Source organism: Larus michahellis, chromosome 1, assembly GCF_964199755.1.
Source record: "Larus michahellis chromosome 1, bLarMic1.1, whole genome shotgun sequence".
Lineage (NCBI taxonomy): Eukaryota > Metazoa > Chordata > Aves > Charadriiformes > Laridae > Larus > Larus michahellis.
Genome location: NC_133896.1, coordinates 17,320,594 through 17,383,261, shown reverse-complemented (window position 1 = coordinate 17,383,261; position 62,668 = coordinate 17,320,594). Strand labels below are relative to the sequence as shown.

Here is a 62,668-nt window from a genome sequence, read left to right as displayed (position 1 = left end):
ATAGACTGACAAGAATTAGAAACTGGGAACACAAGCTTGGAACTTGTGTATCAATTCTTATGCAGCAATCTTTTTAATACTTCTCCTATATTAAACAGACCAGACCGATGTTTTACACATGTTCAAAAAAGGCTGTGGTTTGAGCATACCTGCCTGCTGTTATTTTAAGCTACCAAAAACAATGTCAGCGGCTCAGCCAGCAAATCTGATGATATACTCCATGTACCAACTGGACTGTCAGAAAAGGAAAACAAGTCTTTGATTTTCCATGGTCATTCTCACGTGCCGATGTTACGCGCGTTTTATTTCAAGACTTAAGCCCTTCCAAGCTCCATTTTTTACCACTGCCTCGCATTTCCCTTTAGAGAGGAGGACGCATTCTGTAAACCCATCTTTAAACCAAGAAATCAGCACAGCCATTTCTCCTGAATCATTTCTTTTGATAAACCTTGTAATTCCCTTGGTACTTGGTAACTATTTTGCCGTTGATTTGGCTGGTAAGAAAAAGATGGTATTTGTACTACTGTGTTTTAATTGAGGGAAGAATTAACCAAAATCAAAATGCAAAACAGAAGCTAGGGATTTTAATATTAAATACAGAAAGACAGACAATGCTAGGTCTGTATGTCAGTTTGCTGGTCTGTCGACTGTAGTGGGTAACGTTTCAACTCAGACTTGCCTCTCCCCTCAAATATATTTTGATTTGCCAAATGCTACACGTAAGAATCTGGGGCATACTCTTCCACATATTTCGTAAGTACACAAGCTGTAATATCTCAGAGAATGTTAGGGAAAAACCCCCAAAATGCAGACAGCTATATAGTTTTATACACGTCCCAGAAAAACCATACAGCATAACAAGAGCAGTATGGATTTCTACCTAATTAGGACAGTATTTTTTCTTAAACAGGATGTGTTTAAGAGGTGATTAAATAATACTCACGCAAGGCTGTTGGACCTGGTGACTACTGGAAATCAATATTCATTTTAGTGGCCTTCATCAAAGGCCATTGATGGCCTTTCCTAACACTGGTTCAACAAAACGAGTTCAGTGATCCTTTCAGAATGCTATGTAAGTTCTATCAACAATTTCAGTGAATAAATCTATGGTGGAAATTTCTCTGTGAATTCTGCACCTGGAACCAGGCCCTAGGAAGTCAGCGTCACCAGGCATAATTCAGTGTGATACAGTAAAAGCACCTTTCATCTTTTAACACCAACACTGGAGTACCACAGCAACACACCAGTACCTCAGCAGTACGCTGCACCTGATGACATCAGACGGTCAGGTGCTAACACCACCACAGCATCATCCGCACTGACCTTACTCGTCGTTCTGGACGTCTCTGATGCCCACATTGTCCCCACTGCCGCCTGCCATGGTGCCCCTCCTGTGCCCTTCTGCTCCCAAAGGGTGGGCGGAGACTCTATCCCATCAGCAGAACAAGCGATCATTTATGGAAACTTTCCTTTTTCTAGCCCATCAGCAATACTCTGTACTACAGAGACACCTTTTCCAGCACCAGTATCGGTACCCACCAAGGGTGCCAAAACAAAACAAATAGGGAGAGTTAACAAAACTTATTTACAATGTTTGAATCTTATCTGGGACTAGCAAAACTTTTGGTGAAAGAGAAAAGCACAGATTTCCAAGCCTTCTGTTTACGATCTACTTAAGGTACTGGCAAAAGTGATTTTTTTTTCCCTCTTGTTAAGAAAATGGAAATACCAATGGCAACTTCTGCTTCGCACAGCTGAATTGCTCTCAGTGCTTAGAACACGCCTCAGATCACCCCCAGGTCCAAGCTTGCTCACTTACGGTTAAAGCTCAATGTCACCAAACTACTCAGTACTGCACCACTTTCTCTGATACGCAGTATGAATTGCAATGAAGTGTTTTCACATCATAAAAAGCCCTCTTTTTTCTTAAAAAAAAAATTTATTTCCACATTTTCATAAAACATCTTTTGTTGACATTCTGCAAACAATACTATCCAGTAAGGTGCCAATTTTTTCTTCCTGTGGAGTAATTTTGTAGAGCTGCAGAGAAAAAGAACAAGAAAAACATCAAAGTTGTATAAGCAGGAAAAAAAAAAATTCATCACATATCTTCTAAAAATATATACACAACAAGAAAAGATTTCCCCCTCTCCCTCACTTCTTACATTAGAAATTCCTATCTTGTCTTGTCTGGAAGACAAAATTGGGACTGAGGAAACAAGCAAATTCTGAAACTGCAGGAGACAAAGGAAAGCTAAGAAACGAATTAGAACAGCACATTTATCTCCACGTTATGTGCTATGATTTGTCCGATTTTATTCATGTTTCCTATCATTACTTTGATGGAGATGATCAAGATGATTTAAGCTACTTGAATTTTATCAAGTGGAACACATATGCTTCAAGATACCTATCTAGCATATGGTAATCCGTTAAAAGCACGCATGCCCTAACAGCTCCTAGAAGCTAATCAACACATTTTTATTTTAGCCGCCCATGCTGAGACTATTTATGTGCTTAAGATTACGAAACTGTTCAGAACTGAAAATTTATTTTTAATTAAATGGATATTTGCCTGAGAAAACAGGAAGCAAAAGTGACTAAGTGGTGGGCAGCAACATGGAATTTATTTTCATGTTCCAGCTTCCTGACAATGTTAAGAATTTGATGACTTAAAATTTGTGACATCAGGGTGTGACAACTGGAATTTTTTTCCAGAGTAAAGGGATTGTAAGAAAGAAATAATCAAGTTTCACTTAACACAAAACAAGTTTCCAGTTATGCTAAAGAAACACAAGCCCTAAGTGAATTATGTCCACTGATATTTAATCAGACAACTAAATAAACTATCCCTTTTCTCTATGCTAGTCATCTCTTCTGGTTGGTTACATACCTTTTTAATTTTGGCAGTGTCTGCGAGTCGGGGGAGTTCATCTAGAGAAACCTGTTGGCCTTCTACCTGAGATGCTATATCTTCCACATTTACAGTTTTTCCTTCGTCCGTAACCAGAACAATGAGAACTGCTGTGTCACTGTCTGAAATGCCAAACTTCTTAAATGCATCGGAAATCTAAGATGAAAAATACTAAAATGAGTGTCCTGGTTTGAGCAACACAGGACTGATTTATCTTCTAATGCTTGGGAAAACTGCACTGTTAGAAGACTCCAGTGTCTGCATTTGTGAAAATATTTACTTTGTAGACAGTGATGGTGTGTGGGTTTCAAGGTCTCAGTGTTTTCGAGCCTTGCCAGGGGCAGGGATGAGGAGGAGCGAGACCCAGGCACTTGACCCAAGCTGGCCAACAGGATTATTTCATGCCATGAATGTCATATTCAATGTAAATTAGAAAGTTTGCTGCGAAACTCCTTCTCTTCCTCAATGGCAGCGGTCCAGAGAACTTCTTGCCCCGGTGCTAGACCCCTGAGCGTTTCCCTTCCTCCCCAAGCCATAGCACTTGCAATGTCCCATATCTGCTGTCCACTGCTGGGAGTGCACAGCTTCCTACTAATAGAATGGGCTGAGTATAACCCTTGTATTTTATATGGCAATTGGGATCAATATTGGTTTTTTAGTGTTATTTATGTTAATTATCTAGTCTTATTCTATTAAATTTGTTTGTATTTCAACCCTTGGGTTTACTTGTTTTTTTCCAATTCCCCTTCCCTGGTGGGGAAGGGTCATCAGGTGGTAGAATAATTGTCTAAACAACAATAAATTGTTGTGGGTTTCTCAAACCAGATCAATGAGTCATTTTCTTACCACATATAAGCAACTTTTTCAGTTACTGGGTCAAATAAACCGGGAGTATAAACTGACACTTGTTTTACATTAATGGAATTCTGACGAGCTACAAGAGATTACAGCAAACTGGTGTTGCTAAAATAACAGGAACTTCTATTAGTAGCCAGGTAAATGGCTAAGTGCATACATATATTTAGTTTGGCTGCATGGATCTTTGCAAGCTTCCCTGGCAAAAAAAAGACATTTATTCAGTAAATCTTACATTGTTGTTTGGTGAAAGGCTGAAAATAATTTCCGAATAGAGAGTTCTGGTCTTCATTTTACCTATCTTGTGTAGATGAACTGCTTTGTTTACCGCCACGAGAATTTGAAAAGGATCTACAATCTGTAAAATACAACAAAAGAAGTTAAAATTTAACATGCTATTTTGAACCCCGGAAAAACCTGACTACTTAATTTTGCTTAAGTCTGCAACCATAAAAGTGAACAATACAGTATTTTGCAAGTTATTTTAGCCATTCTTGCTCTTCCAAAGTTAATGTGGTTATTCACTGTGTGGGATAATAGTTGACATAAAGTTTACGCTGTATTTCAGGTTACTGAAATCTTTTGAAAAAAGAATCACGTTAATAAACCTTCTGTCAGTAAAGTGATAGATTAGATTCCTTTCCGCCCCTCTACCCCCCCTTCCCTAACTACTGCTTTGCTAACTCTAACAAAAAAAGACTAGATTCAGAAACCAGTTACGGGTTTAAATGAGAACTAAGGCTCCAAACAGCGGTGATTTTTGACAGAGTATTAAACAATTAGTACCACATTTTCTTCAGGTGGAAGTAGGTTTAAATAGCTCCACCAAGTAGGGTGCGAAGTGAATCAAAATGACACTTGTTTTGGCCAATCCTGCCAAGGCAATTTTACACAGACGAACCCTTACGCTTGTAGGACACTGAAATGAAATCAAAGGAGGGGCCTTTCTGCAGAGAAAGCAAAGCAGGTGTACAGCAGCCTGTATGCCAGGGATTACAAACGCTGGCCGTTTCTCACGCAGTTCCCACAGGAAAGGATTTCCACCCTTCAGCCCTGTCATGCCGCCCGAAGAGGACAACACACGCCTCCCCTCACCATGGCCGGGTTTATGAACGCTCCTTCCATGGATCCTTCCATGGCCTTTTTCCTCAGGGCGGCGGCGTTTCTGAGGCGGTCGAAGAGGAGGAGGGTCACGCCGCAGCCGGGGAACAGCTCCAGCTGGTGCCTCACGGCCATCCCGCCGCCTCCGCCGCGGGACACCCACCCGCTCTCTCCCCTGTTAAAACACCGTCTTAGTAACACCCCACTGTTCCTTGAGGGGAAACCCCCACGCGTGCGGGCTCCACGGCCGCAGGCAGGCCGCGCCTCCCTCCCCGCCGCTCTCCTCACCCCTTCCCGCCCGCCAGCGGCCGCGCTTCCCTTCCTGCCTCCCTTCTTCCCTCCCTCCTTCCCGGCCCCGCCGCCACCGCCATGCCCCCCCAATCCCTCACCGCCGCCCGGCGATGGCCTCCGCCGCGGCCCGCTGCCGCCAGGCCCCTCCTCCCGGCACCCAGCCCTCCCCGGAAGGGCGGCCCCTTCCCGGCCAGCGCGGTGGCGGCGGCGGTAGCAGCAGCGAGAGCAGCATGGAGCGGGTCGAGGCCTACGGCTTCTCCGCCGTCATGAGCGGCACCTTTCTGCTGTCGTGCCTGCTCTTTGCGGCCATCAACCGCCGCCAGCGCGGGCCCTACATGGACGAGGCCTTCCACGTCCCCCAGGCGCAGGCCTACTGCCATGGCCGCTTCCTGCAGGTGCTGGGCGGGAGCCTTTCCAGCTGGTGTTTTCCAGTCAGGATGGATGGTTTCTATAAACATACTGCGGGTGCTTTGAAAAAGGAATCGTTTGTGGGCGTTGTTGTCCGAAGCGCTGGTGTCTGCCGTCTCTGGTGTAGTAGTGCGCCAGGCAGGATGCAAAGCTTCCGAAAATTTCAGTCTCATAATGCCAGAAATTCACTAAATGTCAAGCTAACAAAATGGGGCATGGGTGGGGATGGTATGTCATACCTGTCGCACATCCCTGGTCCCTTTTTTATGTGGTGTCAGCTCCGTAACCCTGTTTCTCTCCCCAGTGGGACCCCATGATCACCACGCTGCCGGGCCTGTACCTGGCCTCGGTGGGAGTCGTGAAGCCGGCGGCCTGGCTCTTCGGGTGGACGGGAAGCGTGGTGTGCTCTGCGGCAATGCTCCGCTTCATTAACCTCCTTTTCAGTGCCGGGAACTTCTATCTACTGTATTTACTTCTGCTCAAGATCCATCAGAAGAATAAGGTACGGTCAAAGTAGAATAATTTTATGTGCTTGTACAAGCAGTTTTGGTGGCTCTGTGTATGTTTGCTTCACTACATATGTGAGCTGTTCTCAGCTTTGTATAACCACAAATACTACTACCAGTTTAGCCGAGGAGGCACATTCCTTTTCTCTAAATCTTTTTTAATATCCTTTTTCTCTCTCAGGGTGCAATCTTCTAAAAATTTACTCTTGTGCATAAGTAGTCCCATGGAAATAAAAGTTAAAGTTAGTACACGTGTAGACCTACTGATCAGATCCAAAGTCCAAATGCTCATCTAGTTGGAATTTCTTGAGACTCTCCACAAAACTTCAACGTGTGAATCCTGAGTAAAGCCCTGTGAGCTGCATTTAAACTAAAATGTATGTTTTAGAAAGGTACCAGGTTTGATGTCAATATTTAGAACTGGAGAATAAATCAAGTTGGAAAGAACTGAAGAATGATTCAGTTTGGAAGGGACCTTAGGATGTCCACCTTCCAAGCTCAAAGCAGGCCAGCCCTGAGATCAGATTGCGTTGCTCAGGGTTGGAACCAGGAAAACTCTCCAAGCATGGAGAACGACTGCACAGCCTCTCCGGGCAACCTGCTCCTTACCCGACTGGCCTTATGGCGAAGAAGGTTTTTCTTACATCCAGTCTGAACCTCTCGTCTCTTGTGGTCCCACCGGGTAGCACTTCAAGGAGCCTGAGTCCCTTTACCTGTTGACATCCTCACAGGTATTGGTAGGCTGCTGTTTGGTCCCACCAAGCCATCTATTTTCCAGGCTGAACATCCCTCAGCCTCGAGTGCTCTCTGAAGCGGGTGCTTCAGCCCTCAACTGTCTTGGTGGCCCTCTGCCATTGCTCCCGTTTACTAGTGCCTTTTTTGTATCACAGGGCACAAAATTGGGTGTGGTATTCTAGGTGCAGCCTAACAAATAAAGAGGGATAATCTTTCCCTTAATCTGCTGCGATGCTTTTGTTAATGTAGCCCAGGAGGCTGTGGCCGTTCCTTAGTGCCAGGGCATGCTGCTGTCTCATGTTCACACCTCGTATCTGCCAAAACCCCCAAGTCCCTTTACACAGAGCAGCAACTCCTCCTGTACTCCATGCCCAGCCTGTTATCATTGTGGGGATTTCTTCCTTTTCAGGTGCAGGCATTTGCATTTGTCCTTGTTGAATTTAATAAGATTTCTGTTGCCCCATTCCTCCAGCCTGTCTAGGTCACTCTGGATGGCAGCTCTGCTCTTTAGCATCTTGCCTGTCCCCCCCCAGTTTAGTGTCATTTGCAGACTTGATGAGGGTGTACTCTTACTGCCTTCAAGTCATTGGTAAATATGCTAAATAGGACGGGTCCCAGTGTAGATCCCTGTGATACTCTGCTTGTTAATGCTTACCTTTGGATGGAGTGTGACCACTTAGCCGTCCAGTTTTTGCCTGTCTCTCTGTCCACCCATCCAGACCATAACAGTTCAATTTGGATACAAGAATATTGTGTGTTTAAAGTGATGCAGCATCCACCACTGCAGTAGGTAATTTTTTCAGTGTTTAATGGCCTATTCAAAGTCTTTCACCTTAGTGAAGTTCTTTAGTTTCACTTTTAACCATAAGAACATTTTTTCCTGTTCCCAAATAACGGAAGCATTCCTTTACTATAAAGAAAACTTCTTTTGATGTATTTTCTTACAGGAGATTTCATGTTTAAGCACATGATAAGACTATACAGAATTGGGTCAAATTCAATAAAGTGTTTCCACTTTTGGAACACTTTTAATTTTATGCTTGGAGGTGGAAATACAAATGTAAGAAAACAAAAGGTTTCATGACAGTAGTCTAAGCATTAGGAAGTGTAGTTGTATTGTTGGCATTTCTCTGAACTCAGCGTTTTCTCTGTTCCCCTTTTCTGTAAGGTGCTGACTGGCTGTTTCCCCTCACACTACATCATTCAGAAACATCATGCAACATTTTTTAATGTTGTGAATTGCGTTGTCTCACGTAGCGAGTGGGATAATTGGGAGGAGTTTTTAACTGCATGGTCTCCCACCTTCTTTAAAGTTTCTTTTCTAACTTATGAATTATAAAGAAGATAAACAATAAAAGCTGCACCAAAGACCAGGAACTTGGAACTGGCCACTCAGTGGACTGGCTTCAAAAGAGGCAATAGTAAAAGCATAGAATGATGTGTTTTGCTGTCTCAAAAATAAACAGAATCTGATGATGAGATTGCAGGGGCATAAAACATTGATTTCCGCCCCCCCGCCCCCTTCTTCCCATTAGTGTATCTCTTTTATCCTAGGTATGGGAGCAATTATACTCCCACAATGATGTTAGTGCCACAAATATGTGAACACCTGACATATGAAAGAAGTTGGTGTATTTCCATTGCCGTATTTTTAACTCACTTGCAATAATGTTCTGTACTTTCATTTGTTTTTTAATGTTGTATAGTCTGGCACTCTGTATTAACATAGCAGGAGGTTAACAAAAGTACAGCATGCGTGCTTCTGCAGTAATAGAACCAAAGAGCATAAGAGATGTTGTATTGTGTTAATGGCGTTTTTAAGAATGATACTTTTTTTTTGTTTGCTTGTGTTTGTGTTCTTTTGTGATTTATTTTTATTTTTGTTGGACATTTCTAACTACATTTTTCTGCTTCTTCTCTAGGCTGTGTCTGGTTTCCAGAGAATCTTGTCTACATTAACTCTTGCAATGTTTCCCACCCTTTATTTTTTTACATTCCTTTATTATACGGACCCGGGATCAGTATTTTTTACTCTCTTTGCCTATTTAATGTGCCTTTATGGTAACCATAAAACTTCAGCTCTGCTTGGATTTTGTGGCTTCATGTTTCGTCAGACAAATATTGTGTGGACCGTTTTTTGTGCTGGAAACGTTGTTGCAGAGAAGCTAAATGAAGCCTGGAAGACAGAGTTACAGAAAAAGAAAGATGAAAAGATTTCTTCCAGGAAAGGATCACTTTCAGATTTGATGAGAATATTGAGGTTTCTTATTAAATATCTCATATCACTTAAAAACTTAGTTACACTTACTGCTTTAACTTGGCCATACATCATATTAGTAACTGTGTTCTTTGTTTTTGTCTTCGTCAATGATGGCATAGTTGTTGGTGACAGAAGTAGCCATGAAGCCTGTTTGCACTTTCCTCAGCTGTTCTATTTTCTGTCCTTTACTGTCTTTTTTTCATTCCCTCATTTATTGACCCCTACTAAAATCAGGAAATTCCTTCTGTCATTACGAAAGCACCCTGTGCAGTACAGCTTAATCGCTGTCATCTCTTTATTCCTGATCTGGAAATTTACTTATGTTCATAAGTATTTACTAGCAGATAACAGACATTATACATTCTATGTCTGGAGAAAAATCTTCCAAAGACATGAGCTTGTAAAATACATATTAGTTCCAGTCTATATGTTTGCTGGCTGGAGTTTTGCTGATACACTAAAATCAAAATCAATATTCTGGATCTTAATGTATTTTGTATGTTTATTAGCAGTCACAGTTCCTCAAAAATTGCTAGAATTTCGTTACTTTATTTTGCCATTCTTAATATATAGGCTCAATATTCCATTTCCATCTCTATATAGACAGCTTCTGGAGTTGGCGTTTTATATTGTTGTGAATGCCGTAACTTTTTATCTTTTTCTAAACAAAACATTCCAATGGCCAAATAGTGATGAAATCCAGAGGTTTATGTGGTGACTTTTTTTTCTTTTTTTTTTTTTTTTTTTGATACTTTCATACCCTTTGGAAAACCCAGTTCTTTTTCAGGACTGTGGACTCTGGAATGAAGCAACATGTTTTGTATTATGTGAAGACTTTTTTCCCCAGTTGGAATTGGGGAAGTAAGCTGTTTGTTTGTATTCTTGCAACTGAATGTCAGATCTGGTATGTTGTAATGTGAAGATATTCCATATATTGAATTTATGAGCTCCTGGAATTAACAAATTCAACATGAGGGAGAATTTGAGAACACCTTTCTGTAATTAATGTGAAATAAGGGAAAAGTTTACAGTTATTTTTCATTATAATAAAACATTACGTAACATGGCCTTGAAGGTCTGCAGTTTCTAAGTATGTTTCAGAGGTTTCTCTTTAAAATGAAGTATTTCAGTGTTTAATCTTTTTGTTCCCTCTGGGTGCATATTTACTTCTTGGATCAGGCCACTTCCATCTAGATTTGCCAGCGGTCAAGGTATGAGCTACTCCTGAAGTATAATGTTTTCAGAACCTCCTACATCCCACTGAATTTTCATGATTTTTTGTCAATAAACGCTTACATTACTTTTGCAAACACAATGTAGGCTTTCAAATCATTAGAGCATTTTGAAAATTTTATTTCAAACTGATACTTAGAAAATACAGTGGAGGCTATGTGCGTGTACCTTCTTTGGGGAGTAAATGTTATTGCACAACAAAAGATAAATTGCAGTTGATAATGTGACCTATTAGCAGGGGAGTAATTTATGTATGTCAGACCCAAATGTGTCGTTGCACAGTGGAATGCAGTCTAATGAATACCCTTTTAAATAATCAGGCTTTTATGTCCTGAGGTTCTGTGTTCACAGCTTTGTATTGAAGTGGGATATGAGTGCACTCCTGAGTTCAGCCGAATGTTTCTAACATCTTTGATGTGTAATCTTAAAGAAATACAAATGGCATTACTGAATTGTTCTTTTAAATGTTTTTCATGTATGTACAAATCTAGTGGAACTAGGGAGTATATATTTTGTTTTACAAAGGTAAAACGCAATGTGTATATGTATATTTATTTATTTTTAAAAGGATCTAGTGCATTATCATTAGAATAAAAGAAGTCTGTAATGGTTCCTGTCAGTAAATTACTTCAATTAGGTGATCAATATTTTTTAGTCTAAAGTTAACTGTTAATCAGTTTTATAAATACAAATAAATTAGGGGGGGGGATCCAAAACTTCACATACTGTGTAGCATCTCTTCTTTCTTGTTCTGTAATGAAAATACTGCAGCCAAATCTATGCAAACATATCTTATTATTGCCCCTCCAGTCACTCTGAAATGGAATTGTTTCTCAAAAGGTCAGTACTGTGGAGTTATTTACTCACATCGGTAGGGTTATTTTTTTTCTTTTACAGTATGCAGATCAATGTCCTGGCTCTGATGCTTTCCCCGTGCTAACACTGCGAAGAGTGCCGTTAACTCAGATTCTCCTGTCTAATGTCTTTGCAACCCTGTTTCTTCTAAGGAAACCTTAAAGCCACTCTCCAATGAGTAGGTTTATTTGTAGTGAATTTAAGACCTTTGCCAGGACACTGTTTGCTTCTTAGCCTGTTGCCAGCATGGTAATTCGTTGATAATGTGCATACCATGGGGAAAGCCATTTTCCATCACTACCTATTTATTTGCTTTATCAAGTTGAAGGGACAAAAGAAACCAGAAATGGGTCGCTTTTCAAGAATCCAGGGTGGCTCTTAAAGAGCCCGGGTTCCATTACCACTCTTCTCTTGTGGTTTTAGCGTTACAGATTTGGTATTGGGGGGGGGTGGGGGGAGGAAGTCTTGCATGCCTTCTGCTTCCAATTTTCTTTCTGTATGCCAGGCCAGTAAAAATGTAAACAAGGTCAAGATCGTACGCATGTTTTAGTACAACTTCATTTGCATCCTGAAATATCAGTACTGAGTGAGTTGGAACGGTAATATGGGAAGGGACGGGGGTCTGGCTAGAATTCGGAATTGTCTTCTAGATCTGCTTTTTTCCCTGGCTTTTTGGAGGGGAGCAGGTGTTCATTCACTTGACAAGTTGCAAAAATGCCTGTGCTTACATAGTCCGCAGGTGTTTTGTTTCGTCCAGCATGTCTATTGATACTGGTATCTGAATGCCTTCGATTATCAACACTGTTAAGAGGTAATGTTTATGCTTCCCGCTTATTCTTAACAGAGTCAGCAGCTGTGTTTCAAGTTAAAAGAACCGAGTTTAAATATATACCCTGTTAATGTATTTCTTTTGTAAAGAAAAGTGAATGCAAAAAAGTCCCCCAAAATTTAGAGCTCCACATCACAAGAAAAATTACATGTAGAGAGATGTCTGTGAACTGTTGGATTTTTTTTTAACCAGCATTCTAAGACGGTGTAATATTTTATCACAGGATTTGTCAGGATACTATATATTTTAATTCAAGAATACAATTATTCTCAACGTATTTTGCTAATTTAAAAGCAGGCTGAGTTGATATAAGTTTAAACTAAAGCTGAAGGTCCATGAATTACTAAAACATGAAAGGAGAATCTATTTTTACAGTAAGGCTGTTTTCACTTTTGCTGATGAACCACATGGAATTTGTAGGTAATAGTCAATGTTAGCCTGATTCAGTCTCAGAAATCCAGATGGTTGTAATGATATCATAATTAGTTATAAAGGTAGGTCTCCAAATTCTATCAACATCTCTTAGAAATTTAACAAGTAGCAGTAGCATTGTTTAAATCTAGATATAAGAATGAATTGAACAAACTTTATAATCTTGGAGCAAGTATCTTTTGGAAAATTGATTTTAGTATTTTGCTCCTGAAATGTTTCCATTGTAGTTGTTTGTAATTTATTAGCTATTTGTCTTAAAGGCATGCAGAAAGGACTGTGTTTATGTTGCCAAGGTCTTCTAGTTTCAGTAGAACCGTAATTGCTTACTTTAGGTTAATTCCTCAGCAGATGTCATTTGGCAATGAAATTACTTACAGCAGCATTAAAACGATAATTTATTGTAAATTTTATTAATCAGCTATCCATTTAGAAAAAAAATCACAGTAATTTGTTGAAATGTCCAAGATGAGGACAAAAATAGCGTAGCTAACATTTTTATAATCGCTGTTTAAGAATAAAGGCTCAGGTTCAGTTTTTCTCGGACAGAAAGGTGATGATTTTTCAGTAACTATCAGAATAATAAAAATGAGAGCTGAACAGCTGCAGCACGGCCAAATTGTTTTGAGGTGGGGGAAAAAACCCACAAATAATTAAACACATTGGTTTTTACTTTTAGTTAAAAATAGGTTGTTATTTGGGAAGATATGAAGTTTGATAATCCTATATGCTGTGAGTTGCCTTTTCTGTTATTTGTGAGCATTCTATATTTCATTCCTTTTAAGTTCTTTGACAACACGTGTTCATGTTCAAAATTAGCTGGTATTTTACACCATAGGCAATATGTGCTTCCTGAAATATGTTTTTTTTTTTATCTGTTACTTTTCTTGTGAGTAGATAAACCCGGTGGATTACTTCTGTTAAAAATATTGTAGGAAGAAGTATTCTGTAGTTTCTGGGGACAGACAATTTTTGTTTGTTAATTCAGATCCGATTTTTTTTTTTTTTCCCACAAGGTGGCAGTTTTGTGCCATCTCGTTGAGGTGACCACCTGCTTCGTGCAATTGCCGCTTGGAATCATAAAGTCAGGGTTTTTAGCAAGGCTGTGTCTGAGAATTGGAAAACGTCAAGTTCTCTCATGGCTGATTGCTTGTTTTAGTAACTGGTTTAGCTGAAATATCCTTGTATGTAATTTTAAACGTATATCGTACATTAAGTTTTAGAAGAAGAGCAAGTTTTAGTCATCTTTAAAATGTCTTGTTTTGACATTTTTGCTATTTGTGGAATTTCCATGTCTGGTCAGAGAGAACAAAATGAAACTTAAAAGTTTACTGTTGAAATGATGTCATTGTTTTAAACAGTGTAGTTGCTTACAAAGTTAACAGATTTCTGTCTGCTGTTTTATTACTAAATTTCACAGCATTCTTATTTTCTTCACATACTCATTCTATTCAGTGCTGTCTAGAAAGAAAAAAAAAAAAAGGAAGACAAATTGAGGAAGCCAAAGTAATTATACTTTTGAGACTGACACACTGTGCTTTTCTGAAATACTCTTTAGTTGGAAGATGCACATATGAAATATAAATGCTCAAATGTCTGTTAGCCCTATAGTAGTTGACATACTGCATTTTAAATGCGTTGTCTAGTTTTTGTGTAATGAAAAAGTGTAAAGCCAGAGTCCGTGAAAATGACTGCTTCCAATTATCTCAGATTCTTTGTATTCACCATCCTAATTTTTTCCCCCTGAAAAGCTTTGCTTCCCTTGCTTATCTCGTTAGATAGGATATGCTTTTTATTTTTGATTCAGTGACATTTGTATGTCAGCTGAGGCATCTTCTGTAGAAAAACATCCTTCTTAGAAGCATGCTTTAGATGAATGCAGATAATTGGTTTTACTAACAAACCAATTTACTAACAACCCAAATTTTGCAAACAAAAAGAATCTCTCCACGAGACAGAAATGCTAACCTAGCTAGCAGTCTGTAGTTAAAATGCTCTTAATTTGCGAGGTTTTTGTGCTTTATCTCAGAATGCTCAGGACCTCACACTGTTCCTTCAGCTTCGGGGATAGCTGGGATATGAGGAGCAGGAAGCAAAAGGTTTGTACAGGTAATTGCCATTGCAGTGCTGCTGTAGATAAGAGTGTTCAAGATATGTGAGCTTACTTGATCTGCAGCTGTCTGTCAGTAATAGGGAAGGGGTTGCTTTCGTTTTCAAATTGTTAGTTGCCCAGGCACTCTAGTGTTTTTATAAAGCAAAAATTGTTGTATCTTAAAAAAAATAAACACTTTTAAAACAATGTCTTCCCACATGCTTTATATCCTGGTTTTAAGTAGATGTAAATTAATATCCCATGCATTTGATTCAAATCGGTATGAACTCGTGTTAATAGTAGCAGCGTACGCCTTGTCAAAGATGTAATTGCACGAGTTTGTGTCCTTAGCTACCTTCAGTTCTTCTCTAATGAGATTGCCACATTTTCATGAGAACCCTCCTAAAAGTATTGTCATAGAAATAATCTTTTGAGTATACAATGCAAAAGGAATGCTTATGGTGATTATCGCTGACAAGAGTCTCTAATTTTAGGCCACCGCTTCAGACCTGCAAACTTAATACATGTAAATCACGCTGCATTTTCCTGCATTCCCATCAAATCTCAAACAAAGCATCGCCTGGCTGAATTGAAATTGAAATGACAAGCTTCAAAAGAACAAAGGAGACGCAGCCAGGAATATCACCTCTTTCAGAGATAGGGCTTCACCCTCCGGGTCAGTGCGGAGCGAATGCCACAACGTTGTTGGTGCGTGGGAGTAAACACATCACAGCTGAAGTCCTGGCGAAGAGCAGCGTGGGTGTTTTATACGTGAGTTTCCTTTGTTGCATATAGGATTCCTCACTCGCTGCCCTGTGCGCTCCTGTGCTGCTATAGCACTATATACCTTTCATTACCAAGAGGATTATATTGTGTCATTAGTCCGTAGCAAAGATGGGAATTCATCTGCCAGACGTCTTGTCAAAACTACCTTCTAGTGCGGTCTGCTCTCCAGAGCATCGCCTGCTCGGGCAGGGCACTCGCGTGAGCTGGGGAAGCCTCACAGCAGAGATTTAGGCTAAAACGGCCCCTCTTTGAGCTGATTTTCCTGGCAGCCACTCTGCTAGCTAAATTTGAAAAGTTTCAGCCCAGTACAATGTGTTAACTTGGTTTAAAGTCGCAAGAAGCTTTGTGGAATAACCTTCCCTGTTCAGGTCCAGTCCCCCAGGAAAAGAACCAGGAACATGTCAAAGGAAAAGGAATTTGCTGACGATAGCAGAGTTGTATGTGTCCTTGCTAAAAATGTACTGGTGCACGTTTGCTTCAATAACAGTGAGTTTTGTTCAATTAATTAATTATTACTAAGATGTAATTTTCTGCATTCTTTTCTGAAACAGGGAAAGAAAAGAAATGAAGTGCTTGCACTTTGCTTAGGAATTAAGAAGAAAATATGTTTGGGATTTTGGAACCATCTGTTTTCTGAGAGGAGCTTTGAGGAGCTTTAAGTTTGCCTTCAAGATAAATACTAGTGATTTCCCTCCACCCTCCTTTACTGCTTATAAAATATACACTGCTTAAATTTTGGAGGGGGCGGAGGAGGAGGTAGCATTACAGTGGCGCGATCCGGCTGTTTGCCTGACAGGAGGCCACAAAACTTTATCTGGGAACTTTCGCCAAGGAGGGAATTAGATTCCACATTATGTAAGTGAATCCTGTAGAGTTTAATATTTTGTAGCTGAAATGGAGCACATCTTCTGAAAATACACTTTTATTTAAAGCCATCAAGTACTGATGAATTTGCCATATCCTTTGACAAGGTTTTTCAGAGATTAATTACCTGTGCTCTTAGGAAACTTTTTTCTCTAGTGATTAGCTTTATGCTACATTTGTGCAAAGACCTCTCTCCCCATTTTCTTCTACCTTCGTGGTACCTTTTACCTTCTGCCTTTCTCTTCCACCTGCATGGGTATGCACAAGTCATATTGGTGTGTGCAGATCAGAACCCAATAACCTCTTAACCTACTGACCTACAGAGATGTGAGCACTCATGCATTCCAGGTTGTTCCAGGTTGTTTTTCCTCCAGCTTTTTTTTCAGCATGTAAAGAAGTAAGGTCACCAGAATTGAAGACCGCGCAACACTTTTGAGCTCTTCTTTTTTTTTTTTTTTTTTTTTTTTTTTAGTGTCATCTACCTGGATATAATGTACCTTGCTCCGTTTAGCCAAAGCAAGCTCAGTGGCACCTTGTATGGCTACCCTTTGTTTGAAACGCGTGCTAGTGATCTTGTAGGTGAAGCACCACTTTTTGACGTTTAAAGTCAGGCTAATGGAAAAATCAGTCCCAAATCAATATATTAACAGTTCCCATAATGACTGCTTTCATCTTTGTCAGTGAGAAGTGGCCAGAGATATATGCATCAGTTGATGGGAATAACCAGGGAGGAGCAAGCAGAGTTAGGGCATGTGAAGTTTCAGTTTGGCCGAGCAGTTTGTGATTTGTCTGTTTCCCCTAGAGCTCCTTGAAGTTAAATGCTTATTGAGGTAAATTTAGTTGATTGGCTACAGTCTTGGTTTGTCAAGGCAGGGCTAAGTTGAGTAGCTCGCTGTTGTATTGAGAAGCTGGCTATGTTTGCCTTGAGATATGATTTCTTCATGGAGGTTGAGCACAAGAATGTTCCTTTTCTGTTTGGTTTGAAATGGAGGTGTTCAGACTATGAGAATGGGGTGGCTCTGGAAGGAGGCCCTCTTTCCTCTGCCTCAGGTTGACTAAACCAAATTGTGGTTGCCTTGATGGGGCTCTGACTACTCTCTATCCCATGGAGTCAGTCTGCTTGAGGGCCTTACAGGGCTTTAGGTTTTGTTTTAATAAGGTTATCAGAGCAGCTAACTTTGCCAGAAGCCTTTGATTTCTAAAAACACAGCCACCAAAACTGGTGGGCACATTCCTCTTGCAATTTGAAATCCTAGTTTTATAATTAAAACTTCTTTGTGAATAAAGAGTCTTTCTGGAAAATAAATGTCAATCCTATGAGCAATTAAGGCTTCTATAAACCTTAGCATACAATTATGTCAAAGACCAGTTAATGCACGTTAGTGACTGACTCTGAGTCGAAGATGTTAAACACCTGCAAAGATTCTACCTTGCTATTTAAGTCGCACATAATAGAGTACATGATGCTCTTGAATTTTTTTGCCCATCATTTTGTCAGCGAATAAGCAAACAAACAAGAAAAACCTTTAAAGTCAGTTATAACGTCTTGATAGTCTGCAGTTACTTGGCAAAAACCAGCATGTCAAAATCGGCTTGCAGTCAACGCCTTTCTTTTAGTAAAGAGCTTTAAAAGATTTCTGGTAGTATTTGCGGTGATGGATCTCATGATAAATGTTCTTCAGCCCTTTTTGTGTTTTCTTTTACAATGTAAGATTCTCTTTCTAGAACTTGGCTTTATTGGCTTGTAGATGAAAAATTGGTTTGAGCGTCTTTATTAAGTTAAAGAAGCGCATACATTTACACGAGTAGCGAGTAGTACTTGGACCAAATGGACCCACACTCTGCAGTCAAAATACAGAAACAGTGCGTGTTGACAGAATACATTGAAGACTTCATTTTCTCATTAAACCTAGGATAAAATAAGCAGGATAATTTGGTATCAGATTTTAACGTTTCATGTTACTCTGCAAGTGTATAGATATTGCCAATTTCTTTGATGCTTTGAACACACACTTCCAAGGCAGAGTTGAAGAAGGTAATTACAATCTAACTCTCTTTTCCATTACCCACACACTAAGTTAATTGAAATAGTAGTAAATACAACTTCATGAGTTGGATCTATTTTCATTTCAGTACTGCATTCTCCAAGGACACTATCGAGAGGATCTAAATCAACAGGAACTACAGACTAAAGAAATAATAATGCCCTCTTGAAACACTTCAGCTGCATGCTCTCAATCTTACAACCTGAAAGAACAGGCATAAAGGCCTTAAAGATTCTTGGATTCGGTATACACAGTAGAATGCATAATGATAAAAAATAAAATAAAACTCAAAGCAGTGACTACTGTTTTGCAAAGCTACCACTTGATATTTACAACAATGAAGCAATACAGGGAAATACAAAGCTGAAAAGACTTTTCTTGTGATGGATTTTCTGTTACCAGCTTGTATAAGGTAGAAAGCAGCAGTGCACAATATCTGAAAAGGTAGGATCTAGTTGTGCAGGTGCTCATCTGCATTTTTATGGTCCTAAATACCTGTACAAATCTGACCCTTTTCTTTGAACCTTCGTTAGGACTTCTGTATTTTGATAGCAAATGAGAGAACAGAATGAGGAGTGTGCCTGGTGGGTCCTATGGAGAAGAAAGATGAAAGTAATGCTGTGTGCGTTTATGGGGAGCTTGGGCCAGGAATAAATTCTATGGTAATGACAACCCTACTCCACCCTGGCCCCTCAGTCCCCCAGTTTCATCTCTCTAGGGTGGCGGAACCCATCCCTCCCACTGTAGACCATTCCTCTTGCTTGACCATTCTTCCTTTGGTGCCACCCTCTCTTCTTCACGTAAGCGCGTGCCGCAGACTATCCGCAGTTGTAACTGCCTTTGTCCTGGCCGCCCTGGTGAGCTGAGGCTGTTCCTTTGCCTTGTTCTTGCTGCTGAAAAACAAAACTCAGCACTCATTCAGGCAAGGATTTTGAGAAATCTAAAAGTAGGCTGTACTTATCATCAGCTTGGTGGAATGGCACCAAAAAGACTTGCCTGGGAAAAGAAAGAAAGAGTGTGTCATAATTCTACCCTGGTTGTCAGAAGGAAAATTTGCCAAGGGGAGGTTCACTTGCTTTGATTTTCATACTGGTAGTATGGCCTCTCCAGAGGATTGATTCATTTCAGCTAGGATGAGCTAACAGCCCTTTTGCCTTGTCCTGAGATAACGGTTACAAAGTGATAGAGCTCAGCAGACTCCATCACTCCATCCTCAAGGAGCATTACAGCCCTAAAACTACACATCAGTCGTCAGCCCAGCCTAGCTCCCTTGTCTGAGATGTTGCAGTATCAGCACTGATCAACCTGGGAATGGGTAGCTGTTTAGCAACCCAACAGCCAAAGGTGTCTTATTGATGTTTTCAGAACTTATAAACTATTTGACTCTTATTAGAGCTAATATAAATTGTGTCACCTATGGAAGATGTTTTCAAAGGCACAAATGCAGACCTGCCAGTCACTAGCACTTCAGTATTATGATACAGTCTCCAAAAGTCCTGAGATTTAAACTCAAAGGAGAGGCAATTTCTGTCATGCTTTCCTAATTTCTTGTACTCAGAGGTACACTAAATGTAGTTTTGTTAGAAGTGAAATGGGTATGGAAAACTGAAGTATCCCAGTTGACCTTGTAACACTCGCTCTGTTCCATTCTTCTTGTCGTGTGGTTTCCCAATGAAGGTAGCGGAGACTGGATGAGGTAATGCACGAAAGGATATTTCTTCCCTAGACGTGTGGCTACAGAATGAAATGAACTTTTCACTGCTTTCCAAGTACACGTGTCCCTGTAAAAGATGAAAAGACCTCACCCTGGTTTCGGCTGGTGAGACAGGTTCTCTGGTGGCCCGTTACACTATGATGTCCTTCCAAATGCATGGGTGCAGCTGGCGTTACTGGTCACGTGGCACTTGTAAATGACTTGTTTTCTTTCATTTCCAATAGCTTTCTTCTTTTTGTATTTCATCTGTGATATATGGCAAATTAGTCTCATTGGCTTTCCTCTTACTGGATAAGGATATTTTTCAATTTTGTATGTGTTGCCTTTGTTTTTTTTCCCTGCGTCTTATGGCAAAAAAGGTTTTTTTATAAAGAGAAGAGAAGAGGTAGTTATGTAGAATCAGCCTTGTCCTCTCATTCTATACTTTATTTAATTATTTGCAAGACTTAAAAATTGCTTCAGATAAATATATTTCCAATAATACACATAACCCAACAAAGAATTATAACCAGTGTTTTTGAAGGAAAAGTGTTGAATAGTCTTCTTTCTTTATAGTTTTTTTTTAAAAAATACAGGTCCTCATGGAAGGAAAAACATTAAACTGAAGATTAATCTTTTATCATTAATAATAAAAGAGACTTTGCTTTAACATAGAGTTGTAAAAATTGACCTTTACGTTTTGGCTCCACTCACAAAGCAGAGATTGGTTTCCCTCTTGGACAGCAAGAGTCAATATCCTCTAATTCCTGCTGCTCCTATTAACCCTTCCCTTTATAGTTCAATTTAAATAAATAACTTGCAAATAAAACACAAATAAAAATAACTTTTTTAGACAAGGAAAAACCCAAAGTGGGCAAACAAAGAGGAGAAGCCAGGGTACTAAGTATTTATCAACAGGAATCTTTAAGTTTCCATATTTTTAGGAAGATGGTTGCTTCCTTCTGTCTGAAGAGGTCCTTCACAGGAGCGAGTGGTGGTGCTGTGGTGGTGGTCAAGAAGTCAAGGCATCCATTGCAATACTTTCTGTATCCTGAAGACCTGAGCTCCCACCAGCTGAGTCCGGACTTTGGCTTTTCTGGCCATATGCCCAATTTGCTCCCCCCACACCCCGATTCGGGGAAATTACCCAATTGGCTCTTTTATAGTAGCTTCTGATCTGATCTGGCATACTGCGCCATCATAGCTAAGTACTGGTCAGTTACACAATCTCCTACTGGAACTGGGGCTAAACCAGTACCTGGAAACAAGTCACTCGGTGGTGATGGGGTCTCATATATCACTATGGGGCTCCTATCAGGGCTCTACAGCAAACCTTTGGAAAGGTTCAGGCAAGCCTTTGGTCACATTTAGAGGTGAATGAAGCTACTGAAAAGGAGCAGCCTCCGTTGGGAATTCCAGATTTATCAAAACCAAAGCTGTCGTGTATTTTTTAACAGAAAAATACAGTTATTCTGGATTGTTATTCCTACTTTTCAGAAATAACACTGATAGAAAGTACTCTAGTAAATGAACAATTTCAAGAATGAAATCTGTATTTACTAGCGTGGCACATTCATTTAGTGATGGCAGACAGTAAATCATGATTTCACTGTTAGAAGTTAAAGTACTTAAAGTAACGAATGAGCGCCTGGGCTACCCGGGCTTGTTAAAAGAACAACTATAAAAGAAGATTTAAAAAAAGGTAAAATGCCTAATGAACGTTGCTAAGAGGTCAGCACCTCCAAGGCTTGGATTTGGACTTTTTGAAATGGTGGCAAAAACGGACAATAAAAATTCTTATTAACACCGTAACGGTCAAATATAAAATGTACTACATAAATACCCATGTGAATGAAAGTCCTTGCAAGTGGAGACAATGCATATGTATAATGAGGCAAAAGATGAGTGAAAAAGGCTGTCATAGGTAGTAAAGTTGCTCTTTGCACCTTTGATGTTGCTAAAGAATGTCAGAGTGTCACAGAAATGGGTGACACCTTCAGTATCCTGCAGCTGAGTGAGGAGCAGAAGACCCCGGCTCCAAACCACACCAGCCTGCGGCAGAGTGAGGGGACTATGTAGCAGCAATTAAAAGACCAGGGGGAATAAGTCGGTAACTGGAACTCATCAGACCCTGACTATTTAAAAGAAAAGGAGACCTACTTAGAGACCGGCTGATGTTTGCTAATATATATACATAAAAATGGGAGCTATAAAAGGAGAAGAAACGGGAGCCTGACAGTGCTGTGGTTTGAACCAGATGTTGTTGAAGCTGCTGGTGGCAACCTGAGAGGAGAAACACGTCCTGCTCCCTCCACGTGCTCCTCCTCTCCTCTAATATTTGTTACTCAACCTTTCCCTGTTAAAAAATTCGTCATGGTTATAAGCTCTGGCACTGATTTCTTACAATGATCACCTAAAAATGCTGCAATAGCTCCTGAACTGCTGCCCTCAGAGCGCGCTGGCTGCCTACTGATAAAAGGGCATGGCTACTCTGTGGGGTACAGGAGCGACCCCTGTAGCTGCTATAAGGGTACCTACATCTACCTGTTACCACCACTCACCCCACAAATCAAGTTATACATGAGAAATTTAAATATTTTTGGAAGGGACTGATGTTCATGCAGGAGCCCAGATGAATAAGGAGACAGGGCACATGTCTGAATTTTCCTGGGAACATCACGTTTCTGCAGTTGAAAGTCTGCTTTACCTAGATTAGAGGATTTGGAAAAAATAGATAGGATTTCCAGGTGCTTTACAGACTGCTTGGGAAAACATCTGCAAACCAGCTGGAAACCTCCATGCACTGCACAGATGAACCCCACAGCGTGTGGGCAGTCGGTCGGGAGCATCCCGTCCACGCCGGGCTTACAGCTGTGCACGGCGAGGGGCAAACGCACGCGTTTCCACTCGGAAAGGCAGCGTGGAAATGTGGCAATCGCTGCAACGAGGTGGTGGGAAGAGGTGGAGATGGCTCTGCTTGTGCTCACAGGGGCTGTGGCCGAGGGCCAGGGGCAGCAGGCGGTCATGGGGTGGGAATGAGGAATTTCAGCGCAGGGCAGTAACGGGGGTGGTGTTCCCATGGCAGCGGTATGACCCTCAGGGAGAAACTTCACGTGTAAGTGGAGATTTTATTTAGCCTGGTGTACAACCACCAGTGAAAGAGAGGATTCTCATCCAAGTGTTATTTTAATGGCAATACAGGGATAATGTAAATCTGATGTCCAGTCAAAGTGAATTCAAGAAACTCACAAAACTGTACAATGCGGTGTTAGCAAATGTAAACTTTTCCTTTTTCCGTGACTATCTGGGGCAATTTTCCTTCACAGAAACTTAAAATAATTGCTGACAATTTAAAACCTGAGAGCAGGTAGGTGACCTGCTGATGAAAGCCACAGCTCTGAGAGCTCCTGATTCAAACAATGACATTTTTCGTTCTTCACCTCACCTATTACTGTACAACGCGGATAATAGGGAAAACGCTGAGACCTTAGCACTGACTCTGCCGTTGCAGTTTTTCAGTTCATTGCAAATACGGCTGTGTTGCTTTTAAATACCCCGCATTTCTAAAGTATATTACTATTAGGAATTTACTGCATTTTATTATAGCATTTCTCTCACACAAAGCAATCCTGCCTCAATAAGTAATCATTGTCTGTCTGAATGAAAATAAAATGCTGGTATGCTTGGAATTCGGTACTGCCTAAGCAGAACATCTTGAAAGATGTTCCCTTATAAAGCTGTTGCTTGTTTCTTCTTTTTTTCCCTCTCCTGGAGAGTATGAGATTTTCATTACAAGTGGCACATGTTGTAATAAGTCATATCTGCTCGACAAGTATCTATGCTAACCATAAACATGACCCAAGGCGCATTAGTCAGCCAGAAAGAGCTTGTCAAATAAAGCCTGTCTGCAGGAGGACAGAAGATGCTTATTGGAATTCAGTGAGTGTCAGGGGTGGTCCCTGCTGCCACTGCCACTGCTCCTCCAAAGGCATGTTAATTAAAGAAGATGCAAAGAAAATAAGTCTGTCGTGTTCTTCTGGTCAGAATCCAGGGAGAGATAACAGCCGATGACTTAACGGGTTTCCAAAAGCTTTGGTTTGTTGTTTTGGTTTGTTTTTTTTTTTAAAGAAATTGTTTAATAGATAGCAGGTTATTTGAAATTAATCTTAAAGGATAATTTAGCTTTCTCCTTTCTCCTTGTGTTTAGTTCCTCCTTTGATACATTAGACGTGTCAATGGATCAGAAGCTGTTCTGAGTATATCCGTCTCTCACAAATAATTGTGACTATGTAGCTTGGGGAGAAAGAGCTTTCTGATCCCACGGGATTTAAACCAAAAGACTATAGTCTTATTCAAACCGTGCAGCTTTGATTAGAATCTCTATAGCAGTTAGTTGAAGGCATGCACATTTTTCATAGCTAAAATCACTCAGATTTTGATCCGCCTGACCAGAGACAAATTATTGCAACTGAAGCTGATGATGACACACTCAGCGATCAACGAAGTCCTAGGGTTTCACTGTTAATGTTCTGAGCATCCATCAGAATCAATTTGCCGAAGGCTCGCTGGTAAGGATTCACAGGATATTGCTGTATCTGGCTCAAACTGTATCTAATTCTAATTTATCTATTATATTGCAAGTTCTTATGCGACCCCTAAATCTAGTACCAATCATAGTGCAAAGAGAAACTCTATGTTCTATAATTAAAAAATAATTGTATTTTCGTTTTTCTATTTCTCTTTCAAAACGATAACTTCTCTTTACTGTAGCGTGTGCCAAAACTTTGCCAAAGTATTATTTTTCTACAGAGCACACCTTCCCCAAAATAATAAAGAATACATCTATAGCATCAGGATCCCAAAGGAAGACTTGGGTAGCTTTCAAAATTGTATTCCTAATAAAAAATAACAAAGACTTGCAAGAGCTACGAATTCATATATAAATGCTGCCTAGTAACTGGGAGCCTATATATATGCACTAAATAAGCCTAACTGGGTTAGAAGATTGCAAAGTGATCAATGACTCTGGTACATCTACAAATTGATTCACTATTTTAGTAACAAACCCTGTAATTTGCTTTGGGGGAGGAGAGATAAATAGTCTTTGTGTGGGAGATTAAAATTATAGTAAGTAGTGCTTTGGATCTTCTATTTTAATCATCCACAAAACAGCGAAAACAGTGAAAACAGTGCCTTGCATTGTATCGAGTCATCCTCTCTACGACACTTAAAAGCCACATTCCCAGAGCTATTTTTAAAAGCATCAAGTGGAGGAAAATAGAATTGGGTTTGATGAGAATGCGTGAATAAGGTGGGGAGCTGTATCAGAGAGACCTGATTTTACATCTCCGTTTCCCAATCTCTGCAATAAGGATGTAGAGAGGAGTTTGCTTTTCATTTTTGTATTCTTGCTAATGAGTGTTTACCTCCTGAGCATTCCAGTTGCCCCTCTAGGTGCAGGAGGTGCGACCCATCGCCCCTGTACTGGGGCTCCTGCCCCAGGGGTACCTCCTGTGAGGGCCTGACTGGGATGGGAGAAGGCACCATCCTCTCCATGGGCCACGGGGAGGACACGCGAAAAGGCTGTGCCAGGACTGGCCTTTATGCCAGCGCTCTGAAGGACGCGTTGGCTTTGCCCCATGGGGACAGGGGAGCGATGCGGGGCTTTCCTGGAGCAGGATTGCTGGGTGAAAGAGGGAGAGCAGAGAAGACGTGTTTCTAAATTACCTCCGCTTGCCAGCCTGCCTGTTGTCCGTAGGTCTTGCCAAAGTGAGCTTTAAATAGCGTCAGACAGCTTATACAGACTAATGAAATAAGTCTGTGTTGATGTTGGCACTTGAGCTGCTTCATTTCTAAAGGCTGCTTCGTGTTCTCCGCTGGCTGAGACGGGAATAACGCAGCCACGACCCCGGGCACTGGCTTGAAAATATGATGATAGACAGTAAACTGACAGGAGAAATGGGTCAGGAAGAATATCTACTTGCATAGATATCCTTCATTTTGGGAAAATGAGTCAGTATCTTGTGTGAGTCTACAGCACAGTTAGGAGGGTTTCATGCTCTCTGTCGTCAGGGTCCCAAACCGGAGAAGGAGATGGAAAGCTGGTCTTGGTGGTCTTGGTATGGTCACTGGGGACAGGGCGATCCCTCCTTGGGGGCAATCAGGACACGCAGGTCAGTGAGTGCGTTTCTGGATTATTATAAAGTTCGAAAGTGGCATTTTGCTGTAAGAGTTGGATGGAAAAAAGGAGAGAAATGTCCCAAGGGGCAACCTGCATTTGGGAATGACAGTCTCTCTCCTGCAAACCTAAGAAATCAGATCAACTTTCGCCAGGGACCTAGTTACCCTTGTTTAAGTGAACTACAGCAAATTCTGGATTTTTGAAAGTGTGTTCAATATACATACGTTATTTCTAAGACCGTCTGGGTCACCGTGAACATCTGGCTGCCTTCATTCTTGTGGTGGTACGCGTCTCCTGATTTTGATGCTCAGCTGGGTGAGATTCCTACCTACAAGGCCGGCTAAAAGCCACTCCTCCTGCTCTTGGTTTGCTCCTGTGGAGCCTGTGGTTGCGAATCTAAAATAAGCACCCTGAAACCAACTTTTTTTTGATCTGTAGTGAAGTGCATCTCTTCCGGTTAGAGTCAAAGGCTACATGTCATCCTGTGAAACATAAACAAATTGAAGGGTGGCATCAGATTTCTAAGTAATATGGGTAAGGAAGGCTGAATATACCAACAGGCCATTTGTTATTATTCTAGTGGACCTTCCGTTAAGAAGACCAGAGAAACAAACTTATTCCTGCTGATGTTGGTACTTGGTGTTGTTTATGTGCAGGCAGCAGCAGCAGGATTGTGGAGCCATCTATTTACGAATCATGATTTTTAGCATGGATTTAATCACTCAACTCAAGACTGTTGCAACAGAGACAAACTATTTACTCCTTTGTGTTTGACAGAAACGTGTGCTCCTGCCATTCCTTGATATTCCCTCCCTACTTGCTCGACATCTCCTCCTAACAGCTTGTTCTGCTACAAACGCTTTAAAGCAGATCACTTAGGCTTTGACTTGGTGACTCGGAGCTGGGTGTTTTGTCCTAAAAGGATGTCATATGCCACTGGCAGCTCTCAGGTTTACCAGATCCTTCTAAATCCTTCTAAAATTCAGTTTCTGAGCAGATCTTGCAGAGCACGCTAAGATGCCTGTGCTGATGTTTCACCCTGCTCACTTAACGCTTTCAAAACCTGAGTGTGCTACATTTTCCCTGCGTAGCTGCACACAGTGCATATTTGTACAAATATTTGGCTGCCTTTGGGCATACAAGAGAAGAAGAGGGTCACCCGATTACTGAGTTCTGGTCCATACGGTGAATTTTCTCCCAAAGAGCCACAGGTGCTTGATCTCTCAGTGGCAACCTGAATAGCTACAGGCTTCCAAAATTTTCACATCCCATGCTCAACTGGTTCCAAGATTTTCTAAATTTTGTTTTTACAAGTAGTTTTTGGACAAGCCAGTAGACATCTAAGACTACAAGCATGTTTCTGTGGAAGAAGCGTTCCCTTAAGCATGTTTGTACAGAATGTGAAGATTCCATAGACCTTATAGTAAGTGCTGTGTGTTAAAACAAATTCAAAAAACTGTCTATGGGATCTATACAAGAAATCTTAAAATTATCTTTGGATTTAGTTCTGGGATGTGCAACAACATGGAATAATTTAACTTGATGTGACGCCCTGGCCTGAAAGATCAACAATTGGACTCATGTTGGTACACTTGCACAGGCTGGCAATCGGCATTTCGACGGCCAGTCCTTTCCTTGTATTGCCTTTTCTCCTCTCCTTTTATTGCCTTTAATTTCCTTCTCCTCTACCTAAAGTCTGAAAACAATCTTTTGTTAAAAAAGCTGGTGACCTGATGACCAGGAAGATGTGTCTGCACACTCAATTGGAGTCATCTATTCCAAAGGCACTCTAGTCTGGCTTCCTGTAAAACCTGATTTAAATCTCTTGGTATTAGTAATACAAGAGCTTACCGCACCTGTATCTTGTAATTTAAATTATTTTATATTAATGGTAGTATTATACAGCTCTGCATTGGTTTTAAGTGGCGAGGTTTTGGTAGCAGGGGAGCTACAGGGGTGGCTTCTGTGAGAAGCTGCTAGAAGCTTCCCCCATGTCCCACAGAGCTAATGCCAGTCGGCTCCAAGACAGACCCCACTGCTGGCCAAATCTCAGCCCATGAGCCGACGGTGGTAGCGCCTCTGGTATAACGTATTTAAGAAGGGGTAAAAACTGCTCCACAACAGCAGCCAGAAGAGAGGAGTGAGAACATGTGAGAGAAACAGCCCTGCAGGCACCAAGGTCAGTGGAGAAGGAGGGGGACGAGGTGCTCCAGACATCAGAGCAGAGATTCCCCTGCAGCCCCTGGTGAAGACCGTGGTGAGGCAGGCTGTCCCCCTGCAGCCCATGGAGGTCCATTGTGGAGCAGAGATGCACTTGCAGCCTGTGCAGAATCCCATGCCGGAGCAGGTGGATGCCCAAAGTCAGCTGTGACCCCATGGAGAGCCCATGCTGGAGCAGGCTCCTGGCAGGACCAGTGGACCTGTGCAGAGGAGCCCATGCTGGAGCAGGTTTGCTGTCAGGACTTGAGACCCTATGGGGGACACACACTGGAGCAGTCTGTTCCTGAAGGACTGCACCCCATGGAAAGGGCCCACGCTGGAGCAGTTTGTGAAGAACTGCAGCCCGTGGGAAGGACCCAGGTTGGAGAAGTTGGTGGAGAACTGTCTCCTGTGGGAGGGACCCCACACTGGAGCAGGGGAAGAGCGTGAGGAGTCCTCCCCATGAGGAGGAAGGAGCGGCAGAGACAACCTGTGATGCACTGACCGCAACCCCCATTCCCCGTCCCCCTGCGCCGCTCGGGGGGAGGAGAGGGAGAAATCGGGAGTGAAGTTGAGCCCGGGAGGAAGGGAAGGGTGGGGGGAAGGTGTTTTAAGATTTGGGTTTTATTTCTCATTACCCTACTCTGATTTGATTGGCAATAAATTAAACTAATTTTCCCGAGTAAAGTCTGTTTGGCCCGTGACAATTGGTGAGTGATCTCTCCCTGCCCTTACCTCCACCCATGAGCCTTTCGTTATATTTTCTCTCCCCTGTCCAGCTGAGGAGGGCAGTGACAGAGCGGCTTTGGTGGTCACCTGGCATCCCCTCAAAGCTCCCTTTTGCGTTTCTCTTGATGTTAACTGCTGGTGAGAATGGTGTGATTTGTGCAAACACTTGTGGTGTGATGGCACTGATTCACCATAGGTCATCTGGCTGGCTGGGTGAGCTTGGAGGGAAGACGCACCAGTGTTTTCACGGCCACAAGCCAAACTGGCATTCAGTCAAACCACTCATAAAAAAAAAAAAATGAAAGCAAAGAAAAATTGCAGGTGGAATGACGCGTAATGCAAAAGGTAAGACGTCTGTATTTCTGGGCTCACCCTGTCTAGCAAGTATTATTCATTTGTGACAGAATCCATGTAGAAGCTGAGGAGGTGAAAAGACCAGAAAATATATACTCTATGGGTCTACGTTTGCACCGTTCAGTGTCGTTCCGCTACGACAGCCATGGTAATAGGCGATATATTTATGTCCTCCATAGCCCTGCTCCCAGCAAAATAAATGCCAACCTTTAAGTAATCAGAATATTTATACTGTAGGTCCTTGGTAAGGATACAACAGGAGTTTAGTGTTTTAATGGGCATTTGAGCTTTTGAGTGCAGAAGTTGTTCTTTAAACAATTTAAAGTAAAAATCGCTTTCTTATGCCTCAGCCCATTAGTTAGTTTTTTAAAAAAATCATCTCTTCTAGATTAGTTTATCTCACATTGGACAAAATGTGGGAAATGTCACCAAGAAAAATATCTGTTAATGAAAGGAGTGATTTCATTATGTCAAGAATCCTCTGCTTTCCCTGCTGTTTATTAATGCTTTTCTTTTCTAAACTTCGGCTTTTCCCAGAGTTGTTGTCAATGTCTTGAGAAACTGTCTCGTAGCAGAAGGACCCACCTGCCTGGGCTCTCTGGTCTCCCCGCAAAGGCCACAGAAGCAACTTATGGCTTTCAAGTCCTGCTATTTCTCCAGGTAGGAAATGGGTTAGGACGAGTAACCGTTATGCAACCCTGGTAAAGCAAGAGATTAAAAATCCTTCTTAAATAGACTAGCAAGCCAAGAAGAAAAAATAACAACTCAGAGGCATGGATAAAGCCTGGCAAAGCCTTTTTCTGTGAGCAGGCACACTTTCAACTCGGGCGCTACAAAGGACCCTTTAGTTTGAACTGTCGGAGTAATGGATCAAACAGTCTAGCCAGAAGGAAGAAAGGAAACAGCGGGACACATGGAAGAGCGGATTTAGGCAGGAATAGAATTGTGAAGGTGCATCAATGAAATGTAGTAGCTTAAAAAGGGATCACTTAGTGAAGAAAATAGAGGTAGTCAGGTAGCATCACTGCAAAATCCTCCATAATCCTCTGCGTTCCCTCATGTCCTGGAAGTAAGGGCGGGCACTGCTGATTCTATGGCAAAGGCAAAAGATCATGTTTTCTATCCCGTTTTTATAGTCTTCCGGTGACAGGCAGGGACTTAGAGTATGTGTGACGGTCCTGAGGGCACTCAAGTCCCTGCCCACCCTTCCGGGACCTCCCCACAGCCTGCCCATGGCCCCGGCCCCCATTTCCCCCCAGCCCCTGCCCCAGCAATGCTGTAGGGTGCTGGTCTCCAGCCCTGTCACAGCCCTGCCTGAACAAGGGTTTTTTTTCCTGCTTTGCTGAATGAATTGCACAGCTCCCATGGGCTTCGAGGGGGCCAGGATGTGGGCCATGGCATAGTTCCAGTCATCTACTGTGCGGTGTAGCAGGTGATCAATTTAGCTCAAAACTAATGAGATTTTTGAGCATCTTGTTTCCATAATGCATCTTCGTTTTTCCAAAGATGTTCTCTTGAAACAGACACAGCCTCTAGCATTTATTAAATACGTTTTCCCAGTTAATCTCCAGTCCATAACATTGCCACTACTCTCAAAGATGATCCAATATATATTAGTTGTCTTCTCGGTATGACATGGTAAAGGAGTTTTGTAATCTCTCTTGTAATATACCCAAAAGGGGTATGTTTTTCACCGCTGATTGAAATGCTCCCTGAATGCCAGAAATGCGCTCATCAGCATTTCAAGTGATGTGTTTATCTGAAGTAGTTTCCTTCTGAAAATTTCGTTTGATGAATAGAAAATGCAGCTTTCGTATCGCTGTAAATCAAGACAAGAATTTTTTTGGAGAATGTTTATAAAAGCAAGATTGGGTCAGACATACTAGCCTTGGTTGCTAGTGGATGTTTTATTTTCCTGGGATGTTGCCACCTTACAGCAGTCCATTCAAATCCAGCATCAACTTATTACAGTTCACTACTCAGCAAAAGATACAGCTGTGTTGCTTGTGTGAAAAATAGGGCCATAAAATTCCGCTGGCTTCAGCACGTAGGGACCTACATCAAGATTACAAGAAGGCACAACTCTCTCAAAGCTTTTACCTCTAAATTGTCAGCAAGAGGGTTCTGTCTGGTATATTTTTTTTTTTGCCACTGGGAGCCAATTATTTGAACGAAGCTCAATCTCTTTCCCTCCCCATGCTGTCAATGTTTTGCTTTCTCTCCCCCCCCGGTTGCTTCTGCTCTGCTACATCTCAAAAAGCAGCTTCCAGCATTCCCCAGAGATTTTATTATCCTAATAGGAGGGAAAATAAACATTTTATCCTGTATATTTGATATGTGCAGATAAATCTGTGAACTTATTTGAAGTTTCCAGCAAAAAGAAAATGCTTAGGATAGATAATGAGCAATCAAAGACAGTAATCTTACAATATTAAGCCAGAAATCTGAATTACAGCCTATCTTTCTGTAAAAACAACTACTGAGGTATGCGGGTTGATTTTATTAACTTCCAAAAACCCCAAGGCAGACAAAACCAAAGTGCCATAAATTATTGTAAGAATTTTTTCATTTAAAATGATATAAAAACCCAGCAACTACTGATAAACTAAACTGTGCTCAGAAAATTGTGCAATACTCTTGCTAGTTGTTCTGTCAAAATACTTTTCAAATTGCCAGGAAAGACAGCTGTTACCCTTCCTGCGTACTCCACTGTGTCTTCATGTGCTGAAAAGCAGAGGAAAAGGTTTCCTAAATTTTCCTTGGATAGAAAGCTCTTCAGTAGCAGCACAGTAGAGAAATCGGAGGAGCCCTCTGAACTGCTGCTTTTCATTATGAATTCTTCTCTCTTCAGCATCGCCCTCTGCTAAAATCAGGCCATTTGTTTTCACTACCAACTCGACCAGGGACAGGACACCGTCTATACAGTCTGTCCGTCTGCGGTGAGGCACGTTTGTGCCGTGCTTTCACGTATAGCATTTCAGCGCTGCCTGATGGCAGGCTGCTAGACGCGGCTGCCATGCCAGCCCAAGGGCTCGCATTTCTCTCTCTGTCTCTGCCAGGTCTCCTGGGCCTCTCCCACAGCAGACCGGAGAACGAGGACCGTTGCCTGCACCCCTTCGTGATCAGTGCCTGGTTGGACCTCCGGGCAGGTTGGACTCTTGGTGGTGTCTGTCTTCCCATCAGCCTTTCCAGACCATCCCCACGTACACGCAACGTAGCATCACGTGAACGGGCCTTTTGCACTTCAGGGTATGACCTCTTCTAAAAATGCAACCGTTACCTGCTGGAGAGATGGTCAAGGGCTGGGCAATCCCACCGGTGTCGTTAGTGCTGGAGGTTAGTGGAGAGTGCCAACGTCATGAGTCTGCCACCATGAGCTGCCCAGGCACATCGCCAGCTCCTGTCCCACCTCCCCTCATGGACCAGGACATCTCTGGTGACTGCGTCAAATAAGGGATGCCAATAAGGCATATTGAGTCAGAGAAGCATCTGGTAATTCACTGGAAACATTCACGCGCACGAAAAAGCATTGTTTACCACTGCAAAGCCTTCCGTGGGCCTGCGTTCTTGCTATGCACTGGCAGTTCCTTCATGAGCCTGGAAATAATTTGTGGGGTTATTTTTGGTAATGTCCCATTGTCTTATTATGCCAAGATTAAATGGGATAACAGATGCAGTAATTAAAAATGAAAAAGTGACAGTTATTTTTGGCTCAAATAGTTACTATTAACTGGCATGGTAGATGGGTTTTTAAAGCCAAAAATATATGCAATAGCAGTCAGAATAGCTGTTACTTCCCTGCTGTTTATGAAAGGCTTATGAATCATGACCTACTCCCAGCCAATTGCATACCTTTATTTCCGATGCTATTTAAATTACATTTCATTTAAATGAGGAGATTGAAGTAAGGAAATATCTGAGGGTTTTTTCAGGCTTTGTCTGACATCAAAAATCAGATGACTGTGTATCTTGATTTCCAGAAGAACATAGGAGACTAATTAATAAACCAAAATAAACAGGAGAGGTACCCCATGCTGACCTGTAAAAAGACCGTGTTGAATGATTCTGCCTATTTAAAGGCAAATGAAATCTGCACAAATGTGCCATTTGCTTACTTTGTTTCTAAAGCATGCACTCATTTTGAAGTCTTAGTTACTGTTCAAAAAACTGCGTCAGAGAAACAAGCTGTGCAGAACAGGTGAACACTAACCAAGAAACATGGAAAACAAGAAATAACGATGCCTAGCACTTCTCACATTAAAAAAAACCCAAACAGAACACAGTCAGGTTGGTGTGTTACTACTACTTAGCCCTGTGACTCATTTCTCGTGTACTGTATTCAGCTCTGATCACAGTCCTTCATTGGTAAGATGCTTGGAGATAAGGTTTTCAGAGATGAGTACGTTGTCAATACTCAACATATAGTAAGTAACAAAATCTGTTGTTTCTTTCAATGCACAGAGCTTCTTTGTCTTTTTCTTTGTATATGAGCTAACAGAATCTGGAAGACACTCAGACATTTTGGTAGAAGGCATCCATGCCGTTTGGGTATCCTACAATCTACTTTATCAGTGCTTAACCTACCCACAATAACAGCAGCATTGTGTGTGTGTGCATATATATATATAAAATATTTGTAATTATGTGCCTCTCTATATAATGTATACATATATTTTTAATTATTTTACAACTTTAAAAGGAATTGCAAACTTAAAAGCTATTTAAAAACTTAACATTTTACCCTTGATAGCTTAAGTATGTTGAACTTTAAACGCAATTATTTAACATTCGTATTATTTATAACAGTAAGACCAGGTCTATGCCATTTAGGTGCCTGAACCTAGATGGAGAGCATCTTCCTTTGGAGGCTAGCAAAGACTTAGGTACTTTCTTGATGAGGACTGGTTCACTTGGGAGTGAATTGTGGTAGCAAACGGAATGTGCTCAGAACCATCCTCTGCCTTTGATGCCAACTGACTGGCATCTGACTCTCCATCACCCACATTCCTCAACCTGCTGGCTCGCTCCCTGGCTCTGCTTTGGGCCACTCTGACAGCTCTTTAATGGACAACCTGGACACGGTTGCTGGACAATTCCCTGCAGGAATGGCTTCCTGGTGTCAGAGTGAACAAGACTGCAGCAGGCCTGCCTCGCGCTATCCTCCTCTCTTCCCCAGTGCTATCTGTGTGGAATTTGCAACCCCAAATGCCCCGCGTGTCTCATGGCACCCTAGAGCATACAAGATGTGTTAATGGTGCTGGGCTATAGCAACACGAAAGCGGCAGGCAGCAGCACAACCCTCACGTTACTTCAGAGCCTTTGAACTGAAAAAAACACAAGCACAAAAGAATAGTGAAGTTTTAGGTCCACAGATGCATAACACTGGGTCCAGCAGAGACTTGGGGCTTTGAGTGATGTGGAGCTGATGTGGCCCCAGAAGATCCTGACCCGACGCAAATGAATTGAGATAATCTGCATCATAGAATCATAGAATCATAGGATCATTTAGGTTGGAAAAGACCCTTGGGATCATCGAGTCCAACCATCAACTCCACTCTACAAAGTTCTCCCCTGCACCATATCCCTTAACACCACATCTAAACGAGTCTTAAACACACCCAGGGATGGTGACTCCACCACCTCCCTGGGCAGCCTATTCCAGTGTCTAACCACTCTTTCTGTGAAGAGTTTTTTCCTAACGTCCAGCCTAAACCTACTCTGCTGCAGCTTGAACCCATTCCCTCTTGTTCTATCGCTAATTACCTGTGAGAAGAGACCAGCACCAACCTCTCTACAATGTCCTTTCAAGTAGTTGTAGAGAGCGATGAGGTCTCCCCTCAGCCTCCTCTTCCTCAAACTAAACAGTCCCAGCTCCTTCAATCGCTCCTCATAAGATTTATTCTCCAGGCCCTTCACCAGCTTCGTTGCCCTCCTCTGCACTCGCTCCAGCACCTCGATATCTCTCTCATATTGAGGAGCCCAAAACTGGACACAATACTCAAGGTGTGAATCACCTGCCTTCAGAGCCAGGAATCAGACCCGCTTTCATTTAGCAATTTAGACATGCCCTCGGAGCTTCTGAAGCTTGAATGGGGTGGGATGAATCCCACCACATGTCTAAATGTTATTGATAACCCTGTCTCTTCCCAGCCCCAGACATTTGCCAGCCAGGCTGAACCCACCCAGAAGAATCTGCATGCAGAGACTGATTGGCACTCCCATCATTTAACTTACCTAAACTCAAGTTAAATTCATCAGGATCAGCCCCAGTACTGATGAGGTCCAAATGTGGCTGCTAGTTGGTAAAAGAGGTAGACAATGACCAATAACTTTAACTTTCACCTTAATCCTCCCTTGGAAGAAAGGATAACCTCTAGTATATGGTGCTATTCCTGCACCCAGACAAATATCTATGTCTTTAACCACCTTGTAGGGCATAATAGCCCTTAAACTTCTCTCTGTTTCCTTAAAACACCTTAAAATATTTGTGAAAATTTTTGGTGCAAACCACTTCAGAATTTATAGCTGCAATGTCAGAGTTAATTTGTATTCCCATAAGGATCAGTGCTGAGAATGTACTTGTTTTGCTTGTTAATAGCATGTGGGAGAAACCTGTCTCTTCTTATCCACCCATCATTTCCAGAGCTTTGTATTAACATATATCAGTAGTAACTGCACCAAATTTGTTCTCACTTAAAATGAGAGCAAGAAAATTCAGTTCTGCTTCTTACATACTCCTAAATATAGCCTGAGACAGAAAAATAATGAAAAAGACCCCATCTGTTAATGCATATCCTATGACTAGACTTCAGGGACATTCCTTAGCTATAAGGACTTGGCCAAGGACTGTATATCTTGGAGCTCATTTACAGTGACTGTGCATAAAGGAATCCTCACTGCAAGCCCTGGATAACTTATTAGTTTTTAAAAAAGGTAATCATGATATTAATTTATCCCCTTTGTCTATAATGCCAGGTAATGTATTTTGGCAAGCATCACTTATAGCTAGAATTATTCTCCCCTGGGTATCTGCAAATGACTCCTCTTCATCCAAATATGTCTTGCTTGTATGCACAGAGAAGCACAGGCTATCTTCCAACTTTAATCAATATTACGATCAGCACTGAATCAAATTAAAGCATATTTGCTTGGCATTTCGGATGATGAAGTAATGCTCTTCCCTAGCTCCAGCAAGACACCGGGGAGTTGCAGTAGGTGGCGGGGAAGATCTGACGGTGCAGTCCCTCCCCGGAGCTGTTGGGGTCACTTCATCACGCGCTTGGACATGGTGGGCGATGCCCATTTTGGCTGGCGGAGGCCCAGGCGATGCGGGTGAAAGCCTTCCTGGCACCGACACGTGGAGATCTGCAGTGCTACAGATTTCTCCTTGGGGAGAGACGCAGGCAGGCGGCAGAAAATTTATTTCAGCGCCTCTGCAGTCTCTGCTGGGGGAGGTCTGCTGCACATGAAGCCCTTGACTCCCCTGGTCGTCCTCTGTTCTTGTGGCTCCACTGGGTTTGAGATGCTGCTTCTGCTCCTGCGGCAGCTGCTTCTCACTTTGTCAGGGCCGCTTGACTTCATTTTAAATATTTATTGGACATTTGGTCTAATGCCCGTTACTTTGCAAGTGTCTTATATGATGGGTATAAAAGCAAAGACCGAGTTTTTTTGCAAGAGGCTGGCCCACAAAAAAGCAATTTCTGACTGTTCGTTGCTGGGAACACACATCTCCGGCTGTATCTCAGGCATCCCCCTCGCAGTGACATTTCTGTGGTGCTTTTCTTTAGTTTAAGTGAGGTTTGTTCTTCAGAACCTGCAGAGCAGCTCTGCTAGATTAGCCTTGAAAAGTAGACAGTAAATGAGAATTTATTCTTGATAAACATTTGAAAATTTTATATCTGAACTGAACAGTTATGACACAAGAACAAATTTTCAATACCTCTGTGAGGACTAATTGGAGAAGCCCAGTTAGAAAGTTTGCATAGAAATCAATCATTTCCAATTCTACATGAACGCTCAGATAAATTCTGTGCTCTACAAAATCAGGGGAGGGAGCCATTTGTTACCATTAGTCACACACATGGCGCTCCGCAATATTATCTAGAGAAGTTGGAATGATTCTTTGTGCCGGAGCAAGAGCTTCCAGCTCAAAATGCAGCTCATGCACCACGGACTTTATTTATGGCCTTTATCCCCGCTTCCTCGCAAACAGCAAGGATGGACGGACAAAATGTTAAAAAAGAAGTATCAGAAATCTCTGGAAGGCTTAGGAGAGCAGCTAGTGTCTTTTATCTGGAAACCCTCTTGTGCCTATGTTTCAAGCATTTGAATGTTATTTTTTAAAAAATGTCTGGAGGCCACTTTGTAGGTCCAAATGGCTGAAGTAAGTTCCTATCCAGCTATACCGATAGCACGCGCTGAACGAGCACCAAAGTGTGTGCAGCAAATGGAGTAGAGAAGCACTTCAGTGTCGTACGGTAAAGAACCGTCTGGCACCTGACATTTTTATCTCAACTATCTGTCCCACGCTCTGCGGCTCACCTCCAACACCCACCTTACAGAGGGGAAAAGTGTGACCCTGAGAATTTAAACAAAACAGCTTGATTTTCTACTGTTTTGTATGTCTTGAGGTGATTTATGCCTCTCTAAAAGGAGGACGAAGTTGCTCTGAGATGTGACCTGCCTCAGGAAGAAGCGGTTTTCACCAATTTTGTTTCCTTGGTGCAAAACTTAAATCACTGCACAACCTGCAAGGTGAGCTCTCCAAGCAGACATGTCCTCTCCTTCTGCCATTCTGTTTTAAGCCCATTTCACAGCTTAATTTCCAGCCAGTGCCACTGAGAAGAGCAGAAGGGGAGGTGGCTTCTAGGCAGTTCTCCACACTCTGCTAGCTCGGGGCCAGGTGGCAGCTCCGAGTTAAATCAGGGACAGGCCAGTGGAGAAGACGAGTGTCACGGGGAGCTGAACCCCATTCGTGTGCCACGGGCCATCCCCAGCTCCTGACAGGCACGGGGCGCTTTGCCTGGCACTCAGAGGTGCACGTTTCAGCTGTTTGTGCCCCCTGAGAGCACAAATTGTAATGATGTTTTTGAAGACGTCTCTGTCTCTAGACATTGCCTACATAGCTTTTCCTATAATTATAGATTTGTAATTATGTACTTAATGATGACACCCCCTCTGTCTGATGATAAATATATTTTTACATAATAGCACTTTAAGCATTACAAATTTACTAATCAAAAAGAGATTCTTACTGAAAGTGAAGAATTACAAAATAATTATACCATACCTTTAATTATACCATAAATAATCTTGCTCATTTCCTAAGAAAGCATATTTGAGCTCTGGTAAGGCACTTACCCTGGGTACCTGCAATGATCTGCATCTCATGCTTACCATGCCAGTGTAAGAAATCCAAAATGTTAAGTTTTTCATTACTACTGCCTCTGAAGTAACCGCAGTGCACTTAAAATAGATGTACAATTCATGAAAATGAATCATTAAAAGGGATTGAGTTGAATTGTGCCCGGCAGATGTTGTCACAAACATCGCTGAAATACTGAAACACTTCTTCCAGCAAGCGACGATGGGATGCTTGGCAGCATAATTATCCCATAGCCAGAGAAGTAATGCTTTTCATGCTAATGCAAGAAGGGCTTCATAAGAAACCTTATGGAGCTTCACTGCACAGTTACAATGATTCTCTTTCATCATCTGTTAGATAGCTCTTGGGCAAGGCTACAGCATCCTGCCCATAGTGGTCCCACACCTCGGCCCTGGAAACATTGGAAGTGGCAGGCGGAAGGATGCAGAGACTCCACTGGGAGGTTGCGTTGCCGGGAGCTGACGCTGGCCTGGACTGAGCTGTGCTCCTTCCCCAGGGCTCTGTGTGCTGCCCGCCCCGCTCAACTGGCTGAGCTGGTGCACGGGGCTCCTCCGCCTCTGATCTAGCAGGGTTTTGGTGGGGTTAATTTTTAGCCACAGAAACCTGGGCAGAGGAGGAAATCCTGGACAGCAGTCAAGCGTTGCGTTGGTTTAAGCTGGCCAATGCCCTGAAAATAAGGTTTTGAAACACAAGGTATCCTTCTGTGTCATTCCTGATAAAGACCTGGGTCAAGCCCAAAAGTGCTTTGGGAAGTACTGTATTTGCATGGTCTGCAATGGCTGGTTTGCATCATCTCCTTGGGTGATGACATTTTTGTGAAAAGGACTTGATCATAGGCAGGTCTCCAGGGTCTCCAAGACATAGTTCTGAGTTAGAAAATTGAACCCCATCTTGTCTGAGTTCAGTTTGGTGTTTAAGTATGGAAGGTCCACACCAGACTCTTCTTCTTCATGTCACACATGGTAGATGCCTAGTCATCTTCCTGTGATCCAGGCAACGCAGACTGATGGGTAATTCCACTCAGATGATACAAAAAGTCTTTTTTTCATTTGTTCATTGATGTTTCCTCAAGTAACACTAGTGTATGTAGGAGTTAATCTACTGGCAGGAAAACATCTTGATTTGAGGTTCATTTTAACTTCTTGAGGAAAAGGGCTTTAGCAGTTTCTTCAGCAAAGTATGCAGTCTCCCAGTTTATCTGGGATTTAAATAAGATCCGTGCTAACTCCTGATGACTTCAAAGCACATGGCACCTAAGCACACTTTGACAGATGATTTTTTTCCTGTGTGCAACTGAAAAGGCTGCATCCTGACAGAGGAGTTCATCAGTTGTTTCAGCCTGGCTAATGAGCTTAGTCTTCTTTCCGTACTGCTGAAATTATACAGAAGCGGCGTCTGCCTCAAGGAGGCATATTGATCAAATCTTGCTTCAGCTCTGAGCTCCGAGGAGATAACTCACTCCATCTCATACGTGGAGGTGTCCTCACCTGCCACGGGGCCTGCCCAGAGGCCAGGCTGTTTGCTGCTCTCAGTTCAGCTCTCAGCACCTGGTGATCCGCTGCAGGCTGGTCAGTTAGCCAGGGCAACAGCAGGTGGTTGGGTCACCTGAAATGTTTTTCCTTGCATCATCTGTGCATGTTGGGGAGCAGACCTCCAAATTGAGCATCTGTCTTACGACAGATATCATAGAGTCATATCCTTCATGGCTGAATCCCTCTGTGTTCATGTAACTTCAAAGATGCAACTATTCTTGTTATGAGATCAGTCATTCCTTCTGTCTCTAGGTTAGTGAGCTTGCTGATGACTTGGAACCACTCTTCATTTGGCATTTTCTATTTCAACACATTCAGAAACTGAATGACCTATTTTGCAGTATTTCACACTTAATTTTGTCCTCTTCATTTCTGGTGCACTAATGGTAACGGCTTAAGTGATGAGAGGAGATTCTGGGACCACAGCCTCTCTACAGAACACCGTCTCTAGGCACTGCTATCGGCGCTTCGCAAAGCCTTTGCACTTTGTTTTTCCTTCTGATGAAAGGTCTGTTCCGTCTCCTGGGTTATGAATCCCCGCAGAGCCTGTCTCGGTAGCTCCCTAAAGCTTTCTCGCTTCTCAGAGTTATTGCTGATGTACCTTTTTTATATAACACCACCCAAAAGCGATTTTTTCCTGCATGAGCACATAGTGATGTTTCTAGTTCCTCTGAGCCCATCACCCTCCTCCATGGTTTCACCCACATCCATCAGCGTGGCATCGCTTTTGGAAAGCTCTGTGGTACCTGGCCTGGCCGCAGCTGTGTGAACTGCCCAAAGGAGATGGGGCATTGGGCTCACTGCACGTGCACGTGGCCGATTGCCACGGCTGCTGATGGGGTAAGTCTCTGGGTAAACCCAAGTCCCCCAGGTAAACTCACACCTAGTGGGGCAGCCCAGACTTGTCATCAGTGAACCAGCATTTGGTTTGTCTCTTCTCAGCTCTGGAATGACTTGCCCAAAGGCCCTCCTGAAGGTGAGGAGAAACTGTGGCAGCCTGAGAGCATTTTTAGACGAATTAGAAAACAAGAGACTGCAAAATGGCTTTTTCATCCTACTGCTGAGCACGCATTAACCTCATTTAAAAATGCAAGTGCTGCGTGTGTCATGTATGCTAATATGGTTTTGCCTGTTAACTGAGAGCCCTTCTTTCCTGTAAAGGTGGCAGTAGGATGTTTGTTGAAGGATTGGTCGGTGTCTTGAGCCTAAGAAACCCATCTATTTATATTAAAAGATTGAAAAGTTCCTCTCATTATCGGAGCTCTGTAATTGAGTTCCCCAGAGTAAAAATGAATCAGAGAGCACTTGTATTTTCCTGAGCATAACAAATAACGAAGCTTTCAGGAGACAGCTTTTTTTTTTTTTTTCAGGAAAGGAGACATATTTTTAATATTTTTAGGCAAGAAAAAGCATGAAAGTGTCTGAGATTTCAAAGGCACTCCTGAAGGAATAACTAGCTCTTCAGAGGGTTGGAACGCAAGGCAGCACCCCAGGGAATATCCCGGTTTCAGAAAAGCCAATGCTGGTTGCTGTTACCAGCATAACAAAAAGCCCTAAAGTGTTGCTCCTGTGCCCTGTGTAGAGGCACATCAAGTTTTGCTCTCCAATTCAGAGTCCTCACTAGTCATTACAAATTAATAATACCACAATTTCCTTTCCACGTGGGAATTAGTTTAAGATTCTTTAGAATTTATTAAGAAAATGGACATCCCTGTTTTAAAGTCGCCTTATAATTTGCTTCCGACAGTATTCACCCAGTACGTGAAAACCCCAGCTCCAAATCCCTGCTCTCTCGTACCAGACACTTGCTGAAGAAGCGACTTCTCCCTGGCAGGACCCACAGGGCATGTGTGGCTCAGTCGGTGTTTGGCCACTAGCACCAGGCAGGGCAAACCCCACGTCAGGAAGGTGAAGGAGACCCGATGGAGACCACGTATCAGCCAAGTCTGCAAACAGTTCAGAGCAGGGACTGTTGTTTCATGACTTGCATTAAGCCTAGAATATAATTAACGCTTAACAAATAGCGCTAATGATAACAATTGTACTCCTGCGCTTTATGCTTCTCTTTACATTGAGTTGCACCATCGACCGGTTTAAAACCCGTGCCCCATTTTAAACTGCGAATCCCGGTCATTACGACACACAGAGAGGAATTATGTCCTCCTACACAGTCTAAGCTGCAAACGGAGTGACTGCCCGAGGTGCCTCAGTAACGGCATTGTGCAACGCACAAATGCCTTTAATCATCCCTGCGCGGCTCCCACAGCGTCTTGTTCAGACTCCTTAAAATAACTTCCCCAAATTATGAATCTTTGCATAAGAAATGATGTGTGTTTCAAAACACAATGAGGCACAGGCGTTCGTCGGGAAGCAGGGGTGGGACGCGGGCGCGAGCCTCCGTGCGAGAGGCAATTCAGGGGAGAACTCGTATTGTCTTTAAACACCGCAATTAAACTAAAACATTGTCCTTGTAAATAAAAAAGATTTGCTGTGCGGCCACTGCCACGGGAAGCTTTTGATGAAATATTTAGGAGAGCGCTTTCTAAATGCGGCTAATTTTCAGAAGGCATATTAAAGTTTTATAGGGGCGCTAATTTAATCACGGATGATGAATGATTTTATTTTTAAGTTGGGCTTTAACGAGGCTGGATGAACGCGAGGTGGCTCAGCGCGTCTGCGCGTGCCGAGGGCCGCCTGAGTCACGGCTTTCGGAGAGGTGTTTCCCCCCAGCTGAGCACGTTGTGTCACCCTTAGCAGGGCTCTGAGCCTTCAAACCTGCTTGGCAGCTGGAACCGAACACGAGGAAACCTGCCAGTTAATGAGAGGACTTCACAACCAGAGGCACAGCCTTTGGTTAAACTCCTGTTAACCACCTCCACCTGCCCCTGGTCCCATCTCTCCAGACACAGACAAATCGCATTGAGGGGGAAAAAAAGGAAGCACAGGGAGTGTGTTTCTGCGAGGCACCGGTTGTCCCTTTTCTGTTGCCAGGTTGTCCTCGCACCCACTGAAGCACCACATCTTCCCACCCTCCCGTGGTGGGAGTGGTGGTGGTGGGAGCTTGCAGGGACAGCCGGAGGTGCAGGAGCAGCACAGACAATGCTGTCACCCCAGACTGCTCCCACGCTTTCATCACTGTGCTGCAAAAGATCTGCTGGTCTAAAAGTTCAGGAAAGTAGAAAAATTTGTCTTTTTTAAATTGCAAGGGAGACAGCGGGATGTGGGGTGATATACATAATGAGCCATTTAGAAGATGATACAGTGGACCCATTTTCTTCTGATCAAATGAAGCCTACGTGGAAAATTCAAGCGTGTCGTATTTCTCCATCTAACGAATAAAGACAGCTGCGTCGTGATCTGGAGTGAGTGGCTGGACCTCAACATGAACCCATCCCCCAAGCCCAAGCCCCAGGGCCACCTGCGCTGCACAGCTACAGGGCAGCATGGGCACAGAGGGAGCACATCACCGCCCTTCCCTTTCCTCTCATCCCCTTTGCCAGGTTGTCGTGGTTTTGGCCAAATTGGCAAGTGGCCAGCAACAGATGCTTCCCCCCAACCTCTTGTACATGGAGAGGAGGAGGAGAGATAAAGAAATTTACAAGTTTAGAAGAAACTAAACTACTTCAATGAAATGTTAATAATAAAATAAAAAGGAAAATAATGAAATAGATACAGTATATACAAAACCGTATTAAGCTCCCAGGATGACGTCACCAGCAGGCACTGGGGAAGTCCCAGACTGGACTCAGCGATGGGTGGGAACTGGATTCCAGAGCTGGAGTCACGAACCCACGGATCAGGATCAAAGGCAGTTGAAAAGACAGGGTCCTCCTCGGACATTGGCCATTGAAGAAAGATCCCTCAGCTTTTATACCGAGCATGGGATGGAATACCCCTGTTGGGCAATTTTGGGTCACCTGTCCTGTCCGCTCCTCCCTGCAGGTGTGACCCCTCTATGCTTTTCCGTTTCCAACCCTCCAACAGGGCAAATAATGAAATTAGCTGACCTTAGTTGTTATAGTAATAAGTATAAGCAAGAGCCCCTCTGCGTGCCACTCCTTGGCACAAACTGTAAACATTGGTCCTATCACTCTGAGAATGAACTGGTTTTGACACAACACGCTGTTAATTTCGGAGAGTGAGAAGAGGCCTAGCTAAGAAGTAAAATCACTGAACAGAAAGTTGGTTCTGTTTTACCTCAAACCAGGACACAGGTGGAGCACGATTTTGGCAGAAGAAGCGTTAACCGAGGGATGCAAATGGGCATCAGCGTTGCTCAGGGCACGTTGAAGCTGTCCTCCCTCCCACCCTGCCTCGCTCAGGGTCAGCCACAAACAGCCAGGTCGCTCCCCGAGAGCTGTGCATGGGGGACATCCTGCTCAGACCACTGTTGCCGGCCACTGGCAAAGGGCACGGAACACCAGTACGGTGCTGGAAAGGGAAGGGGAAAATGCATTGCGTCAGCTTTGGAACCACGGTTTTGCCGAGCAGTTGAGTGGTGGCCCTTCTGCACACAGCGAGTTTTCAGCGCTGCCTCAGTTGCGCTGGGAACACAAATATTTTGCTGTTATGCCAAATCGGTTACAGCATACAGCAGCTCCGCTCGTGTGTTTTGACCGAAGAGACACCACTTGATGTCAGCATAAAGTAACTCATTATCAATCCATTCATCCAGATGCATATTTAGGATCTTCAGAAATTATTACCATGATATTAAGATACATGTTTAAAGCTTTGCAATTAATATGCACAGATTAATATACAACCCAGACTCGGTCTTAGATGCTGGGAAAGTTTCTAATGCAATAAAGCTAAAAGCACTGTGACAGGGACATATTACCTCGCCAGATGGCACAGTTTGTTAAAACAAACCAACACATTTCTAAAAGAGTGTCCTAATCTCCACTTGAAACAAATTCTAATTTCAAATGGAGGGACATTTGCATGAAAAGAGTTCAGAGAACAAATATTTCAGAAGTTCACTATCAGACAAGGGCAGTTCTGGTTTAAGGCAATAAATGGGGGCAAACATAAGCTAATTAAAATTGTCCTTAATGCTGGAATTTCAAGCGTAAAATTGTTGGTGTGAGGGAATCGGATTGTTATGGAAAGCTTTTCTCTGGCAGGTGACAGCCAGTACAGTCTGTGTTCAAGAGTCATCATCAAAACTTGGGTACACAATTGTGTAAATAATAATTAATCTGATGGGAAACCAAATGTTTTGTTTTAGAGGACTGAATCCTTTGAGGTTTTTTTTTTTAAACCTTAGGTCACCTTTGGAATGGAAATGTCATTCTGTAATGAAATTCAGAATATGCTGGAACACAAAAATTAAAAAGAAACAAAACTGTAATTTTTTAAGGCTTTACTCTGATAAGGCCAATTTCCATCTGGAAAAAGAATTAGCGTGTCTTGATGAATTCACTATTCGACATAAAACGGTTTCCCAGATCTCCGGATGTCATGGAAGTAGGTGACAAATTCGAGGGTAGACATAGGCAGTTTGTCTGATTCCCACCTGCAGTGTTTAATCTGATACTTTAGGGTTTTTTTCACTCTTTCACTATTCTGAGACCAGATCAAAGTGATGTGGGTGCCTAAATCTTTGTCGCTGTAAGATCTAGGGAGGACGACCAGGCCCCGGGGTCACGCTCTGAGGCTCTCCATAGCACTGCCGGGAGGCACGGCTGCCTGCGCCCGGCTCCTCGGGACTAACAGCATCTCCTCAGCTGGGGGCTGAAACCCCATTCCTGCAGCATCTTCCATAGCCTTTCCATCTGATTCTCCAAAAGAGAAATGTACAAGATGACAGAGACATGTTCTTTTCTTCCAAAAAGCTGGCTGCGATCCTGTTGGCCAACAATGTGATAGAGGTGGGAGAAGGTCTGGTTTCCAGCCTTTCCGGGGCTTGCTGGTGGGTTACTTCTGTTCAGCTCCAATCTTTAGGCTTACAATGTGAGCAAAACTTGCCTCTGACCTGTCCTCCCTCTGTCCTCACACAAAAGGTAAGAAACTCTCTCTTGCCCCATCTTTTTTTATTTCTTTCTGCTGTTTCCCCTGTCTGGTCTCCCCAGCTCCATCCCTCTGCTGCCCAGCTCTTCGGGCAAGAGCTGTCTTTTGGCTGTTTGAGTAGCACGGAGCCAGTCTGATTTTCATGGGAAACCTTTAGCACCTTCAATATTACAGAAAAGGAAGAAGAGTGTTTTCTACCTTGCTGCTGAGAGGCAAACCACATGAGACACACAGTTAAAAGACATTTTAATGCAGAGGCTTTTTTCACTGCATATAAACTGTGGTATTTTTGTGCTCTCCACAAAGCCTTAGAGTGTGAAACCATGCACAGCAGGGTAATTCAGAGAGCTGATGTTGGGCTTCCTATGCCTTCCTTATGGAAAGACACAGCTCCGAAAGGAAAACTGTAGTGACCGAGAGGATTTGGAAGAGCCAGCCTGACCAATCTATAGATCCAGCAACAGGACATGCAATGGGAAAAAATTAGGGGTAGAACTTTAACCTCATTGATGGGGGGTTTCCTGGGAGAGAGCAGACCAGAGCTTTGCCCTTGATTTCTCGATTAGTTCCTGACTTTTTTTTAAATGTGAAGTCTGAAATGCATGAACAGTCTTGATGTCCAGGGACAGAAACAATCAGAACTTCAGAGATAAATGGTATTTTTCAGATGAGCAAGATGTTGCCACTTAGGGAATAACACAGGTAGCTTTTTACTGCAGCTCACCTCTAGGACCTTCTCTGTCACTAGGACCATCAGCATCTTGGCTGTATAGCACCCACCTTTCTTTTAAATTTTGCTATCTCCTACATGTTTTTTATATTTTTTCTTAGATACTTAATATAGGATTCAGAATCAGCACATCCATATGCTGACCACACTTTGCTTCCTTGAGAAGTTATGTTCAGAGAGTGTTATTTTTCCACCCGAGCAACAGGTGGATACCCCAAAGTTCCTGGGCCTCATAAGCCTCTTCTAATTTTGAAAGACAGTGAAAGAAAAAGGAAAGCCTAAATCAAAGCAAGTACCAAATGGCGGGCGCAAAGGTAGCTCATCAGTTAATTATCATCTCAGCCCCCCTCTTAGTCTGCTCACATCAGCAGTACGAATTGTACCTCTTCAAATAAAATATGGGTAAGTATTCACAGTCTGGTGTATCCAATAAATTCACTTTCCCGTCTTCTCAACAGCTCTTAGGAATATCACAAGGAAAAAAAACAAACCACATATTAAGTGTTCTTTAGAATCAGGTAGAGTTTTAAAAACAAGTCCTTTCCTCTCTCTTTTTCTGCATCCTCTACGCACATTAAAACAAGACACAAAAAAATCAGAAAATAAATGACCAAAAATGTGAGATAAGGTGATAAGTGTATTTGGGAGCTCAGAATTATTTCAGAGAGCTGCTTTTCACTCCTATCAAATGCATTATGTATAAGTTTTAAGTCAATACTTTTTGCCAACATTGTGTTAAGCTAGAAAACTGTCTGCTATCCCTTTTAGCTGGATGCCAGGTAAATAAATAACTCACTGGCTTAAGCAAATTAAGTAAATAGTGTTTGTGGGCAGGTGTTTTTGTTCAGCATGTGGTATATAAATGTTTATTAATGCTGTTAACTTTGAAAAATGTTGAGGTAAAGGAAGAGATTATAGCAAATGTACAGATTAAAACAGAAACATTTGTCAAAAACAAATAGTAAACAACTAGATGAGTTTGCTGAAGCCAAATGCTCCCATTTAATAAATGAAACGCTTCATTAATCCTTCCTGACAGAAGTAATGCTTGGAATGGAGAACAGATCTGACAGAAAACATTTAGCTAAGTTACGTCCCGCGGGTCTTCCCCATCAGCCTGGGGAGGAGCCGCAGCCTCTCCCCACTGCAGACGGGCAAGGAGGGGTGTTATGGAGGCAGCCCCCCTCTGCTCCCACTCCTGCAACCTCCGCAAGCTCTGGAAATGTTTGGGCCTGACAACAGAGCAGCTGGAGGAGCTATCAGTTGTGTGGGTTGCCTTGATCGATGGCTGCCTTAGAGGTGCTCCTGGTCCCTGTGTGCTGTGCACCGGCTGTGGTCGAGCTGACAAAAACGCCGCGTGAGAGTGTTGTCCTCATGCTGTGTCCTACACCAGCAGTAAGACACCCACCACCGCAGCACTTTGCTTTGAGGGTGTCATGGTTTAACCCCAGCTGGCACTAAGCCCCACGCAGTCCCTCACTCACTCTCCCCCCACAGCGGGATGGAGAAAAGGATCATAAAAGTGAGAAAACTCGTGGGTTGAGATAAAGACAGTTTAATAACTCAAGCAAAAGCTGCTCACACAAGCAAAGCAAAACAAGGAATTAATTCACTGCTTCCCACCAGCAGGCAAGTGTTCAGCCATCCCCAGGAAAACAGGGCTCCACCACACATAACGGTTACTTGGGAAGACAAACACCATCACCCCAAACGTCCCCCCTTCCTTCTTCCACCAGCTTTATATGCCGAGCATGATGTCATATGGCACAGAATATCCCTTTTGTCAGTTGGGGTCAGCTGTCCCAGCTGTGTCACCTCCCAGCTTTTTGTGCACTCACAGCCTACTCAGTGGTGGGGTGATATGAGGAGCAGAAAAGGCCTTAACTGCTTAGCAACAACCAAAACCATCAGTGTTTTACCAATTCTATTCTCATCCCAAATCCAAAACGCAGCACCAGCTGCCAGTAAGACAGTCAACTCTGCCCCAGCCGAAATCATGACAGAGGGCTACCCAGAAACAAAGCACGTGGTGATGGCAAATTCTCTTACTTCAAGTGAGCCATACAGCATTGGGTGCATTTCTGAAGGAGCGCTCAGAGCTCTGTGATTAGCTGCATTCCTCAGCTTTACCTTAAAACGATATGTTTCTGTTTCTCAAGGTTAGGAAGAACAGCTTGGAATTAGGTCTTGAGGCTCTTGCTTAGGTCTTGAGACGTGGATTGCTAATGCAATTGGAATCATCTTCTCTGAGATCTAAGCAGGATGGGGGTTACAGGCATAGGGCAGTGTTTTGAAAGAAATCTGTCCACACACAGTGCCTTTGTCTGAAGGTACATCTCTCGGCATGAGCCTCAGCTGTAGCAATTCTCTCATGTTTGCTGTTCATGTCCAGCTCTGCAGCAATGCTTAGGAGCAACACACTCCTCTTTCATTAGCAAACAACTTTACACAGCAGTGACCTGGCCTCAGTACCTCAGGCCTCCTGATTTGCCTATATCAATGCAACATCCCTGGTGTGAAGCCGAAAGCAATCCCTGCACACCATCTGGCACAGAAGGCTACGGCGTGGCTTGCCGCCATCATCCCTGAAACGTCCTCCCATGGAATTGCTCGTCATCTTCCCAGTTTCTGTGCCTTGGGCTGCTCCACGAGGAGGCCTATGTACCCACCAGATGAGCTAGAGGACCAGGATGAAGACTGCCGGCAGTGACCCTGCTCAACTGAAACAGTCCATGGCAGCAGTGAAAGAACTCGTCTGCATGGTAAACTGTAGACAGGGTTTGCCTAGGAATCAGGGCCGTCACAGACCTCAGTAAGGTGATCTATGAAGTCTTCTTTGCCAAGAGTTGGTGTCCTGGAACCAAGGTCCCACCATCTGACCAGGGATGAAATCCTACTGCAGACTCTCCCTGAGATGAGAGATGAGAGACACTCATGTCTCTCTTCTGCCTGGCTCTCATCATAGCACCCTGTCTTCAAGACCATTGTCCCTCAGTCAAGTTAGATTGAAAGTGAGCAGATGGTCTGGTAGTGCCTGGGGTGGGGAAATGACATGCATAAACCCTGTGTTAAGAAAATCGAGCTTAAAATAAACAGGCTCAAAGCCAAGATACTCCTTTGCACACACTTCTTCCCTAGGGTAGAAGAGGAAAGTGCGGAGATGTGACAGGTGCCAGTCACTTTGCTTAGTGTATTTCTGGAAGGAGATTAGATACTACAATGAGAGGAACAAAGTAAGAACTTGAACTAAATACTTCTCTCCTCTGCATCCTTGGGAGATGGGCTGGGGAAGCACCACAGGGAGAGATCTGGGATGAGAAAAGGGCAAACACCTTCCCTTTTCTCAGCATGGAAAGCACGGGATGCTTCCTTCCTGAGGATGCAAGATCAGCAATGAGTCACTCTCCTGACCAAGGGAATCTTTAGTAGGAAAAAAGGCTAAAAATCTAGGGATGAAGAAGTACTGGGCTATTGGCTGAAAAATGGATCAGAGTAGGTTGTTCCAAGGAGTCAGCCCAGCTGAGGACCCCAGGAAAATTAAAAAAAAGGTAGAGAAAGAAAGAGGTTTGGAAAGACAGCTGTAATCCATGTAGTGTATCCTGGGGAGAAGCTAGGGAGAGGGAGATAAAAGCTATGGCCCTCCTGGGGATACAGGAGACCAAGCCACCATCCTGTCCGACCAAGGAGCCAGTCGAGCTCCTGCCCACACCATGTGCTAAGGTGTCCAGAAGCAAATATGGAAACATCAGTAAAACCTTTTTCTTTACAGCTGAAGGGAGCTTTGACAGAGTGGCTGACTTCTTATGCATTCCTGTACAGGGAAGTGAAGCGTAATACAGATCCCATCTCTTCATGCCGAGAGTCGATCTTGCAGCACATGAGAGCTAACGCCATATGGCAGCTGGGGCGTTCACCTGAGCTTGCAGTTTTTGGTGTACGGTGAAGTGAACCATGAGATGGTCAGTGCGGCAGCAACTGCGTTGCACTAACAGAAGTCCCTCTGAGTCTGGCAGCTACATTTTTTAGTTTACTTTGTGCTGCAGCATGCAAAGAGAATTTGCTTTGCCCTCTGATGTTTATCTTAATTTTGCATGTGTTCACAGCTCATGGGAGAAAATGACAAATTGAGAAAATATTTGTTTTCACAAAAGCCAAGAGACGATTACAGCAGACAGCCAGACAGGCACAGTGTAAGTGCCAAAGCCTGAGCTTTTCTACACTCTGTGCCATGTACATGCTCAGTTTTACCTGCCTAAAGGGTAATAGGAAATTCAGTCAATATGTTGCCTTAATCACGGCAGTTTCTCTGCACGAGGACTACCCGTTGCATCCCATCACAGGGTTTTGGAACACCACCCAAAAGGGAGGCTGAAATCATCAACCACATTTCACTTAGCCCTGCCAACTGAATCTAAACAAATTGAAAAATGACCTGCCCGCTACACTTTGAGGCATACAGCAGAAAATAACTCTGAAATAGCCGCTTATGTTCACTGGAGAAAGATTTATTTCTGATCTCAGAGCCTGAGTTGCAGAGGTAAATAGAACCACCTGTAAACCCTTACCTGCCATGCCCCACTACCCCCGTATGAAAAAACATGCACAGGCATTGCCTGAAGTGGAATTGGTCTAGTAAATGATCGGGAAAATGGAATCCTTTCTCTCAACAAGCAGCAAATGAAGAGGAGCTGCTGCATCTGAAATGATGCTACCTTATTTACCTGGAAGGTCCCAGCTTTTGATGAAAGGCCCATGACTCCAGAATTTGCTGTCTCTCCCATGGTGCAACATGAGTCCCTTTGCCCTTCGCTTCATACTGCAAGAGGGGTTTTGGTAGGGAGACAAGCTGACAACTGATTTGAAAGGGCTCTGCACTGATGAGCAGCCAGAAGGGAGGAGGACTCCATGTATTACCACACCTAACTGTCTTCTTACTTAATTATCATCTATTTATTTAAAGTAAATTGTTTGGTTTTGTAAGTAATAGTTTGTTTTGGTGCCATGAGATTATACATTTGATGGAAATCCCAGAAAAAGCAGACCTTCAAAACGTCCACTTGTAATACCGAGTTATTTAGGTCCGTGGTTTTGTTACCAGAAACCCTCAGTGTGATCTCCATCCATGGACACTGCCAGGGTTCCCTGGTCCACGGCATCCCAGCTCTCCTAGACAAACACAACAAACTGTACGTCACCTGAAAGCATTTCTTTAGTTCCACCGTGACTTTATCCCGGTTTCCTTAGGAAGAAAAATCATCTGAGCACGTCCTCTTTCTTTCCCTCTCCTCCTTTCTCACAACTCCTGAGCTCATCAACTGGTTTAACCCCCATGAGGCAGAGGGCTGAAAGCCTCAAAGGTCAGTCTTCCCTATGGATTCCGTAAGAGCTGATGGGAAGGTCTTTACAGAGCCTTTAAAAAAAAAAAAAAAGCCTTTTAGTGCTCCCACCTAAGAAAGAGCACAGAAAACTCCAGTGTTACCTATTGCTTGTCAGCTTCTACCCAGCCGAGCAGTCAGAGTGAGACCACAGCACCCTCCTCATTTCGGACTCACCACAGCACGTGTTGTGTCCCACCAAGTGGGAATGCCATGGAGGACAAAGGGAGGAGTGGAGGTTACGGAAGGAAGGAGGTGTTTAGGGGACAAAGGATTTGTATTTGAAGGAAAATGTGTTCTACTGGTTTGGCTGCTCACAAATCTGCTTTTTGGGATATTTTTTAATTTGCTCTCTCTTCCTTCTCTGAGTCCCACAGGCAGCAGTTTGTCCTTGGAAAAAGTGATTATAAGGAAAAGGCACTTCAGTACCTACAGAGAATGTAGAATTGAAAAAACACCTCCCAGGGTTTCACCCTGAGCTACTGGCTGCTGGAAGAAGAGTGCAGGTATGGGATCCTGCCCTGGGACTCCATAAGCATAAGGAAAAGAATAAACTCTGGTGGGGGGAAGGCGTCAGGAGCGCCCAGTGCCTGGGAGCTGCATGGTTGTCCATGGGGGAGCGGTCTGCACAGTTGGCGCCATGTGCCCTGCCGTTTCACAGAAAGCTGCTCCTGAGGCACTGTCAGGGTTATGGATATGAAAGACGAGGTGTTGTTGGCGGCGTATCCTGGGACCTCGGTGCTGCCATCGGTAGCTCTCCATCGCTCAATAGCCCTTCTGCTCTCCCCCGGGCCACTTGATTCCATTAGCAGGATGTCTGGCATTTGTTGCCACACACTTTTCTTTTTCATCTGGCTTATACATAAGCCCTGTTGACCTTGATACTGGTGTGACACACAAACAAGTTACATAAAGACTCTCCAGGTGCATTTTCGCAGATCACAGGGCCCCTATAATTCATAGTCCAATATTTGAAGAGGGTGGCTGGGTTCAGCATTGGGTCAGATCTCCTCTGAGAGGATTAGATCTTACGGTGCCGTGGTACCTATGCCTCATTGTGATTTAGTCCTCTCCACTGTCTTCCTAAACAAGAATCCATATATTTCTTGTTTGAATGCTTTGTTTTTGCTATGAGGCTTAGAAAAAAGCAAGACCCAAGGCAGTCTCAGCACGTGGGAACCGGGGACATCATGTTGTGTCGCCAGGTGATAAGGGGGAAATTCCGGCATTATTGCAGTTATTTGACTGTTCACCACTGATTCCACCGCCAACTTTAAAAGCTGCTTCTTTGCTATGATATACAGTGAAATACCCTCTTTACTATGTGAATTATTTCAAGAACCTTAAGATGTTTTCCACGATAAACTTGCGTGAGGTGGCAAAGCAAAGCCCAGTCCGACTAGGCTGAAGACCGGGCCCATCCTGTCTCTCTTCAGGGCTGTTCAGACTATGTGACTAAGCACAGAAAAAAAATCAAAATCAAGAAACGTTTCAGGGCGAGGTCAGGAAATGTTGGTGCTTTTAGAGGTTCGGCTGGACCCTTAGCCTCGCTAAACTGCCTCTGAGCTCCGGAGGCTGCCGAACCACAGACCAAATGAACCATCGAAACAAGGCTCCTTATCGAGACGCGTTTATTTACTCAGGCATCTCTATGAATCATTAGAACACAAAGCGTGCACATAACTCATTCCCAGGTGCATTTCAGACGCGTGGTCCTGTTGAAGTAATATCAGCAACGCGTGGCCCTACACCTCCCTGTCCCTGTCCGCTCCAGCGGGAGCAGGTTTGATCCCCAGCAATGGGAAGTCGGTATGTGAGTTTTACAGATCCGTGAGAATAAATTGATCTCAGTCATTTCTTACCAGTTTTTCCCCAAACCAAAAGCGTTTTAACTATTCGAGTGTCAAGCAATCAAACGCTGCACCTCAGACACGGCTACTCCAGGAGACAATTAGAAGCACAGAGGAGCAAACAATACGCCACAGAAACGATCATCGCAGCGTGATCCAAAGGATAACTTTAGTAACGCAAGTGTTTCTTTGCTGGATGACTCACAGAAGGAAGCAGGGGCTGGAGTTGCTGAAAAAGGAGCCTGCTCCCTGGGAACATGAGCGAAGGTCAAGGATCAACTGTGTAAAACCGACTTTCTGTTTGACGTTAATAATCTTAAGGAAATGGATGGAGTGAGAGCAAATGTCAGCTCCAGTAATGACTATGTAACTCTGGGACCGTATAGGAAAGTGATAGCCCAGCTCACACGCTGCTGCTGGAAATAATGGGGAGAGGTGAGCTGAGAATTCAAGCCTTGCTTTCATGTTTTCTTTTGAGTTTTTCCGTGAATTCTGAGTTATCACAGGGACAAGTGGCTCCCTTTGATATTTAACCTCTCTCTGTCTATATATCATATATATAGTATGTATGCATTTTTTGCTATTGTTTTTCACCTGTGCAGCTTAAGAAGCTTCCCAAAGCTGTACATGAAACACCATCTCAGTGACTGATACTGTCACTTATTACATTTTAAAAAAGTATAAATATCTAATAGTTTTTATGTTAAGGTCCAACTGGCATGTTATAACATTTAGTGCAAAACATAAACAAGTTATAATAATATACATATTATGTAAGAATACGTGTTACATTGTTAAATTTTACACATACCACTCAGACCCACCTTACACATATTTTTTTAAAGTGGTTATTTTCACAGTATCTTCTTTCAATAACAGATTGTTTAAGCCGCGTTCCTTCTGTCTCTTGCCAAAATAGCAGCGAGTTTAATTTTGTTTCTGCCCCAAATCGTGGCACAGCTGTCAATGTGTAAACACCCAACAGCCTGCTCTACATTTGTGACTACGCTTCTTTCCTCCAGAAAGGGGTGCCAACTCTGTAAACTCAGAGGCTAGGTCACATTCTGGCCCCAAATCAGATTATTAGGGGAGAATAAGGTACCGTGTCATTCTGCTGCCAGTTATTTCGAGTTTGGTTAGCATTTATTTTTAAATGGAGGCTTGCTGGCTTTTCAGGGCGTGATCCGGCTCTGCTTTTCGTCGATGAAGAGAGTATCACTCCCCCAGACAGCCCGCTCCGCTGCTTTGCTGTCCTCGTCTTGGAAAGATTTCCTGATACCAACCCAAACCGCCCCTTCCTCAGGGCAGGTCTGTGGCTGCTTGTCCTACTGGCAGTGAGCAGGGAGGTCCCAGTTGGGAAGTCTCCAAGCTGACGATGACTAGGGACTGGCGTGTTTGGGGAGAGTATTTTTCATATACGTGCCCTGTTTCCTTACTTCCCCAGACATCCTCTTTAGTGCTGTCAGAGACACGACCCTGGGAGGCAAGATTTTGGTCTGATGCAATACATATCTTCTTAGGACACAAAATCCAGTCTGTTGCGTTTTTCTTCACAACAGCTTTTTCTGTCCTCGAGGGGTGTTGTTAATGCTCCTCTCCTCCAGGCTACGCAATTCCAATTTTTTCAATTTTCCTTCACAGGACAGGACCTCAGACCTCTCGTCTCCATTCGCATCTGCGCCACGTCTTCCGGCGGGCACGTTACTCGCAGATGAACACAGGGCCATGGCAGAGTCACCGACAGCACTGGGGACCACGCAGGGGTTAGACCTTATGTCTCGCAGGCTGAGATGTCCGCCCACCCCCACAGGGGGATTGCCCTTCTCCAAAGTGGGTCAGCACAACTGACTCATGCTGCTCTCTGATTCACTCTGGATGGACCTTTCTCTGCAGACCTGTTATCCAGACACTTGTTCTGCATCCCATATCTGTGCAGCCGGTTAATCCCACCGAAGTGAAGCGAAATGTGTCTGCATAAGGATGTATATGGGTGCAACTGGTGCAAATCTACCTCAACAGCCTGATACAATCCAGGGGGACTCTGCTGGGCAGGAAGGGCAGGTGGAGAAAGAATGCAGAAAGATAAAATGAGTGTGTTCCCCAGGTGCAAAACTTGTTAGCAACCTAGGCTTTATTTATTGTTTTGGAATTTGTTCCTCCTTTTGGTTTTTGTGGTTTATTGTTTTGCATTTTTAATTTGACCCTACCTTGCGAATCCAGTTTTTCTCACACCAGTCGTGGACGCTGCAAATCCCCTGCAGTTTGACGTCTGAATTAGTAGATCTCCTGCATTCAAATATTGAAGCCATAACGCTGACTCCTCAGACTAGTACAAAAATATAGGGGAAATCAGTAAGGTTAATACCAAACTTAATCTCAACTGGAATATTTTTAAATGAAAGGGTAGAAAAATGCATGTCCTTTCTATCAACAAGTGTAAAACTGTGCTCCAACTCTTTGTCCGTGCTCAAACGTATAGGAGCAAGTGTGCTTGTGTCTCTAGGGAAGAGACATGTAGGTACTAGTCGTAAGGCATTTATTAAAAATGACAGGTTTGGCTGTTGGAGTGGTGGGAAAGCACAGATCTTGGGCATGAAAAAGAGAAGGAATCTGAAATGTTCAAATGTCTGTTGTTGAGCCAACCTTGGAACCACTGGGGAAGTGGTCCTGTGGCCAGCTTGCACTGTGTGTGCTATTTGAATCGCCCAGTTCTCAGTTTAGGCTGACCAATGTGAATGTTTTTTGTGTTCTCTACCACGCACCACCTTGTCTCTCTGTAGCTTTACAACACAACACAACCTGCTTGACTCTCATGAAAGAGACCAGTGGAGGGGCAGGACTGGATGCAACAAAACAGATTAAATAGATTGTGAGCTGCTGGAGTAGAAGTGATTTTCCAAAGGACATCTTAGAGCTGTGCTGTTTCCATTGAATTTAATTGACTTTTGATTTAATTACCTGGTATCATTTTCCCTTAAAATCTCCCTGCTTGTCTTCTTGAGAGTTTTATAACTTTTGCAATAACTACTGGTCTAATACTAAGTGCAGAACTGCTTCCTTTGTGTCCGTTATTCTAAGGTAAGCTGAACACTACAAATTTCAGGGATAAACATGGTTCTGCTTAAGACTGAAGAAGCTGAACTCCTAGAGGATCAGACTAAGGAGATGACGTGTTCCAGTCATGTGGGACAATGCCAGACCAGGTTCCAGTCATTTGAGTTGTGGGCCTTCTGTGAGATAACTCCTTAGTAGGAGGCAAAAGCCTAAAAACCAGGGCGAGGATGGGGCAGGAGTGGGGGGGATACACGCCAATTTAACAGGTGAATGCAGTGAAGCACGGCCATCAGCTGGTTTGTATCCAACCAGCAATGGGGTCAGAAGGATCACAGTTTAATCTATTGACCTGATGGAAAAGCTCTATATGATATAGTAGATGATGGATGATATACATACGTATCTATATGTGTATATATATATAATTTTTTTCAACCATTTTAGAGTTTCAGAAATGTTTACAAAGACGCTGTGTTGTTTTCTACTATAATCTGTAAGTTTGGAGACAAACCTCTTTATAACAGTTTTCACTTTCTCTGGAATCTCTGAATTGTGTTACTTCCATCGTGTCTCTTGAAATAAACAAAAGCTATATCTTTTTAAGAGGAAGATATGAAAATAAATTTGCATTTTACCCCATATTCTTGTTCCTACACTTCTGAGAGGTTCGAAGAAGATATGAAGATAATTTTAAATGTTGTCCAAAAAAGCAGAGCTTTTATTATCTGTATCTACTGCTAGATGGCATGGGAAATCCTTAGAAATGTAATGAAACATAACACATAAAACCCACTGAGCCAGTGTAAGCCACCATCTAATTAAATGAGCAGATTCATAATGACAGTACACCATTAAAATTTCCAGACAGAAAACTTCTCAATACTCTTATTCTGCATTTCTTTTTGTTACTTTAGGTCTTCACTTAGGGAGTAATGGAAGCAAGCTGAATAATGAATATAGTTAATACAGTCTCAAGGAGATTTCCTTCCAAGATTTCTTTCTGTTGAGCTGAACTGAAGGTCAAATAACTTCAGCATAGCAGAAAGCATCCAGATTATCCTTTTCAGATCCTTTTATTGAGTACAATTTAATGGTGAGAAGGAATAATAATGGACAAGGAGAAGTGGGACATTTTAAGCTTTATTTTGCTTACAGCAAAGTAAGAGAATAATGCATTTCAGTTACCTGGGCAAATGACAATAAAATAATCACTTTGCCGATTTTAGGTGGTGCAGTGAATGGCTCAAATCAGAAGTATAGACAACTGTTTTTTCCTTAATTGGTTTATCCCACTGATGAATGAAGATGAATCAAACCGATCCAGTTATTCTTCCATTAACTGGGGGATCATGGCTGATTACTGAATACAACCAACGTGAATTTGCACATATCTAGACCCTGGCATGGAGGGGGTTCCTGTTTCCCTGTTCTGTTCCTAGAGAATGAGTTTGCAGACCATGTTTGCAAATCAGCAAGCACACTGCGCGGTGTATATGAAAGCTATTTTGTGTATGCATATGACAGTTATAACTAATGACTACAACTAGTAGCTAAATCTACAGGGCAAAGGCTAAAGAAGATTGCTTTGTTCCTCCTTCATGTTTTCTTCTGTGCCTTCAGCTGGGCAGGGAGATGCTCCGATGTGGGTGTGAACAAGCGTGGGCTGAGGAAGGGTTTATAAAGTGGGACACAGGGGGATTGCTCTCACTAAGCTCATGGGAGGAGGGAGCAGGAGGAGGCTCAGTGCTGGTTTTGGAGCAGTTGGCCCACTGAGGCGGACTTGGGGTTGTTGGTGTTGTTCAGCCTGGAGAAGAGAAGGCTCTGGGGAGACCTGATAGCGGCCTTCCAGTACCTACCGGAAGTGTAGGTACCTTCCAGTACCTACCTTTCCAGGGCCTACAGGAAAGATGGGGAGGGACTCTTTATCAGGCAGTGAAGCAATAGGATGAAGGGTAATGGTTTTAAACTGAAAAAGAGGAGATTTAGATTAGTTATTAGGAAGAAATTCTTTACTGTGAGAGTGGTGAGGCACTGGAACAGGTTGCCCAGGGAAGCTGTGGATGCCCCATCCCTGGAGGTGTTCAAGGCAAGGCTGGATGGGGCTTTGAGCAACCACGTCTAGTGGGAGGTGTCCCTGCCCATGGCAGGGGGGTTGGAACTAGGTGATCTTTAAGATCCCTTCTAACCTGAACCATTCTATGTTTCTGTGACTTGTGAGGAATGGATGGGAGGCACTGAAGGCTTAATTTGCAACCAGGATGGAAGCTAATTGCATATCTGGAGGGTGATAATTCACATGAGTGGCTGTGATGTTGTCTCTGTACCTCCAGCTCTTACTGCAATGCCACAGAGCCTTTGACATGACTGAGAACCAAGGGGATGCCATGTGGCATCATTGGGATATTGTTGTTTCCAGAAAACAGCGGTCAATACAAATTTATGAAGTTTTTCACTTCCTTTTTACACATGGACTGAAACAAGTAACAAATTACATTTCTCTCCCAAATTATCCTGTACTTTGTACCTGATTGGCCTTCATATCTGCATGTTCGCTTTCCACCCTTATCGCACGAGTGCTGTGCAAGCCTCAGAAAGCTCCATTACTCTTTTTCAGCAGATGTTCACATTTACCACTCTGTTGACCTTGTTAGCGTATTTACCATTGTGTTAACAGTTTGTACTCTGCTCAGACTATGAAGTCTATTTTGGCCAATATTTTAGCAAAGACTTGGTGTGAGTATGTGCCTACTGACCAGTGCACCAGAGACACCTGCATGTTAAAAAAAAAGGATTAGAAATAGAAAGCATCATAAAGAAAATGAGATTAAATAGCGAGCTTTTCAGTGATCTCGTATAGATGGCATATTGAAAGTATACAGAGCTCAATATTAGGTCACATGTCTAGGGAGCTGCATACAAGAATAGCACAAGCATATAAGGAGAAAATTAGAAAACCCATGCATAAAATGTCATACAGCTAGCAAGGGACATGAAAGGTAACAAGAAAATACTCTAAATTTAGATTAATAGTGAAAGGATTATAAAAGGAAGAGTTGGTCTTCTACTCAGAGGGAGAAAAAGCTATTTATAAATGATATTGAGAAGACTGAAGTGTTTTGTTTCTTTTTGCTTCAGCATTTGCTGGAATGCCAGTGAGAAAAGGTACAAATTCAGGTTAGAAAAGAAAATCAGCTGAGAGCAGAAATCGGTAAGTTAATTCCGCCCCCCACCCCCCAATTCTCTGGAGCTAATAAAATTCCACAGGGAATTTTGAAAACCAGAAGAAATAAATCTGAGAGCAATTAGAGGCTTATCACTGAAAACTGGGGGCGATGGGTAAGGTTAGGAACCTGCTTATCTTTACAGTGGGGAACGGGTGGATTGGGGAATTGCACTTTCCAGTTTACCTTCCCCTGGCAGAACGGGAAGAAATAATCCGACCATCAGTAAACAACTAGAAGATAACAAAGGACGGGTAACAGCTAGCAAGGAATTGTTGTGAACATATGATCTTTAACAAAGATAATTTCCATTTACACCAGCATGACAGGCCACACGAACCACGGGCCAGCCTTCACAAAGGCTGTGACACTGAGCACCCATTTCTGCTGTTTTTCATGAACTCGCTGCAGGACCATGGTCCAAGCTCCACAGTGAGGACACATCAGCCGTGGTTTCCATGGGCACCTCTCCTGAGCCCCGGGTGACTCAATATTTTCACCGATGACTTGGGTGTTACACTAAGAACCAGGTTTATTCCATTTTCAAATAGCAGGATCCTAGGAAGGGTTGCGAGGGTACTGGGTGATGGGGTGAGATCTGAGAACGGTCCCGATGATTGAGCAAATCATCGTGCCAAAAAAAGATGCATTTTCTGTATTGCCTTGTAGCAGACTAGGGTGGCCTTGGTCTGCCAAAAGCCTAAGCACCGAGCTGCACTGAAGGCAAGGACAAGGTCCTGCCGATCTCCTTGTGGTCTCGGCACATGGCCCTGGACAAGGCAGGCTCAGCACCTTACCTCCTGCACTCCTCTCTGGCTGACTCCTGCTTTACACCAGGACCTCAGCTCCCCAGTAAGCCACACGGCACACGTCTCTTTGCTACCCGTCCTCCACCTACAATGATCTGGCTAGTACCCTTGGTGGGGAAACCTGGACATGCAGGTGGAGTGTCCTCTCCAGTGACCACCTGAGTCCCGTCTCCAGCTGACCTGCAACATGGTCAGCACGGAACAAGGAATGAGCATGGCCCAGACCAAGCATGGTCTCCTGCTAACTGGCTTTGCTGCAGAGCCGTCCTGTGCATGTGGCAGGTCCAAGCAGGCCCTGCTGTGGGACCCCCTTTGCCCAGGAGGGGCTGTCAGTCCCACATGTCCCCCATCCATGGGGAGAGCCTTGGTGTGGGACTCAGTGGAGTCTGAAAGGCTTCTTATCATGCAGATTTAAATATATTTAGTCATAGAATCATATAGTCATAGAATCATTATGGTTGGAAGAGACCTTTAAGATCATCAAGTCCAACTGTCAACCTAGCACTGTCAAGTTACTACTAAATGATGACCCTCAGCACTACATCTACACGTCTTTTAAATACCTCCAGGACTGGTGACCCAACCACTTCCCTGGACAGCCTGTTCCAGTGCTCGGTAACCCTTTCAGTGAATAAATTTTTCCTGATATCCAATCTAAACCTCCCCTGGTGCAACTTGAGGCCATTTCCTCTTGTCCTATCACCTGTTAGTTGGTTTAATGTGTTTTGCTTGTGCTTGGAGTTACGTGTGATCTTTATGTTTTACAGGGGCATTTACTGTCTCCTCTGCCAAGCAGCAGCTTTATGCCTGGAGGAGCAGCTACCCAGGTCCGCGGTGGAGGGGTCCACTCCCAGACCCGCTGCGAAGCTGCCACTGCTGGGAGCTGGAGAGCGGAAAGGGGGGGCTCTGCTCCGCCTGCCAAGCTCCTTTGTGCTCTCACAAATTCCTTAGAAAAATGAAAGCGGGTAAAAATTTCCAAGGTGCCCTGGAATAAGCTTTCTAAATGTGATGCAAACTTCGAAAGATTTCAATCTTGGGTTGTCTTGAAGTGATGTTTTTTTTTTTTATGCGAAGTTTCCACTATTGACCTAAAAAATCAGTCATTTAGACAACCCTGCTCTGTGTGGAGAGGATAAAGCTTATCACAGAACTAAACGCAATTTTTCAGGGGCTGCTGGAAAGTGGAAAAGACCATGCTGATCACACTGCTTGCCGTTTTAAATTCAGGGCACGCTTCTTTGACCTGTCCTTCTCTTGGCGTAAGCATAGCACACGTGCAAATAACAGTAATAAATATCAATACCAAGCAAATAGAAAATAAACAACTTGACTAGCTAAACT

At 43.2% G+C, this 62,668-nt stretch overlaps 2 protein-coding genes across 3 annotated transcripts; one reads left to right on the top strand and one right to left on the bottom strand.

Annotated features, from left to right (window-relative positions):
• Positions 1-1,920: 1,920 nt before the first annotated feature.
• On the bottom strand, positions 1,921-5,393 carry TPRKB (TP53RK binding protein). Its single transcript, XM_074584435.1, has 5 exons — positions 5,260-5,393; positions 4,865-5,045; positions 4,005-4,127; positions 2,894-3,070; positions 1,921-2,040 (listed from the first exon to the last, which is right to left on the bottom strand). The coding sequence occupies exons 1-5, from the start codon at positions 5,391-5,393 to the stop codon at positions 1,954-1,956; spliced, it is 702 nt and encodes a 233-aa protein (XP_074440536.1). The 3' UTR covers positions 1,921-1,953.
• ALG10 (ALG10 alpha-1,2-glucosyltransferase) lies at positions 5,356-33,816 on the top strand. 2 transcript variants are annotated; one of them, XM_074584291.1, is made up of 4 exons: positions 5,356-5,556; positions 5,874-6,071; positions 29,897-30,019; positions 32,419-33,816. In XM_074584291.1, the coding sequence occupies exons 1-4, from the start codon at positions 5,392-5,394 to the stop codon at positions 32,479-32,481; spliced, it is 549 nt and encodes a 182-aa protein (XP_074440392.1). In that variant the 5' UTR covers positions 5,356-5,391; the 3' UTR covers positions 32,482-33,816. The 2 variants fall into 2 exon arrangements, with proteins under 2 accessions (XP_074440392.1, XP_074440301.1); XM_074584200.1 differs by lacking the exons at positions 29,897-30,019; positions 32,419-33,816 and adding an exon at positions 8,733-10,914.
• The last annotated feature ends 28,852 nt before the right edge of the window (positions 33,817-62,668 follow it).

Bases quoted from the DNA above. Each gene is read 5' to 3' on its own strand.
- ALG10 (XM_074584200.1), top strand. From the start codon at position 5,392: ATGGAGCGGGTCGAGGCCTACGGCTTCTCCGCCGTCATGAGCGGCACC. The intron at 5,557-5,873 runs GTGCTGGGCGGG...TTCTCTCCCCAG, and splicing joins GCCATGGCCGCTTCCTGCAG to TGGGACCCCATGATCACCAC. The intron at 6,072-8,732 runs GTACGGTCAAAG...CTTCTTCTCTAG, and splicing joins AGATCCATCAGAAGAATAAG to GCTGTGTCTGGTTTCCAGAG.
- TPRKB (XM_074584435.1), bottom strand. From the start codon at position 5,393: ATGCTGCTCTCGCTGCTGCTACCGCCGCCGCCACCGCGCTGGCCGGGA. The intron at 5,046-5,259 runs GTGAGGGATTGG...GTGTTTTAACAG, and splicing joins GAGGCCATCGCCGGGCGGCG to GGGAGAGAGCGGGTGGGTGT. The intron at 2,041-2,893 runs GTATGTAACCAA...TTTTCTCTGCAG, and splicing joins ACACTGCCAAAATTAAAAAG to CTCTACAAAATTACTCCACA.